Source organism: Nicotiana attenuata, unplaced genomic scaffold (genome assembly GCF_001879085.1).
Source record: "Nicotiana attenuata strain UT unplaced genomic scaffold, NIATTr2, whole genome shotgun sequence".
In the NCBI taxonomy this organism is placed as follows: domain Eukaryota; kingdom Viridiplantae; phylum Streptophyta; class Magnoliopsida; order Solanales; family Solanaceae; genus Nicotiana; species Nicotiana attenuata.
In genome coordinates, this window is record NW_017671009.1 from 225,979 (window position 1) to 298,067 (window position 72,089).

General features: G+C 38.4%; 2 protein-coding genes and 1 non-coding gene across 3 annotated transcripts; 1 reads left to right on the forward strand and 2 right to left on the reverse strand.

Moving 5' to 3' along the window:
• Nucleotides 1-18,939: 18,939 nt before the first annotated feature.
• On the reverse strand, nucleotides 18,940-19,021 carry TRNAS-GCU. The gene has a single exon. It is a non-coding gene; the product is annotated as a tRNA-Ser (tRNA).
• A 36,673-nt stretch (nucleotides 19,022-55,694) lies between these two features.
• Nucleotides 55,695-62,200, forward strand: LOC109205187 (protein MEI2-like 2). The gene is given in 14 exon segments (XM_019367868.1): nucleotides 55,695-56,032; nucleotides 57,481-57,534; nucleotides 57,629-57,757; nucleotides 57,837-58,303; nucleotides 58,494-58,652; nucleotides 58,745-58,861; nucleotides 58,967-59,118; nucleotides 59,542-59,633; nucleotides 59,714-60,064; nucleotides 60,067-60,640; nucleotides 60,728-60,812; nucleotides 60,898-60,966; nucleotides 61,203-61,382; nucleotides 61,554-62,200. Coding segments are annotated over 13 exon segments (2,532 nt in total). The 5' UTR covers nucleotides 55,695-56,032; nucleotides 57,481-57,491; the 3' UTR covers nucleotides 61,668-62,200.
• A 640-nt stretch (nucleotides 62,201-62,840) lies between these two features.
• LOC109205189 (ribose-phosphate pyrophosphokinase 4) lies at nucleotides 62,841-66,670 on the reverse strand. Its single transcript, XM_019367869.1, has 7 exons — nucleotides 66,409-66,670; nucleotides 65,049-65,364; nucleotides 64,746-64,841; nucleotides 64,555-64,623; nucleotides 64,349-64,477; nucleotides 63,256-63,355; nucleotides 62,841-63,160 (listed from the first exon to the last, which is right to left on the reverse strand). Exons 1-7 carry the CDS (start codon nucleotides 66,528-66,530, stop codon nucleotides 63,030-63,032), a joined length of 963 nt encoding a protein of 320 aa, XP_019223414.1. The 5' UTR covers nucleotides 66,531-66,670; the 3' UTR covers nucleotides 62,841-63,029.
• Between the last annotated feature and the right edge of the window lie 5,419 nt (nucleotides 66,671-72,089).

The following is a 72,089-nucleotide window of genomic DNA, read 5'->3' on the forward strand; positions in this document are numbered from 1 at the left end:
TTCGGGCATATTCTGAATATAGATGTGAGGTTCCGATCGTGTGTATGATTTTGGAAATGGAAATGTGGTTCTGTGGTTTATGGGCTAGATTGGGTTGTGAAATTTCAATTGCAATGTGATCGAGCCTATATGAGATAGGGTGACGTGGGATCACCCCCGGGTATATGCATGGTAAAGTTATTTCAGCTATTGGTTGGTTTTTAGAACCACTCTGAGTACGTTCGAGGACGAACGTGTGTTTAAGTGGGGGAGGATGTAACGACCCGACCGGTCGATTTGAGCTTTTGCACGTTGATCGCCAGTTCCCGGGAATGGCTTGCCCCGTGTAATATATTATGACTAATGTAGATCATTGGTTTTGGTTTTCAGGAAAAATTTGGAATGAATTTGAAAGAACAGTCTAAGTTGAAAGCTTTGAATTTGAAAGGTTTGACCGAGAGTTGACTTATTTGTATATGAGCTCGGATCGGAATTTTTATGATTTGGTTAGCTTCGTGGGGGTGATTTATGACTTAGGAGTGTGATCAGAAGTGGTTTTGGAGGCCCGGCATAGAATTAGGCTTGAATTGGCGAAGCTAGTATTTTGGCGAATTTCGGTTGATGGGTGAGATTTTGATCCGAGGGTCGGAATGGAATTCCGAGAGTTGCTTTAGTTTCGTTATGTGATTTGGGATGTGTGTGCAAAATTTCAGGTCATTTGGACATGGTTTGGATGGGTTTTTGATCAAATGCGTGTTTCTGAAGTTTTTGGAAAACTTAGGCTTGAATTCGATGTGAATTGATGGTTTTGGTGTTGTTTGAGGTGTTTTGATGATTGGAACAAGTTTGAATGAGGTTTTAGGATGTGTTGATGCTTTTGGTTGAGGTCCCCGGGAGCCTCGGGGTGATTTGGGATGGTTAACGGGAAGATTTAGAACTTGGAAGATTTCAGAAAAATATGCTGCTTCTGGTGTTTTCGCACCTGCGGTGTGGGGACCGCAGGTGCGGTGTCGCACATGCGAGAGGATAATCGCAGATGCGGTTTTGGGAGAGGAAGATTGGAACCGCAGATGCGGTAGGGGTCCCGCACCTGCGGAGCCGCAGATGCGGCTACTGGACCGCAGAAGCGGTTTTGGACTTTAATGAATTTCCGCAGAAGCGGATGGTTGGACCGCATATGCGGTACCGCAGTAGCGGAACTTGGACCGCAGATGCGGAAAGGCCTGGGCAGACCTTATATGTTATTTCATTGCGCGATTTTGGGTTATTCCACCATTGTTGCCTTCGATCTTGGAGGTTTTAGAGCGATTCTGAAGAGGGAAATCAAGAGACTTCGTTAAGGTAAGGAATTTTGGTCTTAAAACTTGATTATATTGTGAAATCCACCTGGAAATTCATGGAAAATAAGCCTAAAATTGAAGAACTAGGGCTTGAGAAATTGGACTTTTGAATTGGGATTTGAAGGACCATTTGAGGTCGGATTTTAGAACTTTTGATATGTATGAACTCGTGAGAAGATAAGGAATCTAATGATGTGAAAATTTCTGAGTTTCGAGAAGTGGGCCCGACGCTCGGGTTTTGCTAATTTCGGGATTTTTGATATTTTTCGATTGTTTTTGCTTGGGCTTTGTTCCCTTAGCATATTGTTATGTATTCGCTCTGATTGGGGTTAGATTCGACGCGTGTGGAGGCCGTGTTGAGGGAAAAAGGCATCGCGAGCTAGAGATTTTGCCGGTTCGAGGTAAGTAATGATTGTAAATACTGTCCTGAGGGTTTGAAACCCTGGATTACACATCGTTGTGTTACTTTGAGGTGACTTACATGCTAGATGACGAGCGTGGGGTAGAGCACCGCTGGGGATTGTGACCTAGTCCTTCCCGAACGAGTACTTTAATGTGTATTTGATAGTTAATTGTTTGATGTTATTATATTTTGGGTTGTATGCCATGTTTGGGGCCTTGTGCCGACTTGTTGAGACCCTTACGGGTATTTTTTACTATCTATCCTCACTCTAATTGTTTGAAAGCACGTCCTCAGTCATGCGTTACCTGTTTATTACTCAAATCTGACTTTATCACTATATTCTAAAAATGTGGAAACTGTTTTGGGCTGAGTTCCCTGTTTTATTGAGATAGATCGAGGGTCTGATTGTGGGATTGATGACTGAGATATACTGAGAGTCTGATGGTGAGGTTAATGACTGAGAGAGGCTGAGGGTCTAGTTGTGAGGATTATATATCTATGGACTGGGTTGCACGCCGCAGCAATATATATATATATATATATATATATATATATGGATACGGATCGGGCTGCACGCCGCAGCAATATTGCGCTTGGGCCGTAAGGGGCCCCTCCCGGAGTCTGCACACCCCCAGTGAGTGCCGTCGACGAAGTATATGGATCGGGCTGCATGCCGCAGCGATATATGGATCGGGCTGCGCGCCGCAGCGGTTACTATATGGTACCTATTGAGCATGAATGCTGAGTACGAGTACTGATTGGTAAGAGTTGAGTCACAAGTGACAGAGAGGCTAGCCCGAGTGGCGATAGATATATATGCATGCATATGAGTGATGTTTGCCTGAAAGGCCTGTTTATGAACTTATTGATTTCACTCCTCTTTAAAGCGAGTTTCTATCGAATATGTTGATTTATTGACTGTTTTCACTCATCTTTATATTGAGCCTCTGTCGGAAAGTTGAACAAATGTTTTAATACAACTTTTATTTAAACTGGGGTTCATGAGATATTCAGAAACTAATCACTGATTTGGCATTTTGTTACTTCCACCGAGGTTTTCAAGTTTTGAAGTGTTTATGATTACTGTTTTGCCCGAGGGGCTGTTTTACGAACTATGCTTTGCCTGAGGGTCCGATTATGGCTTAAATCTCTATTATTACTTTAAATGGTATTAAACCCCTACTGAAACTGCTGGAAAGTATTTCAAAAAATGATTTTTAATAAAAGCTGGATTTTAAATGGGAAGGTTGACTCGTATTATGATTTGAAAGCATGTTGTGTTTATTGAGCCTAACGTGAATGTGGATTCATTATTTCCTACTGCTCAGACTTTATTTACTCTTATTACTTACTGGGTTGGAGTACTCACATTACTCCCTGCACCTTGTGTGCAGATGCAGGTATTTGTTCACCCGGTAGCGGGTTTTGAGCTGATCGGAGGCTAAGGTTATCGGAGTTTAGCGAGGTGACTGCTAGCTTTCGCAGTACCACATTTCTTCCTTATGTTTATCAGTCCTCTTTTGTATATTTTTGATCTTGTAGTGGTATTTATGCTCTGATAGATGCTCGTGACTTGTGACACCCCAGTTTGGGCTGTGTTTGGGTTGTATTCCGCACTTAATAAAGAAATCATTTGATTAGACTGTGGTTATTTAGTTATGCTAAAACTGCCTGTTAATATTAGCTATTTTGAAAAGGCAATTGGGTTGGTTGGCTGGCCTTGTCTTCACGAGAGGCGCCATCACAACTTTTGATAAATATTATATGAGGATAAGACGGTCGATTCAAGTCCTGGCACACCAGAAGGATAAGACGATGGGTTAAAGTCTCAACGCACCATGAGGTTAAAACATCAGGTTTTGAATCCTGATGCACCATAATGATAAGAGTTGGGTCCGAGTCCCAATACATTATATCCTAACACGCCTTTATGAGTGTAAGACATTGGGTTAGAGTTCAATGCATTATATCCCATTGTCTTTTGATGAAAAATTATGAAGCCCGTCTCATTTGATATGCTCCATTCCGTGAAGTGAATGTGTTAGCAGCATATGATAAGGCTGAAGAAGACTAAATAATTACCTTAATCGTATGAATATTCTTGGGTCTGGCAAGGGACAAAATAATAATTTTCATCATAGTTGTAATTATAAAAGGAAAACAATAAGGATTCTCAAAATATTCCTTCAAAATGTGAAGATGATGTTTACCATCACTATGATATGAAAAATAACAAAATGATTATGGCCCATTCCTTGAAGAAAATGTGACTTGTGATAAGCAATTTTAATGCAAACCCATTCCTGAAAGTGAATATGGCATTATTTGATAAATATTATAAATAAGGATTTGCTCATGCATGGTTGGGTAAATACTATAGCGCATCTCCAAGGGAGGTTTGAGAATACTAAAGAGAATAATATTATTATATGGTTGCATGAATATATCATCGGTCGCGCACTTATAATACGATTGAAATATTTTGACATTCCTTATCAAATATTTTTAAAGGCAAAAGCTAAGCAAAAAACGAGTCTTGCCTATAATAATTTCGACTGTGACAATATTAATTTAATTTCTCTATAAAGGAGACATCACCATATGGATGGTGTAACAAAAGATATTGTAGTACAAAATAACTTAAGAGCTCCGAAAGAACTAAATTGTTACTACCCGAATGAATGAAATTGTCCATAACATTGATATTATAGTAAGTCTCAAAAGAAACTTTTTGAGTTTCAAATATATTTACCAAAGTTGTTGGCATATCGGGACTATAAATGAAAGGAAGATTGAATATCTTCATGTTACTATAATCATACTAGTTAAATATGAAAAGCTACCCGACTTTTCTTCTATTTGTACTACACGATGGAATCACATGCCACAAGTAAACTAGAGGCTTACTTAAACAAGTATTAGTTGGGATGACCGGTTGGCCATCCAGTTCAATTATGATGTGAATAATTGATTGAGAATTCACATTGGCATATATTGAAGAAATAGAAAATTCTTCAACAATTCTCTTATGTTGCTTATTCTCATGATATACCAGCTAAGCTTGGGATTGAATTCCCTACTTTTTGTGTGACGACCCGGCCAGGCGTCTGATGAGTTACCGCTCCGTTTTCCCCCATTTCTGCTTCTTATTGTTTTTTTATCCGTGTTTTATGGTATCGAGTTGGCCGGATTGAATCCGGAATGATTTTGGTGAAGTTTGAGACACTTAGTCTCTTTTAAGAAGGCTTAAGTTGTAAAAGTCAACCGGATGTTGACTTATGTGTTAGAGGGCTCGGATGGGAGTTCCGATGGTTCGGTTAGCTTCGGGAGGTAATTTGAGACTTAGGAGTGTGATCGGAATGGGTTTTGGAGGTTGGAGAAGATTTAGGCTTGAATTGGCGAAGTTGATATTTTGGCGATTTCCGGTTGGTAGGCGAGATTTTGATATAGGGGTCGGAATGGAATTCCGAGAGTTGTAGTAGCTTTGTTGTGTCATTTGGGATATGTGTGCAAAATTTCAGGTTATTCGGACGTGGTTTGGTTGCGTTTTTTTATCAAAAGCGAAATTTGGAAGATTTTAGAAACTTAGGCTTGAATCCGAGGTGTTTTGGTTGATTTGATGTTGTTTGAAGTGTTTTTACAATTGGAACAAGTTTGAATGAGGTATTAGGATAGGTTTGTGCTTTTGGTTGAGGTCCCGGGGGCCTCGGGGTGATTTCGGGTGGTCAACGGAGAAGTTGTAATGTTATTGCAGCTGCTGAAGTTGCTGCTTCTGGTGTTTTCGCACCTGCGGTTTGGGGACCGCAGGTGCGGCACCGCACGTGCGGAAGGGGAGCCGCAGATGCGGATTTGAGAGAAGAGTCAGGAACCGCAGATGCGGAAGTTGGACCGCACCAGCGGCGTCGCAGGTGCGGAATTGGTCCGTAAGTGATTTTCGCAGAAGCGGAGGATAGACCGCATATGCGGTACCGCAGAAGCGGCAATTGTGCCGCAGATGCGGAACAACTGGACAGAAGAATTAAACAGAGTCCTTCGCGAATTTTGGGTTATTTCACCATTTTTTGACTTCGGCTCGGGAGCTTTTTGGACAATTTGGAAGAGGGATTTCAAGGGAACTTCATTGAGGTAAGGATTTTGGACCTAAAACTCGTTCCTATGCTATCATTTCATGGATTAGAGCTAGAATTTGTGGAAATTAAGGGTGAAAATTGGGGAAGCTAGGGTTTAGGATTGGAGACCTATGATTGAGGTTTTGATGGGCCATTTGAGGTGCATTTCTGAGTTTTGGTATATATGAATTCGCGGGAAGATAAGGAATCTATTGGTGTAAAAATTATCGAATTCCTAGACGCGGGCCCCGGGGTCGGGTTTTTGTAATTTCGGGATTTGTGTAATTATTGATTGTTTTCGCTTGGGCTTCGTTCCTTTAGCCTATTTTGACGTCCTGGTTCTGATTTTGGATAGATTCGACGCGAGTGGAGGCCGATTCGAGGGGCAAAGGCGTCGCGAGCTAGAGATTTGATCGGTTCGAGGTGAGTAATGATTGTAAATGATGTTCTGAGGGTTTGAAACCCCGGATTGCACATCGTAATGCTATATTGAGGTGAGGCACACGCTTGATGACGAGCGTAGGGTCGTACACTATTAGGGATTGTGACTTGGTCCGTCCCGATTGATGATTTTACCGCGTATTTGACTGAAATCTATTTGCTATCATCATTATTTGGGCGGAATGCCATACTTGGGCTTCGTGCCAACTATTTGAAGCCTTCGGAGGATTTTATTGATATTTCCTCACTGTTTTGACTTTATACTTGAACTCAGTCATGTTATTTTCCACTGCTTTTATACTCAGCCATGTTTACTCCCTTTTAATACTTAAATGATATTTTAAATGATGTTTTGGGCTGAAAAATACTGTTTTACTACTGCTCGAGAGGCTTGTGAGGATTTTTGACCGAGTAAGGTCGTGGGCCTATGTTGTGAGGAAACACTGATATTGATTTGAGGCCGAGGGCTTGAGATATGTACGCCACGAGGTGGCTTGATTGATATGAGGCCTAGGGCCTAGTGATGACGCCACAAGATGGCTTGATATTGCGCTTGGGCCGTAAGGGCCCCTCCAGGAGTCTGCACACCCCCAGTGAGCGCGGGTACCTAGTATGATGTGAGATTGAGCCCGAGGGGCTGGTATGATTCTGAGATGTTGCCCGAGGGGCGGAGTTGTTGATACTGTGCCGAGGGGCAAACTTCTATGTGTTCATTATTCCTTAATTGCCTGTCATTTTCCTGCTTTCCTATTGAAAAAGGATTTCTATTTATCTCTTGACTGATTTACTGTTTTCAAATGGTTTTACTGCTTCATTATAGTTTGCCCTGTGCCTTACGTGATTTCTCGCTTTCAGTCTTTATTTCCATTTGTTACTCACTGAGTTGGAGTACTCGCTTTACTCCCTGCACCTTGTGTGCAGATTCAGGCGTAGCTTGTTCCGCTCCCGAGTGTTGATCCTTCCAGCTTCAGGCGGACATTCGGACTACACGAGGTAGCTGCCTGGCGTCCGCAGTTTCCGTCTTTCTCCTCCTTTATCATTTCTATCTTGTTTCAGACAGATGTACTAGTTTACAGACTTAGCGGACTGGTATTATGACTTATAGATGCTCATGACTAGTGACACCCCGGTTAGGGTTGTGTTTGGGTTGTACTTCCGCATTATTATGATATTATCTGCTACTTAGTACTATTAAATCATGTTTTAGCCTGTTTTCTTGATGTTTAGCTGTTTAACTTCGAATTTGGGAATAGTTGGCTGGCCTTGTCTTCACGAGAGGCGTCATCACGACCGGGTCCGGGAATAGGGTCGTGACATTTTGTCACCTGCCATGTGGACCGTTTACCATTGTATGATTTTAATAGATGCATCTATGGTCACATGTGCAGTTGTTAACAACTTGTAATTTGACTTTTGCAAGGTTGCTTGCTCAAATTATTAGAGCACAATTCCAGAATGAAAATTATGATGATTTATCTTGAATGCTAGTTTAAATCAAAGTTGGTTTAGCAGAATATATATGCCACCAATTATTGCTAAACCACAGGTTATGAGAACAAAACTCCAAAAAAATGGTATGAGATGTATTATTTAATATACAGCAGCACTTGTACACATCTTGCCAACAAGCTAATGATAAATTCTCCCTATCACAATTGGTTCAGGGTCAGAAACCAAATAATTTTCTTCTAGAAATATGGATGTGCTATATGATTTAGTTATTTCACAGTAATGCATAAAGTTAGGTCCCCAAAAAAGGTTGGCGATATGTCTTGGTGATCCCAACATTAGGGGAGAAAATGTGCAGTTGGAAAAGTAATACATGGAATGAATTATTATGAGTACATCTAGATCCTCGTACAAGAAAATGTGAATTTGAAGTTTAAGCGTCATTTCCAAAATACTGTTAGACACATTTGCTGATCCAATGCTAAATATTATATTTCAGTTGCTAATGCTCCAAATAGAATAAAGTTCATGATGGACAGAGTCTGTGGCACACGTAAAGCGTAATAGACCAATCGATTTTAAAGATAAAACTCCTTGAAGAATGAGATGAGCAAATGATCAAGATGGTCATAATAAAGAGGCAATTTATGATATAATACTTTATGAGACCTCATCGGAAGAGGCTCAGGTACCTGAAAATAATGAGATAAAGAGATCTCAATAACTTTTATCTTTATTGAGTAACGATGGAATCGATATAAAATGATCGTCGACGATACTGTTGATATAATGTAGCGCTAAACATTATTAATATTGACAAGTATCTTGAGCTCAAATCTATCATGAAAGTTGGACAGATAAATGATTCGCCAAATAAAAATACGTAATGAAAATTGATTTCACCTAAAAAATGTGAAGATGGACGGATAGTTCCAACACCTGAAAGTATAAAGCCAGTAGAGATATAAATGTGTTCTTTTGCGAAAAGTTAATAGAACTCAAGTCGATAGACATAAAGACGACTTGTGACATAAGAAAATTTATAAATATCCCGGCTTTGATTATACAGAAACATGTTCTTATGTGGTAGATGCAATTACATTCAGGTATCTTATTAATACGCAATACATGAATATTTTGATATACGTCTTATGCATGTTGCCACGGCCTATTTATATGGCTCATTGGATAATGAAATTTTTTCAAAATCCTGAAGGATTTAAATTGCCTGAAGCATACAAAGATTCCCCGAAAACATGTTCAATAAAGCTTCACAAATTTTTATACAGATTAAAACAAATAGCGCGCATGTGGTATAATCATCTTAGCGAGTACCTATTGAAAGAAAGATACAAGAATGACGCAGTGTGCCCTTGTATCTTTATAAAAAGGTCTAGATCTGAATTTATCATGATAGCTTTGTATGTTGATGACTTGAATATCATTAGGACTCCTGAAGAGCTTTCAAAGGTGGTAGAATATTTGAAGAAAAAAATTGAAATGAAAGATCTTGGAAATAATTTTTTTTTCTTGGCTTACAAATTGAGCATTTGAAAAAATGGAATATTTATTCATCAATCAACACACATTGGAAATATTTTGAAGCGATATTTATATGGATAAACACATCCATTGATTACCCCGATGATTGTGAAATCGCTTGATATAAATAAAAATCCATTTCGACCTCATGAAAATGATGAACTTTTGGGTGTTGAAATACGATATCTTAGTGGAATTGGGCATTAATGTGTCTTGCCAATAATTTTCTACCAGATATAACTTTCTTTTTATGCTTATTAGTAAGATTTAGTTCTTCCACGACACAAAGACATTGAATGGCATTAAGCATATATTCAAATATCTCTGAGAGAACACTGATATGAGTTTATTTTACTCAAATGAATCCAAGTCAGTATTAATTAGTTATACAGATGCAAGATATTTGTTTGATCCACATAAAAGTCGCTCTCAGACAGACTATTTATTTACATGTGGAGGCACAGCCATATCATGGCATTCAACGTAACAAACTATGGTTGATACTTCTTCAAATCATGCAGAGATAATAGTCATTCATGAAGCAAGTCAAGAATGGTTTTAGTTGAGATCGACAACTCAACACATTCAGGAAACAAATAGTCTTTGTTTGACAGGGATATCCCAACTATGAAGACAATGTTGCATGCATAATTCAACTGAAAGGAGGATACATTAAAGAAGACAGAACAAAATACATTTTACCAAAATTCTTTTTCACTCATGATCTTTAAAAGAATGGTCAAATAGACGTTCAACAAGTTCGTTTAAGTGATAATTTGACAGATTTAAGGCATTGCTAACCTCAACATTCTACAAGCTGATATACGATATAGGAATGCATCATCTCCACAATATTTGGTATATTTTCATCAAGGGGAGTAAATATGCACTGCACTTTTTTTTCCTTAACCAAAGTTTTATCCCCCTAGATTTTCCTTGTAAGATTTTCAATGAGACATCAAGTAATGCATGTTAGAAATAATTATATTTTCTTTTCTTTCACTAGGATTTTTTCCCAATGGATTTTCCCCAAACGAGGTCTATGAGTTTTATTGTTTTACATAAAATTTCAAGGTGGAGTGTTGTAAATAGTGAAAAATCCAAGGAGGAGTATTGTAAATATTGTATAAATGAATTTCATATTGTAAACAGTACGAGGATGAATTTTGCTACAAGATATCTATCTTTGCACTATTCAAGATAGATTTTATCTTACCTTTTCTTGCCTATAAAAGCATGGCAAATTATATAGGTAGAAATAGAATCGTCAATATGGGCTTGGCCCGTCAAGGGCAGCCAAACCCAGCCCGTAATTTAGTAAGGCTAGGCTAAAATTGAGGCTTTTAAGCTCGGCTCGAATTAGCCCGTGACCAATAAGGCTTGACTGAGCTGGGCTGGCCCGTGGGCCTACTAAAAATATAAATTTAAAATATATAAAATATAAAAGTGTATGACAAAAAATAGCAAAAAGTGTATTCCAAGCTTAAAACTTATTAAGCTCATCATATTACAAGATCAAGGTCTTAAAACATTAATTAGTTTTCATTTTTAATTATTCTTAATATTTAACTAATTAATATTGCAATTGAATTGTAGATGTAGATGAAAATGAAAACGTTAAGACAACCTTATCACAAGCGGATTCAAATGTATTTGATCTAGGGCTGCTTATCGAGAGGATCGGGCGGCTATTTACGTTTAACGGCTTGGCTTATCGGTTTTCGACTTTTAAATATAGTAATCTGCTAGCCACCCGATAAAATATCGAGCGAATTGGTATCGACTTAGCTATTAGAGGGCGATTAACGGGCGATTTATCAACCTATTTGAATTATTGAATCTGTATTACAGAGGCCTATTTTGACAACATATTGGTACAGTGACACGGAAGTAAATGGTTTCTTCACCAATCATACACAGTACACACCATAAAAACCATTCTGAAAATTCTATAAAAGAGATAAACACAACAACATCCAATATCAGTAAGAGCAAGCTCAGAAATAAATTTCTTGTAATATCCAAGAAATTAACAAAACCTTTAACAAAAATTTCTCAATGTTAGCAAATTTTCTTGAAAAAATAAAATTTATTTTTTGACAAAAAAGAAAAGTTGAAACAACCAAAAACACACTTTGCAAAAGAATTTTCAAACGAGTTCATATAAACAAAATATAGGAAAATGAAGGCGTCAGAGATCTTGGTGGATAAGGAATCATCAGATGAAAATTTTGTAAATCCCCATCAAGAGTAGCAAATATCTTTTTAACATGACCAGCCATTTCGTATCAAAAACTCGACAATTAAAATCCATAAAAGAAATAAAACTAATTGGATTAAAAAAAAAATAGGGATCCGATTATGATGAGGAAGTCAGAAGTAGCTGGTTGTAGTAATCACAGTATGTATATCAATGGGAATCCGATTTGTTCCTTACACATCATAATCAAAAAGTACCCCAATGTTTCGCTATTTTAAAAATAAAAAATTAAAATCAAATATGTAAAATTAAAATAAGAGAAAATGTATTTGCCTTGTCACCGAAAAACCCTTTAGCAGAAGGGATAATTCGAAGTTAAGTGTAGTCACACATATAGGAACAAATATATATTCAATGTTTTCGTATAGCCTAATAATAGATCCCTTGATCAAAGAATTGCAATATTAGATCTCCTCAACACTAAAAAGAGAGAAAAGAAAAAAAAACGAGAAAGGAACACCAATTCACATTGAGAGAGGTTTTGTGTTAGTGTTATGTTTTAATTGACTCGATTTCTCTAGCCGTTAAAAGAGCATGGGCCGACGACTGCCAACGTATGATTTGGTACTATATTCGATAAGAAAATTGAATAAATCATTCCCAAACAAATAAACTGTTAATAAAAAAATTCAATCTCCCCGTCTGTTAAACCGTTAACTCAATACCGATAAGCCATTAAGTTTCAGTTTCAAACATATTTGATAAAAATTATGTGTTGCATATCCCATAAGCATCATCAACATTCTCTTGAATAGTTTGTTTTGAGTTTTGATTTTTAGTAAAGTCTTGTCTTTTACTTTTTGTGTTTATTGTGAGATATTGGAACAATATAAAATATTAATAAGCTTTACAATAAAAAAAATTTACCTTTAAAATATATTTTTTATATTAGAACTTAAAAAAAAAATATAAAATTCCACTTTAAAAATTGATGAACGCCCGCAACCCACATAGGACTAGAGTGGATTTATCATTATAAATAATAGGCTAGCCCAGCCCAGCAATTGCTAACCACCTATATTGACAGCTAATGGTAGAAACCATTAAGAAAGAAAGAAATCTACAACATTTTTCTTAATATTAGTTCCCTTCTTATTATTTTATTCTGCTACACATTTATTTTATTTTTTCAGAAATCATACAAAATGCGATGCTAAAATGTTCCATCAAGAAAAGTTACGAGATATATATATATTTGGTTCATCTAATATGTCGCTTAAAATCTGTCCCAATGGACTTACTAGTTAATCATGTAATCAATTAGATTGTTGGCCTTTTTCCAACGAGATTGTTACTTAAGACTTTCCAACAATAATTGTGGTAAGTGTGTTTCTGGCAATAGTGATCCTTTAAAATATATGGGCAAATACGGATAACTTCACTTAACTCCAAAAAGGGTTTCCACTCGGACCTCTTCAAAAATTCATATATGCAGAAAATGAAAAAGACAAAGACTACAAAATAGAATTAGGGCTTCAACACTAGGGTAAAAACAACATTGGCATGATCGAACTCTAAAATTACAATAGAAAGATTTACGAATATTCCTATATAAACTTTACCAAACTCTTAAATAACAATAAAAAGATTTACAAATATCCTTGTGTAAACTTTAATAGAGTGCAGTAAAAACAGAGTTGTATAATAACCTTTAAACATGCTAAATATTCTATTTTAACCAGTTAAATTAAATGTGAAATGTACATAATAAAAATTACTAAGTCTAATGAAGTATTCAAAAAATGTAGAGGCATCTGAATGCACAAGGACTATATGCAAGTATCCTAGTGTCAGAATCTCCGCCCCAATTCAGTATCGGCAACGTACAGCGCTATATACGCTATTAAAAAAGCGCATCAGAGACTCTAATTTATTGCCTTTTGTAGACTCAATATTCAAATTGGTAATTTAATATAGTTTTAGGTCCTAATTAAAAGAAGTAGAATGGCTCTATACATTAGGTTCAATTCAACAGAAATAATCAAGTCAGAAGAAGTATTCAACAATGTAGAGGCATCTGAATGCATAAGGACTATATAAAAGTCCTTGTGCCAGAATCTTCTCCCCCAAATCAGTATTGGCAACGTACAGCGCTGTATACACTATTGACAAAGTGCATCAGAGACTCTATTTTATTGCCTTTATTAGACTGATTAATCAAAATCAGTAATATCAAGAACTATGTAGCAACTCATATCTACACTCCTATTCCCAAACATAGGCTTATCGCCAACAAGTCGTCCATGTATTAAATTAATTCAAATTAACCATATATAAAATCAAAACTCGAATCACTCTTTCAACTTAATTCATATTCATGCTTTTACTAAGAAAATTATGTGATTCACAAGTGAATGATTTCATGTAAAAATTAGTTTAGAAGAACCAATCTCATTCTCTATGATCTTTAAATAAAAGACTAAACATTGAGTCTGATGAAGTATTAAATAATGTGAGGCATCTGAATGCACAAGGACTATATATAAACATCCTCGTGCCAGAATCTTCGCCCCAATTACATTCTTGGCAACGTACAGCGCTATATACGCTATTGACAAAGCGCATCAGATACTCTAATTTATTGCCTTTTTTCTAGATTCATTACCAAAATCAGTAATATCAACAATTGTGAAAGAAAATAGATCAACAAAAAATGTGGAGCTGTTAAAACAAATAAAGAGGCTCAGATAGTAATGATAACGAATCAACAAGTTTATGATTAAGCTTTCATAGTTTGATGGTATATGATTTTTTGGTCATCATTGCCTCAAAATGTCTGAAACTTCGAGATTTAAAATAGAACAAAACAAGGAAATGCGAAGAAATTCCAGATTATGAAAACAAAAAGTTAGCAGTGAATTAGAAATCTTGAAAGGCTCTGAATTTCAGTTGCATATGAAACAGAGAATAAGGCAGCTGAAACCTGGAGTTGGTCTTGAGAGGTAGGCGACTAATCCGAACTGTGGACTAAGAGGGCCTTCTAGTGGGCTTATATAGAGCAAACCTCTGCAAAACCCTAATCTGCCAATTACCAGAATGCCCCAATAGAACCGACCCATAAGCCCTAAAATCTGATATGCCTCAGCGTCTTTGGAAAAGCTTTTTACTTTTGCAAAAAGTAGTTTGTATTTCACTAATTAATTTAAAATTTATGTTTAAGTAATAAATAATATTTGGCCAAACTTTTAAAAAGTACTTTTAAATGTATTTTTTTAAAGTACTTTTTAAAAAGGGAAAATGTCTAAATTTGTACCTCTACTATAGTATATAGTTTACATTTATCCTCATTACACTTTTTCGCCCAAATATATACCTAATATTAACAAACTATTCGGAATTACCCCTAGCCCTAACGTCCCCTCTAATAATTTGTTCATATCAACAGTCAAGTCAGCAAGTCCAACTAACTTAAAATGACTCATCTCCATAAACTTGACCCATTCTAGCCGATTGACCCATCCTACATCAAACTTATCCCACAAATGTATTCGACCCGGATGATTTGAAAAAGAGTTCATTTTTCTGATGTCTTGAAAGAAAAGAGAAAATGACTGAACTCTCTCTAAGTTCTCCATATTGCATCGGTGAAGGTCAAATAAAGAGGTCAACCGGTCGAGTAGGCGACATTCCTTAGGGTTGACAGGGTTCGCTTTTGCGATCCCTGTATCGTGTTTGTAGAGGTCGCAAATGCAAAATCTGCAACTGGGTTACAAGTTGAGATTTTGGGACTTAATCTCATTTTATCATATTTCTTAACCCTACACACGGTGCGAGGCGATTTTAGGAGGGGATTTTCACACAAAACTATTGGATAACTGTTTTTGGCTCTATTTTGATGTTATGACATGATTATTAATGAATTTTAACATAAAAACCCACGAGATTTGAAGGAAATTTTTGGAAATTTTGACTATGTTTTGAAAATTAAAAATTTGGGATTTGAGAGTTGATTTGAACACGGATTTGAAAACCAATCACATATTTTGGCTCGTAGGGTTATGGGCAGTCGAGACCTACCCCTCGACTCGGGTTTTGCTGGCGGGCCCCGGTTGACTTTTGTTGACTTTTTGAGAATTTTGTAAAGGCCTTAACTTTATTAATCAAAATTAATTTCTCTTACATTGTTTGATATTATGAAGTCGTTCTTGGCTAGATTTGAGCCGAGCGAAGGAGAATTTAAAGGAAAATATTTTTAGAGTATTAATTTGGGTTATTTGAGGTAAGTATCTTGCCTAACTTTGTGTGAGAAAATTAACCCTTAGGATTTGGCCTAATTTGTAATATTTGTGTTATGTGAAACGTGTATACGAGGTGACTAGTGTGTACATGGGCATATTTGTGATTTGTGACCGGATTAGACCTTAGGTTATTAATATGCCTTGAATTAGGTTTGCTTGCTATATGAACATGCTTTATTGTTGAATATTCGCTGCACTCTTACCTTATTATCATGTTCTTGTGCACATCGTTGTTGAGCTTTGAGCCTATATTTGAGGTGATTCCGAATCTTGTTGTTTTGTGATATTGTGGCACATGTGGGCTTTTTCTACGGGTTGATTGTTATTGTCTAGAGTGTAAGGGTGGCGAGATGCGCATGTGGCGACATAAAGGTGATGTTTATTGATACACACGTGGCGAGATAAGGGGGCTTATGCGCGCTTAGCTATATAAGGGAAATATTTCATTGTGAAGCTCACGCAAGGGCATAAGGGTGGCTTATTGATGATGTTATATGGTATTTTTCGGTGATCCTTGATGATACCCATGTGTTGGAATGGGTTGATGTTTTGAACCCATCCTTGTTTTCCTTAAATGATTTCACTTTGTATTTTTATGAGTTGTTGGTTGATTTGCCATGTTATCACATGCCCCACTCTTGGTTGATATTTGTCTTGTGTTGTGATAGCCTTATCTAGTCTTAGAAATTAGGTGTTACACTGGGGGATTTGCAGCCGTACCCTATATTTGTGCCACATTTAACCTGTACCATATTTGTAAAAATTATTGATTTGTAGCCAGTTGACAAAAAATCCGTAATAATATGACACTTGCACCCCTGATAAATCGCGTGATCTGCAACTTCATTCATGAAAAAAGATCTCCTCCTCTCCTCTCAGTAGCTTTATCAAAAAATCAGAAATTTCATGCTAATATAGCATGAAGTTGTTTTACATTGAAGCTAAAACTTCATGCTAATGCATGCTGGAGTTATTTATCGTGTAGTCTACAGTTTTCTCATAAGTGCTGAAGTTATTTAGTTCATTTGCTAAAACTTCAGTTTAAACATGCTGAAGTTATTTAGTTCATTTGCGAAAACCTCATACTAAATATGCTTAAGTTTTTGTCTTGCAGTATGTAATTTTCTAATGAGTGTTTGCTAATGCAGGCTGAAGTTATTTAGTTCATTTGCTAAAAAACTTCAGACTAAATATGCTTAAGTTATTTAGTTCATTATGCTTAAGTTATTTAGTTCATTTGCTAAAACTTCAGACTAAACATGCTTAAGTTATTTAGTTCATTTGCTAAAACTTCAGACTAAACATGCTTAAGTTATTTAGTCATTTGCTAAAACTTCAGACTAAATATGTTGAAGTTATTTAGTTTATTTGCAAAAACTTCAGACTAAACATGCTTAAGTTATTTAGTTCATTTGCTAAAACTTCATGCCAAAATATGCTGAACTTTTGTCCTGCAGTCTACAGTTTTGTCAATAGTCCTGACGAGCAAAATCATCTTTTTAAAACGCTTTTAACAAAAAAATGGTTACGGATGCAAACGGAAAAACAAAACGGGTATAAGTTAAAAGGGGGCGATCAAATAGGGCGCCTCATGCAACTTTTATTAGTACACTTTAGCCTGGGTTGGACAATGACCCATTTATTGACCTAACCCATCTTGACCCGCTCAAATTCAGTCCAACCCGCCCATTTGCCATCCCTACTCCTAGCTGTTTTCCGTTAGGAGATCAAAATAGTGTTCAACTCTGATATCGGCAATTTCCCGTCCCTTTAGAAATTTACCAGAACCCTCTTAAATAGCTTTTCTAATCAAAGAATCAGATTGAAAATATTTACACAATCTAAATTAACATTTCAATGTAAAACCAAATATGCACTTGTGTTGAACTTTTGATTTACAAAGCTGAAGAATATAAATTTGGCTGAAGACAGTGTGACTAAATGACCGATACTTTTGTTAACCAAATAGAGCTTTCTAAAGCTAATGAAACTGGGAATAAAAGCTCATTGATTCTCGAAAGCTGTTAAAATCCAATAAACATATTTGTTTCTGTTGTTACTTGTACGATCGTTCAAAATCGAACCATAACCGTTAACCGAATCAAACCGATGGCTTATTGGTATCGGGTTATCGGGGTAATGATTGAGATTTGATAATTAACGGCTTAACGGTTTGGGGGCGGATTACTCAATTTTCTTATCAGATAAACCGTTAACCCATTAACCCGTTAAGAATTTTTATATTTACACTTTTATCCCTAGTAGCTCAAATACACACATTGCATGTTCACAATAGGATAATATTTTTTGACATGAGAATGAGATCAATGAGGTATAGTTACGCTACTTTGATTAATTGATTAACTTAAATAACAAGGGTAACTTCAGATAGTTCGTAGATCATGCAAGACAGAAACTTCGGATAGTTATGCTACTTTGATTAACTGATCAACTTAAATCACGAGGATAACTTCAGATAGTTTCGTAGATCATGCAAGACAGAAACTTCGGGTACAGTTGAAGATTTAGGTCTTAAAAATAAAAGACAGATGACCGAATATCTGATAAAATGATATGAGAATAGTAAAAGGTGATGCATTACTGCTATCTGAAGCTTGGACAGAATCACCTGGCTACATCACCAACTATATCTTCCTCCATTTCTTTCTTACGTTGTTCTTTAAAAGCTTTGAGCTTTCTGTGTTGTTACAGTGACCTTTGAACTATGCAGTTTGCCGTTTAGTATTTACAAGACTATGATTGTTCAATTTTTTTTATTTGATTTAGCCGATAAACCGCCCGATAATTGTTAATCCGATACCAATCCGCCTATTGTCTTATTGGATGGCTAGAGGACTACTATATTTATAATCCAATAACCGAGCCAAACCGTTAAGCATAATTATCCGCCCGACAAGCACCCCTAGTTACTTGGCATGTGCCATAATCACCTCCCGTTGGCTCGTCCAGCAACGGTTAGTGAAGGCGTTTGCTGAGAGTAACAAGAAGAGAATTGAATGAGCTTGCTGTAGAACTTTGATGATTTTGCTTTTCGGTTAATCTATTTTTCTTTTTTAAACTTGGTATTGGAAAAATAACAGATAAAAGTGGGAATAAGCCATTGTAGGGAGCAGGCTTTTCACATATTCGGCGTTATAGTTAAAATAAAAATTGACTTCGTCGCCTGAGAGATTCGAACTCTCGCGGGGAAACCCCATGTACTTAGCAGGCACACGCCTTAACCACTCGGCCAAAACGACTTTGTTGGTCTACAACGGCAAAGGCTAAATAATGACTACCAACTTGCATTTAGCTCTGATTGACCTAAACAAATACTACTACAATAACATTCGAGATGTTACGAAACGTAGCTCAAAATAATAATATAAAACAAGAAAATAGACAAGAATGTAGGGAGCAAGAGAGAAGAGATTGTTATTTCTTCCATATATTCAAGTATGTATAATGTGGTGCCAAAACCCTCTATTTATAAGATTACATAGAGGCATACAAAAGAATGCCATAAACATGACATTAAACATTTGAGATCATGGAGGAAGATCATGGGGAGGTTATGGAGATGTGGGAGTTACAGCTATAATGGTGAGAAGTAGTGGGAGTTATCTACATAATGGAGAAGAGTAGTGGGAGTAACTTCTTTATGAGTTATAGACATCCACTACAAAATATAATATTTTATAACACTCCCCATTGGATGTCTATAGATAATGTGTCTCGTTAAAACCTTACTAAGAAAAAACCCTGTGGGAAAAAATCTTAGTGAAGGAAAAAGAGTACACATATCTTGTAATACGCATTATTTGCTGCCTCACTAAAAACCTTGCCAGAAAAATCCAGTGGGATAAAATCTTAGCTAAGGGAAAAGGAGTACAGCGCGTATTTGCCTCCCCCTGATGAAAACATCACTTTATTCTTCGGAGATGGTGAATTCCAAGCTTGTATAACAACAACTCTAATATTGAGATCCGTAATGTCTTGTGAAGAAGTTTGTCAAATTATCACTAACAAATTTGTTGAAGAACTTTGGTGAATGTGCTTTATTTTTGTCTCCTTCGATAGTCCTTCTTTCAATTGATATAAGCAAACAACATTATCTTCAGTATTATTGGGATCTTCTCTTCAAAGTCAAGTCACACGTCTGTTGTGTGTTGAGCCCCTTGCTTTATCAGTTGCTTATCTTGGCATGACTTGAATAAGTATCAACAATTAACTGCCTTGTAAAATGATAATATGACAGTACTCTCACATGCAAATAGATTGTTTCCTCTCTTTCTCTCTACATTGTTGTCTATCTTCTTGTTTTATGTATTACTTTGAGCTAAGTTTCGTGACACGTTATCAACACGAATTGCTATTTCCTCTCAGACTTCCTAAAAGGGATAAACGCTCTCCACGAGAGCTACAACTTCTTTTGCCAAGGAAAACTTTGGATTACATCTCGTCAGAGATCTTGTGGTAATTATGGAAGATGATAATATTGTCATTAATTTAGTTTTATATGCATAAAGATGAGAAAGGTAAACTTTTATACTGCACTAGCATAATTACTACTATTGCATCTTAAGCCAGTCCCGATTTGGTGATGACATTTTCTAGACTTAATTTTGATCATCTTATTATGTATTGGTTAGTGTTTATCTCTATTTTTCTTCAAATTCATGAGATTTTGGACTAAAATTACATCCCAAAAATATTTATATTTTGAATCATGCAATAATGTCACTTTTGCATAAACATGTAATAAATTATAAATCAAATTAGATCATTTTTAAGTACGATTGTTCTTACATAAAAGCAACTCATCTTAAGAAATGGTGCAAGTAACCAAATATATGAGTTATATGCAGGCTATATATTCTGTTAGATGTACAATTATTAACGTGATTTAGTACAACATGCATTCTGATTGAGAAACAATGCTAAGTTCTCCTTTTTCTGATAAAATTAAAAAAATGTTCAGGAGCAATTTCTCTTGCAGAACATAAAAGCATTACTTGTACTACCAGTATATGATTTTAAAATTATTCTTGTACTTTCAACTAACATATTGAGTGCAGGTATAAAAGATTGTCACGTTATAGACTTACAATTTACACATGTATTTTCTAAAGTGACTGTAATATATCTCGAATTTGCTCCTGGAATAGCAATATTTTAAAAGAGGTTTTAAGACGGTGGGTTCAAGTCCCAGCGCACCATAAGGGTAAGACATCGGGTTCAAGTCCTGATGCACTATGATGATAAGAGTTGGATTTGAGTCCCAACTCATTATGACCTAGCATGTTTTTATATGGGTAAGGCATTGGGTTTGAGTCCCAATGCACCATATTGATGATTTAATGATGACTAATAAAAAATAATGTATTTTTCATGAAAAAGCATGAAGCTTGTCCCACTTGATTTGCTCCATTCTTGAAGTGAATGTGATAGCGGTGCATAATAAATCTAAATGAAGACAAGTGGTTGACTAATGAACGTGGGCGTGCCAAAGACCAAAATAATAATAGTCATCATTATGGTAATTATAAAAAGAAGAACAATAAGGGTTCTCAAAATAATCCTTCAAAGGTGAAGGAATTGCGTATCAATATGGTCTGTAAATATGAGGCACGCTCAGACGATTATAGTCCATTTTTTGAAAGAATGCGACTTGTGATAAGCATTGTAAATGCAGACTCATTCCTGAAGTGAGTGTGGAAATATATATGTGATACAAATTATGCACAAGAATGTATTTATGCATGGTTGAATAAATACTACAACTCACCTCTACGGGAGGTTTGAGGGAAAGAAAGATCATGAACATTGCTATGTGGTTACACGAATATGTCATTGGTCGTGTACATGTGGTAAGCTGAAAATATTTTTCCATGCCTTATAAAAAGTTATTAAAGGCAAACTTAAAGCAAGAAAAGATTTTGCTTATGATGATTTTGACCATGACAATTATTATGATAAGATAATTTTTTCCTTGGAGGAAAAATTCACCACTTGGATGGTGTTATAAAAGATCTTGTAGTGCAAAATTATTGAGAGCTCCAGAAGAGCGAATTTGTTACTACCCGAATAAATAAAATTATTCATGGCATAGGTGGTAGTAAGTCTCAAAAGAAACTTTTTGAGTTTCTAATAATTAGCCAAAGTGGTTGGCATTTGAGACTATAAATGAAAGGAAGATTTAATATCTTCATATTACTATAATCACACTGGGTAAATATAAAATGTTACCCGATTTTTCTTCTATTTGTACTACACAAATATAAGCATGATGATGGAATTGCATGCCATAGTAAATTAGATGTTTACTGAAACAATATCAGTTGGCATGATCGGTTGGCCATCCCGGTTCAATTATGATGCGAAAAATAATTGAGAATTCACATTGGCATAAATTGAAGAATAAGGAGATTCTTTGAGAATTCTCATGTACGACTTGTTCTCATGATAAATTGATTACTATACCAGCCGGGGTTGGGATTGTATTCTCTGATTTTTGGAACGTATAAAAGGTGATATATATATGGGCCCAGTCACCTGCCATGTGGACCGTTTACTATTATATGATTTTAATAGATGCATCTATTGTATGATCACATGTGCGTTGGTTATCAGCTCGCAATTTTGCAAGGTTGCTTGCTCAAATTATTAGAGCACAATTCCAAAATGTAAATTGTGATGATAATGCTGGTTTAAATCCAAGTTGGTTTAGTAGAAATTGTTTGCCTCCAATTATAGCTAAACCATTGGTTATGAGAACAAAACTCCAAATAAAATTTTTGTATGAAGTGTATTATTTAATATACAACAGCACTTGTACGCATCTAGCCAACAAGTTATGATACACTCTCTCCATCACAATTGGTTCAGGGTCAGGAACCAAATATTTTCATCTAAAAATATGGATGTACTATATGATTTAATTGTGCCACCACAATGCACAAAGATTGGTCCCCAAAGAAGGTTGGAAATATGTGTTGGTGATCCCAACATTAGGGAGAGACAATGAGCAGCTAAAAAAAGTAATACATGGAATGAATTATTATGAGTACACTTAGAACCTCGTACAAGAAAATGTGAACTTGAAGTTCAAGTGATAATTCATTTCTAAAATATTTCCAAGCACATTGTTGACCCAAAGTTAAATGTCATATTCCAGCTGCTAATGCTCCAAATAGAATAACGTCCATGATGGATAGAGTTTATGGCACGCATGAAGCGTAATAGACAAATCGGTTCCAAAGATAAAACTCCTTGAAGAAGGAGGGAGCAAATGTTCAAGATGGTCATAATAAGGAGGCAAGTTCTTTATAAGAGCACCATGACATAACACTTTATAAGACCTCATGGGAGAGGCTCAAGTACTTGAAAATAATGAGATCTCGATAAGTTATGTCTTTATTGTGTGATGATGGAACCGATGTAAAATGATCGTCGACGATGTTGTTAATATAATGTAGCGCTCAATTTTATTAATATTGATGAGGGATCTTGAGCTCAAATCTGTCATGGAATTTGGACAGATAAATGATTGGCCAAATGAAAATATGCAATGAAAATTGACTTCATCTGAAAAATATGAAGTTTGGACGAATAGTCCCAACGGCTGAGAGTATAAAGGCTATATGGAGCTATTGAAATATGATTAGTATTATATTGCAAAAAGAATCCTTGATATAGATTTGTTTATTCTAACAAATATTGTCAAGGTTTTGTTGTTTATGCAAATGCAGGCATTTATTGAAGTCCGTTCTTCAAACAATCTATTTGTATGTGAGGAATTGTCATATTATCATTTCACAAGATGTGTGACTTTTCTTTGAAGAGAAGATTCCAACAATAATGAAGAAGCTGATGTTTGCTTATCTCAATTGAAAGAAGAATATTGAAGGAGACTGAATAAATCATATATTTCATCAAAGTTCTTTGTCAGACACGATCTTCAACAAAATGATGAAATAGATGTTCAAGAAATTCGTTCAAGTGATAATTTGGCGGAATAATTCACCAAGGCATTGCCGATCTCAATATTAGAGAAGTTGTTAGACAAGCTTGGAATTTGTCGTGATATTTTTATCAGGGGGAGGCAAATATGTGCTGTACTCTTTTTCCATTAGCTAAGGTTTTATCCCACTAGGTTTTCCTGGCAAGGTTTTTAACGAGGCAGCAAATAAAGCGTATTACAGATATGTGTACTCTTTTTTCTTCACTAGGATTTTTTTCCCATAGGGTTTTTTCCTAGTAAGGTTTTAACGAGGCACATTATCTTTGGACATCCAAGGGGGAGTGTTATGAAATACTTGATTATGGTGGATGTCCATAACTCCTAAGGGAGTAACACCCACTACTCTTCTCTATTAACCTCCCACTACTTCTTACCATTATGGATGTAACTCCCACACCTCCATGATCTTCCCCCATGTTTTCAATAGTTAATACCATGTTTATGGAGTCCCTTTGTATTACTTATATCATCCTATAAATAGAGGGTTTGGGCATCACATTGTACACACTTGAATACATGGAAGAAATAGATTCTCTCCTCTCTTTCTCTTTACATTCTTGTCTATTTTCTTGTTTTACATTATTATTTTGAGCTACGTTTCGTAACACGAGAATGATATTAAGGCTTGTGAATTATAGTGAACGATCAATTGTTGTCTCCTAAATTATCTCATCCAATAAGGAGGTGGACAAACAGATGACCAAGTTTAGTAGCCTCTGTTTTCCAAAATTTTAGGTTGTTTGAGCAACTTGTTCTTTCTCTTCTTTTTTTTCCCCTCTGAAAAACCTCAAGGATTTGTGTTGGAGGCTCATATTATTTTTTTAGCCATTTATGGAGGGGGAGAAATAATTCAGTTTTTCTACAAGTTTGTTAATTTGTACTCTACATGTTATTGTCTCGGCCATCAACTCTTCGACATTAAGTGGGTTTGTTTTTAAAGTCAGAATCTTAATTATTCAGATCTTAATCATTAAGTGTGTTTGTTTTTTTTACTTCACAACCACTTAATGGGTCTGAATAGGTCTGTATGATTAAGATCTATAGCAGAGAGCTAATTTCATTAAGATGCTATCACATATTCATTATTAACTGCCGCCACTGCCTATCATTATCAACTACCATCATGCCACCACCACCACCATAGTCAACCACCACCACCGCCACCACCATAGTCAACTACCACCACCACCACCATAGTCAACCACCACCACCACCATCATTCTCAATCATAGTCATTATCGACCATCCACCATCCCCACCACTCCGACCACCATCATTCTCCCCACAGTCAACACTTATCCACCTCAACTACCACAACCAACCACCCCATCACTATTAACAACCACAGCCGGCACCGTCCATCATTATAACCTATCACCACCTTCCTCAATCACAAACCACCGCCCGCCATTATTAACTATCACCACCCACCACCACCATCCTCAATCATAATCGCCACCACTACCAATCACTACTAGCTATTAGCATGAACCACCATCATCAACCAAAACTACAACCAACCAGCGCCTCTAGTCGGCATTCACCCCTTAGTCATCATCACCAACATCTATCATATTTTAAAAAACTATATATTTTATTGATAGAATATTAGATTAGTTAGTATTCCATTTGAATTTTATGTTTATTATTTTTCAAATAAAGATAAACTTTATGCATTCAAATGTTAAAAATTAAATAGTCTTAATTTTTAGTATTCAGATCTTAATATACATCTTAATATATTCAGATTCAAATATTTTAATCTTAATACACATCTTGATATTCAGATGTGTATTCAGATTTAGATGTCATAACTTTAAAAAAAACAAATGAGAACTGAATGTACATGCCTTCTTTGTACATCTTCCTAAATATTTGTTTTTTTTCCCCTATCAAAATCGTGATGCTAAGAACGTGTAGACCTTCTTCTATCTCTCGACACTTGATTCCTCCAGCCTTGCAAATACATGAATTAAATAAATGGAAAGAGGCAAGAACGTCATCAATTTAGACATCAGCAAAACAACATTAAATTTTTTTTGTTTTGTTTATGTTATAGCGGTATCTATATATATCACTACTAAATGCTAACTAATTATAATATTTCCTACTTAGGACTTAGGAGTCCCAAGCACTTCTTTGATCTGATCATGACGAAGCAGCTAGCACATTGTATACGATTAAAATCGGGCCTACCCGATTTTACTATTTGATCGAGGTCAGGGGATTGTATCAAGGGTTGGCTCCACGGTGGATCAGACTAAAGCACAAGGATAAGGTATCGAGTTCGAGGATCGAGGTACCTATCGAAATCGAGGCAGGTAGCGATCAAGACAAAATGAGACAGACATCGAGCAAAGCACAATAATAGAAAGGCGAGATATCCGTGACTGGTCGAAGAACATGGCGTAAATCTCGAAACAGATCAAATCAAGGGCGGTTGTTTAGCTAATCATGTGATTTACTTCCGTAATTAGAATTGTACCATAGATAGGAATCATCTACTATATAAAGAGGGTCCTAATCATTTTGTAAGGACCGTACACTCTCGGATATCAAAGCAATATAACGTATTTTCTTTAGTTCATATACTTGTTCATTAGCTTGTTATATTTTAACTGTTCTTGCACAAATCAGTTCGAGGGTATTCAAGCTCGAGGGCTGAATTTCGTTCAAACACTGGTTTGCTTTATCCTATTATTGATTTCTATTACTAGTCTCTACATTTATCAATTGGTATTAGGTGAAATCACATGTCCTTAAAACCATATTATAACTTTAATTGTTATCCTATTTCAAGGGTAAACAGTTTGGTGCCCACCGTGGGGCTAAGGATAATAGTGACTGTCTGGTATTAATTCTCGTAACACACTACTTTACGCTTGTTCTTGTGAGAGTTTTTGATTTCAGGATCAACATGTCTAACTCGCAAGCAGTACCCACTCACGCCTATAACGGCCTCAATTTCCATGGAGAAAACGATAATGTAGCCGCCCCAGGGATCGAAGTGCCTCAGGCTGGCCACGTGGGAGTACCGATCGTAGACCTAGTCGATGTCAGTTCGCATGTCGTCCTAAATGCAAATCTGGGCGTCGACCCTGGAAATAGTGTCCGCAAAGATGCCCGAGCAGCCGATCAGAACGCACAGAGCGGTGAAGAAGGTGAAATTACCCTTCGAATGATATTCGAAATGTTGCAGACTCAACAAGCTGCGATAGCGCAACTCCAAAATCAGAATGGAGCACCAAGCAGAATTGAGCTTGAAGCATCACAAGAGGTTGTTCATAGAGTCGAGCTTGTACCGGAGAAATCGAACACCAATGAATTGGGGACTGACGCCACCATTATGAAGATTCTTGAGGAGCTTACTAAACGGATCGAATCAGGTGAAAAGAAAATCGAGGTTAATGACAAAAATGTAGAAACATACAACTCACGGGTTGACCAAATACCGGGGGCACCCCCGATCCTAAAGGGTTTGGATTCGAAGAAGCTCGTGCAGAAGCCTTCCCCTCCAAGTGCCGCTTTGAAGCCCATACTGAAGAAATTTCGTATGCCAGAAATTCCCAAATACAATGTGACCACCGACCCTAATGAGCACGTCACTTCTTACACATGCACAATAAAGGGGTATGACTTAGACGATGATGAGAATGAATCCGTTCTATTGAAGAAATTTGGAGAAACTTTATCGGAGGGTGCCATGATACGGTATCATAACTTACGACCCAACTCTATTCATTCGTCTTCTATGCTTGCAGATTCTTTTGTGAAAGCCTATGCCGGAGCCATTAAAGTTGCAACAAGGAAATCAGACCTTTTCAAGGTAAGACAGAAGGATAACGAGATGCTCAGGGAATCTGTATCTCTGTTCCAAACGAAGAGAATGGATTTGCCTCCATTCACCGACGACTAGGCTGTTCAAGCTTTTAAAAAAGGTCTTAACACTTGGAGCTCCATAGCTTCACAACAGTTGAAGAAAAACTTGATCGAATATCCAGTTGTCACTTGGGTCGATGTACATAATCGGTATCAGTCGAAGATGATCAACTGGGAACTCCAATTGGTTGTCGATCGGGAACCACGATCAAATAGAGATAGATTCCAGCCATACAGTGGAGATCGGAGAAATAACGGGCCTGGACGCAACCCCAGACGAAATGATAGAAGGAATGATTGGGGACAGAGTTCCCGGGGGCTTATGAGCAAAAGTGGTTTCAATAGGGATGCCGGGTCCAAAGAGGCACCTCGACTGTTAGAATATAACTTCAGCATCGATGCATCAGGTATTGTGTCAGCCATTGGTCGGATTAAGGATACTAGATGGCCCAGACCTTAACAGGCCGATCCATCTCAAAGGAACCCTAATCAAATGTGCAAATACCATGGTACCCATGGTCATAGAATCGAAGACTACAGACAGTTGAGGGAGGAGGTAGCCCGTCTATTCAACGAGGGTCACCTTCGATAATTCTTAAGTGATCGGGCCAAGAACCACTTCAAAAATAGAGATTCGAACAGGCAGAACGAGCAGGAAGAGCCATATCACGTAATTCACATGATCGTTAGTGGGGTCGATATCCCTCAAGGACCGGTATTTAAAATCACCAAAGTGACAATCACGAGGGAGAAGCGAACTCGAGACTACTTACCAGAAGAAACCTTGTCCTTCAACGACGAGGGCGCAGAAGGAATCGAACAACCTCACAACGACGCACTGGTAATATCTATCCTTATGAATTAAATTCAAGTTAAATATGTGTTGATTGATCCAGGTAGCTCGGAAAATATTATTTGATCAAGGGTCGTAGAGCAACTCGGCCTCCAAGATCAAATCGTGCCCGCAACTCGGGTACTTAATGGCTTAAACATGGCAAGTGAAACCACCAAAAGGGAAATCATTCTGCCAGTAAATATGGCCGGGACCATCCAAGAAACAACGTTCCACGTGATCGAAGGCGACATGAGGTACAACGCGCTGCTCGAACGACCTTGGATTCATAAAATGAGAGCAGTACCCTCGACGCTTCATCAAGTCTTGAAATTCCCAACATCTGAAGGAATCAAAACGGTGTACGGTGAACAACCCGCCGCCAAAGAAATATTTGCAATTGATGAGGTAATATCAGTATCGGCGCTGTCATCAACAAAGGGATCAGAGTCGAAGGGAAAGCAAGAAGTCAAAGAGCAACCACAATCACCGGCCTCGGCCCGATCGAATGAGCAGGAAACTTTCGAGGATGACGATTATATGATACCTCTAACCTTCATAATCCTCGATGATTCTGATGCAACAAAGTCGATGGTCGAAGAGCTGGAACAAATCATACTAATCGAGCATCCGCCCGATCGAAAGGTATACCTGGGCACGGGGTTAACTCCCGAGCCTAGGAAAAACTCGTTCATTTCCTTTTAAATAACATGGATTATTTTGCTTGGTCCCACCTAGATATGATAGGGACCCACAGGCGATCACTACGCATCAATTGAGCTTGGACCCGAAGTTCCGCGCGGTGAAATAGAAGAGAAGACCTCAGTCCGAGGTAAAACATGCATTCATTAAAGACAAGGTAACAAAACTTCTCAATATAGGATCCATTCGGGAGGTAAAATATCCCGAATGGTTAGCAAATGTAGTTGTAGTCCCTAAAAGGGGTAACAAACTTATAATGTGCATAGACAATAAGGATTTAAACAAGGAGTGCCCTAAAGATTCTTTTCCTTTGCCGAATATCGATCGCGTGATCGATGCCATCGCCGGCCACGATATCCTTAATTTTCTCGATGCCTACTCCGGATACAATCAGATACAAATGAACCCGGAGAATCAGGAAAAGACTTCATTTATCACTAAATACGGCACCTATTGCTATAATGTAATGCCGTTCGGACTAAAAAATGCTGGTGCTACTTATCAACGCCTAGTAAATCGAATGTTTGAAGGACAAATAGGTAAATAAATGGAGGTTTATATTGATGATATGCTAGTTAAGTCCCTGCGAGCAGAGGAACATTTGAAACATTTGCAGGAGAACTTCGACATACTGAGAAAATACAACATGAAGCTCAACCTGGAGAAATGCGCATTCGGGGTCAGTTCGCGCAAGTTCCTCGGCTTTATGGTATCAAATCGGGGAATCTAAATCAACCCCGATAAAATCAAGGCAATCGAAGACATCACAGTTGTTGATAATGTCAAGGTTGTACAAAGGTTAACAGGACGCATAGCCGCCTTGGGTTGATTTATTTCGAGGTCCTCAGATAAGAGCCACCGGTTCTTCTCACTGCTTAAGAAGAAGAACAATTTTGCATGGACCCCAGAATGTCAACACGCCTTGGAGGAACTCAAACGATACCTGTCGAGCCCGCCATTGCTTCATGCCCCGAAAGAGGACGAGCAACTCTACTTATACTTAGCTGTCTCGGAGATAGTGGTAAGTGGGGTCTTAGTTCGAGAAGATCAAGGTACGCAATTTCCTGTTTATTATGTTAGTCGGACCCTAGGTGAAGCCGAGACTCGGTACCCGCACTTAGAAAAATTAGCGCTTGCTTTAATAAGCGCCTCTAGGAAAGTAAAATCGTACTTTCAGTGTCACCCAATTTGTGTTGTAACCACCTACCCCCTTCGCAACATTTTGCACAAGCCTGAACTCTTAGGTCGATTGGCCAAATGAGCCGTCGAGATCAGCAGGTACAATATCGAGTATCAACCCCAAACGACCATCAAGTCTCAAATCTTGGCAGACTTCGTGCCTGACTTCACGCCAGCCCTCGTACCCGAGGTCGAGAAGGAACTATTATTAAAATCGGGTACATCATCGGGGTGTGGACCCTCTTTATAGACGGCGCATCAAACGTGAAGGGGTCCATGCTAGGCATCATTTTGAAGCCACCCACTGGTAATACAATTAGACGGTCTATCAAAACCTCAAAATTAACTAACAATGAGGCCGAGTATGAGGCCATGATTGCAGGTCTCGAGCTAGCCAAGAGCTTGGGAGCAGAGGTCATCGAGGCCAAGTGCGACTCCCAACTTGTGGTAAATCAAGTCAATAGAACTTAGGTTCGAGAAGATCGAATGTAGAGGTACTTAGACAAACTACAAGTGTCTCTACATCGATTCAAAGAATGGACACTACAGCACGTACCTCGAGAACAAAATAGCGAGGCCGATGCCCTTGCAAATTTAGGGTCGTCGATCAAAGACGATGAACTTAGCTCGGGGACTGTCGTACAACTTTCGAGATCAGTAATTGAAGAAGGACACACCAAAATAAACTCCACAAGTCTAACCTGGGATTGGAGGAATAAGTACATCGAATACCTAAAGAATGGGAAGCTGCCATCGGATCCTAAATAATCAAGGACTCTACGCACGAAGGCCGCACGGTTCACATTAGGAAGGAACATTGTATAGGAGAACGCTCGATGGTCCATTAGAAAAATGTTTGGGACCACGAGACACCGACTATGTTATGCGGGTAATTCACGAGGGCACTTGTGGAAATCATTCCGGTGCCGAATCATTGGTTCACAAAGTCATCAGATCAGGATACTATTGGGCCAATATGGAATAGGACACTAAGAATTTGTTTGAAGGTGTGATAAATGTCAAAGGTATGCGCCCATGATCCACCAACCTGGGGAGCAACTCCACTCAGTCCTATCCCTATGGCCGTTCATGAAATAAGGGATGGATATCATCGGCCTTCTACCATCGACCCCAGGTAAAGCTAAATTCATTTTGTTTATGACCGACTATTTTTCTAACTGGGTTGAAGCACAGGCCTTCGAGAAAGTCAGAGAAAAAGAAGTCATAGACTTCATCTGGGACCATATTATATGCTGATTCGGAATGCCTGCCGAGATCGTATGCGACAATGTGAAGCAATTCGTCGGCAGCAAAGTGACAAAGTTTTTCGAAGACCACAAAATAAAAAGAATCCTATCAACGCCATATCATCCTAGTTGGAACGGACAAGCCGAATCAACAAACAAGAGCGTCATCCAAAATGTGAAGAAAAGATTGAACGAAGCTAAATGAAAATGGAGAGAAATATTGCCCGAAGTCCTTTGGGTGTATCGAACAACGTCGAAATCCAGTACGGGGGCAACACCGTTCTTTTTAGTCTACGTTGCCAAAGCTCTGATCCCGATCGAAGTCGGGGTACCTAGCTTCAGGTTTCGGTATGCAACGGAAGAGTTAAACCATGAGGCTATGAATATGAACCTCGAATTGCTAGATGAAAGACGGGAAGCCGCCCTCGTTTGAATGGCCGCGTAGAAATAACGGATCGAGAGGTATTACAACCGAAGAGCCAATCGTCGACACTTTAAAATCGGGGACTTAGTTCTGAGAAAGGTCACCATTAATACTCGAGACCCAATGAAGGGAAACTTGGACCGAACTAGGAAGGACTGTATCAGGTCCTCGATATCGTCGGAAAAGGATCCTACAAACTTTGCAGCCAAACGACGTAGAAACATTGGGAGTTGTCTTATGAATTCGAAGCCTTGGCTTAAGAGTTCATTTACTTAAAATTGATGTGGTAGCTACATTACAAAACAATTGGAATATATCACTCCTCAAACGATATTGCTGCTAAGGTAAGACTTTCTACATTTTCATTTATATTTTATGCTAACCAATTGCAGATGTTCGACCGAAGATATCGAATGATCCTTCATTACGAAGTCCTTAGGTCTGAAAGCACGCGTTGCACTCTTTTTCCCTTAGACCGGTTTTTGTCCCAAATGGATTTTTTCGGCGAGGTTTTTAATGAGGCAACCATTGTTCACGCTAACTTAGAGCAACTCAACAGTATCCGAGGCTTCTTTAAAATTAACCTCGAATACTGGGGGCATCACCCTCGGATGTTAACTTTGTTACAAGGAAGTTACTTCGTGTCAACAGGGTCTCGATAGCTAAAACTTTATAAGGGCCAAACGGTCAAATGAACCGTGCCCATGTAGATTACTCGAGCCCTAAAGACAAACATGTACGCATGTATAATCTATTGAGAGAAGTATTTTCCTTGCCAAATATTTCATGCCTTAAAAATTTAACTTTACAATTTCTTACTTTTGGTCTATTGTGGAAAATGCTTAAGGGCCATCACAACTGAAGTTCAAACAACTTACCCCGTACTCGGGGACTGCCGTCCAAAAAATCGATGTATATCGAACTACTAAAATCTCGAGATTATAAGAACTTAAAAAGGCAACCCTCGTTTTTATAGGCCACGGCCACCCCACTCGGGGACTGACACTTCGAACAAGTTCGAAGTATAACCGGGAAACAAGCTCAAGAGGAAAATCCCAAGTCAAAGGCTACAGCCAAACCAACGCGGCTCGGAGACGTCCGAATTCAGTAATAAAATAGGCCTTCAAATATTTCCATAAAACCGGTTTAAAAGGCTACCCTCGGCAAATTTACAAAGGGTTTCGATCACATCAACCCTCGAAAACCCTAAGGGGTACCGAATTGTTCGAACTACCGAACAAGTTTATTTCACGCTAAGGCGTAACGAAGCAAAGGGTTTTGATAACACTAACACTCGAAAATACTAATGGGTACAAATATATCTCGTGCTAAGGCATAACAAATTCTTACATGATTAACTTTTTAAGCCGAAAAGGGAGAAAAGCCATTCTTTTTAAGGCCATGTCGGCCTAATTCAAGAGCCTAAGGGCCATTTTATTTTTTGAGTTCGAGAAGTCATCCTCTCTTAACTAAAACCTATGGGTCATCCTACTTCGAGTTCGAGCAAGTACTCACTCGATTACAAATACTACATTAGTGTGACTTCGACCAAATTGCCTAAGCCTTGTACTCATGAACAAGGCATGGACGAAACAGAATTTTCACAAGGCAGAAATTGAAATAAAGACAAGTCAGAAAGCAATGAGATCTTTTATATATATGAAAATATTTACAAAGGCCGATCAGGGTCCTACACAAAAATTCAAAAAAGAAAAATCCTAAATGCCTAATTTTCCTCGGGAGCTACATCATCGCCATCGGGATCTCTTCCGCTCTCGGATCCACTAACGCTCCCGGAATCATCATCATCAGAAGAGAGCAACCTTTGGCTTCAGCCTCAAGCTCTTTTGCATTCTCAATCTCGACAGCAAGGTTAAAGCCACGAGCATGAATCTCCTCAAGAGTCTCTCTTCAAGACTGGAACTTGGCATGCTCGGCAACCTAGTATGCTCGAGCCTGAGCAGCATCAGCGTCAGATTGGTAGACGGCAGCGATCACCTCAGCATTGGCTTAACCGTCTCTGCCTCAGATTTCGCCGATGCAATCTCTTTGTCCAACCGACCTGTAGCTCCTCAATTTTCTTGGCTTGTTCGAAGCTCTTCTCTTTCATACCTTGGAGTTGGCTTTTGGTTGAGGATAACTGAGCTCGAGCTGCCTCTTTCTCTGAGGCAAGGCGATCCATCTTTTGCTTCCACATTGAAGTCTTTGCCTTCACCTCATCTACCACTCCTCGGAATTGCACGATTGTTTAATGCAGCCGCTGACCCTGTGAGATCGAATCTGTTAGTTTGCATGGATCCACCAAATCATAGAGTACCTGGTTCTCTACAAGTTTCTGCTGAGAGCACTAAGTAAAGTAGTAAGTAAATGAGGCAGAGGATTTTTACGTGGAAAAATCCTGCACAAGGGGATCAAAAACCACGACCTACACTGTAGGCTTTTAACTTCACTAACTTGTAATCTTACCTATTACAAGCCACTTTACAATACTTCCGATTGCAAAGGATTTACTCAACTAACTTGTGGTACCTTTACCACAAGCCACTTTGTGACTATCCTAGTTACAAAGGCTTTTTCTAACTTGTGGTGCTGTCACCACAAGCCACTTTGTAACTCTACGATTACAAAGACTTTTCCTTATGACTAAATCTAGTCACAACATAAACTTAACGAGTTTACAAATTTACAAGAGAATTCCTAATCAGTATGCTTCTAAGTAAGCGATTTAGGAGATATAGTAAGTACAATAACAAGGTTACAACTCAACTAGGACAGCAACAATCAATCTTTTAGGAACTGGTCTGTAGTGGCGTTCAACCTTGTTCTTCAAGCTTGAGAGAATGATTTTCTATTTTTTGCTAGAGGCTTGAATGAGAAACAGAACCCTTCCAGTGATGTTTTTGTATAAAGCCCCTTTGGTACATCTTGATCACATCACTTGAAATGATGTGAGTACTTTGTTTGGTTAGAGAATGAGTGGGCTGACAGTGTGGTGCAGTGCGGCAGAAACAGTGCTGTCAGTCACTTCAGTTCCAGCTGTGTCCAAATGACTCTGTACTGCTATATAGGAACCACAGGAGCATCAGGTCCTTGTTTGGTTCCTAGCTCCTGAATCTGTAGCAGTTCATCTTTTATTGGAGTCCGTTAGAGTTTGCAGCAATCCAAAGTAAGTCAGGTTCCCTAACTGGTTCTGAGCAGCAAGTTTGTTAGATCATCAAAACATAAGGCAAGAGTGTTTAAGATCTATCAAAAGGGAATTACGATCTGGGGCGATGTCGATGTTGTATTGGAACTGTTTGACAAAGGCCTAGGCCATGCAATCCCAGACATACCAGTGAGATGTGTCTTGATCCATGAACCATTCGGAGGCTACTCCCGTAACGCTTTCCCCAAAATAAGCCATCAGTAATTCTTCCTTTCCTCCCACACCTCTTAGTTGATTGCAATACCTTTTCAGGTGGGCTATGGGGTCTCCATGTCCATCATAATTTTCAAATTTGGGAGTCTTGAAACCAAGTGGCAAACAAACATCGAGGAACATACATAGATCCTTGAAGGCAATACTCTTCTGGCCAGCCAACCATTGTATGTTTTTCAACTGTTGTTCTAAGCTTTTCATTCTTTGGGTCATTTCTTCCTCTCAATCTTTGTAGGAAGATCAAATAGGTACGAGTGATACTCAGGAGAGTGGTAATGTTCTTGTTGGGTAGCAAATGTGACTCATGAGTTTTCTTCTGCACCATCGTCGGCTGTGAGATGGTGAAGACGGGCATAACAGTAGTGGTTGTCTGATTGGTTGTCAATGGCACACTTTGAGAGTGCACAACAGAAGTTCCAGGTGTAGTCGTACAGCTGGGATAAAGACTAAACCCAGGTGGATAGGATTGATCAGACAATGAGACCTGAATGATAGTAGTCGAGATGGATGTCAACTCTGGGAAACCATGAATAGAAAAAGGCGGTCCTTGGCCATTGGCCCATGCTTGACACATTTCAGTCATTTTCTGCTTCAATACTCTATTTTCCTCAACCACAGTAGACTCTTGTTGAACCCTCTGACCCTGAGCCTCTTGAGCGCTCATAACAACTTCGATGTCAGTTGTCATTTTTCCTCGGATCTTGCGTTCTCAGCTTGCCACAAACCGACCACCTCAAACTTTCTTCACAATTCAAAAAAAAGAACACGTTAGAATGGGCTCAACCAATTATTATCAAGTTTTTTTTTTGGATTTTGAATTTTTTTAAAATGGTCGATCGAACCTGATGTGGGTTGCCTACGGATCATGTGAAAACATATATCAGATCTTTGCGTAGTTCGGGAAGATAAGGACTAAGTAAATAAGCTAACTCATTTTTTTTACTTTTTGAAACCACGACAACGAAAGCATTTAGAAAATGAATATGTATTTTTTGCATTTCGTTTTTTTAAAAAAAATGGAAAGAAAGGCTTTAAAAAGGAAAGAAAATACTTTTGAATTTTTGGTTTTGTTTTTGATCTTTTTTTTTTGAAATTTTTGAAAGAAAGACTTCTAAAGAAGAAAGAAAATATTTTTTTGGATTTTTATTTTTATTTTAAAATTTTGGGGAAAAAAACTTCTAAAAAAAGGTAGAAAATCTTTTTTTTTTTGGATTTTGATTTGATTTGTTTTCTTTTTCAAATGAAACACTTCTACAAAGAGAATATTTTTGGGCTTAAAATTTTTTCTTATTTGGAATTTTCTAAGGAAAGACTTCTAAAGAAGGAACTAAAGGAAAAAAATTTGGATTTTTGAAAATTTGAGGGCCGGAACCGATGAGGTTTGCCTACGTATCTCACATTCGGTGAGAACAAACCCCCGTAGTTCGATCAAAAGCGGGGAATATCTCAAAATGTTAGTCTGTTTTTCAACACCTTTTGAGTGAAATCAGACACAGTTCGAGAACCAGGTGAATTTCACTCTCTTATTTTCTTTCTCTTATTTTTTTCTCATTTCTTTCTTTTATTCTAGAAGCCAGTCAACATGCAAGACCGGATCAAATAAAATGCACAAGTAGCGCATAAGATGCATCAGGATGGTCTTGTAATTTCGGGTACGCCTGTCCTAGACGGACCCAATCCCTATGTTGAGTCCCCAAAGTCAGATGCACGTGATGCGAACAAACATTCATACTAGGGATCCGGCATGAGGTTATGTTATTCTAGGTTTAAAATCCTAGGGGTGTGTTTTAGACTTGGCTTACCCGAGCGGACAGCTCGATCCGAGGTGGGGGAAATGTAGTGGGAGCACGAAAGTCTACCGGCCTAGTTGCTGATCCAGTCTCGTTCTATTTGGTATGACCTCTAACAAAAAAGTGGTCTACGCGCACGTGTACACCAATAATTTAGAAGACTCAGAAGGGAGGTGTAAGAAGGTAGTTTATACAGTTCACATAATATCAAAGCGGTAAATGAGCGGCAATTAGCATATTAGGCCCACAGATACAGTAATATCAATAAACAATAAAGCCAAGTATAGATTACATTACAAGCTCGAATTATGAACCCTGAACCAGAGATTCTGGGTTCTTGTCCCCAGCAGAGTTGCCAGAGCTGTCATACCTCTTTTTTCCCGAGGTGATCGGGAGTTCTTCCAAGTAAAGTAACATTATTCGAAAAGGGATCAATTTTATTTAATTTTAAAGAGTCTCCACTTGGAATGAAGTTTTTTAGGTGTTCCAATCTCCAATTGTTAAATCCCTAATCGAGGAAATTTTGACTCTGAATTATGGTCCGCGAACACAGAAGACCGGCTAAGGAATTCTGTTAACCCGGGAGAATGTGTTAGGAATTCCCCAATTTCGTAGTTTTAGCACGATCTCTTTAAATCTTACCTGGCTTGATTAATTGTTTAATTATGTATTTTAGATCCTATGTACATTTTACCTTTTACCGCTTTAATTACTTGATTATTCGTGATTACGGAATTATCTTGAAACGAGTCATGGATTGTTTACTCGTTTTGTTTGGTGTGCCAAAGGTATGTCACGCGTACGTGTACACAACTAATAACACTTATTATTAATAACTAAGATTGTTTCGCTCAAAGTTGCGCGAACGCATACTTTGGTTTTATGTTTGGAAGTCGTAATTTTGTCACACGAACGTATACATAATCACGATAATTTGATTAATTAAGAGCGTGCCTAAAAGCATACTAGCATATTCATGGATTATTTTTCCTACTTTGAGATTATTGTGAGGCCATGACTTATGGAATTTATTGTGGAGTTATGGAATTTAGTTACTAGGATTGTTTACAAAATGAATTACTCTACTAGGTCGTCAAAAGTATTTGCAATTAACTCAAACCCCAATTTCTAATATCGCCGACCTTAAACATCCCGAATCCTCGATGGCCAAATTGGCTTAAAGGCCTAATCCTTCTTATTTTATTCTTTATTAACCTTATGATTCAATAAAACTCAACAATCTCTTTAGTTACCATAATGAAGACATCACACTAACATGGAATTTTATCAAGCAAAACAAGAAATAGTTATAAATCACTCAAAACCACATGATGAATATTAACAACACCATTCAATTCTAACAAACAGATCTAACATAAAACATGTGCGATATCACCACCAATCCAACAAGTAACATAGTGCATGCCATTCATTTCAATTGACGAAGGTACGGGCACACAAAAACGGAAGAGATTAACATGAAGCATATAGGTAACTTAATTATGATAATGAGAGGGGAAAGCATCGTAACAACATATTGAAACAAAATGATTAAGTATTCATTTAAACTAACGAAAATTAGCTAAAATAATTAAAGGAGAGTGAACCTTTTATTGATGAAATTTCCAACATATACAAAGGAGCTAGCACTAAAAGAAACAATGATTCAAACGAGCTACTGATCGGAACTTCGAACCGGCGATGGAATCTCGAACTGAAAATCGCGACTTGCAACCTCGATCGACCTTGCAAAACCAGTGATCTAGTGGCTGGTTTGAGCTAATTTTTGGGGGTGACTTTGCTGGTTTTGGCTGAGACTTTGGCTAGTCTTTCGTGGTGATGTTTTGGTGGTTCGCCGGTGACTCAACGGTGTCTGATTTTGGACAATTTCACATGGTTAACTAGCTGCATTTTCATGGCTTCTCATGGCTGATTTTTTGGTTGAAAGTGATGAAAGATCAATTGAGTTTTCAGCGACGCAACTGGTTTCAAAGTTACGTTCATGGAGATTTTTCGGACTGGTTTTAATGGTAACGAATGTGATGTTCATGGGCTGTTCATGAAGCTTTCCGTGCCTTCCTTTTTCCTCTGTTTTTTTCTTCCCGAATTCATTCTCTCTCACTCTCTCTCTCAATTTCTGTATGTTTCACCCCCTTCCCCTTACTGTGCCTGTGTGTGTGAATTCCTTTTTGGCTCAAGGGAAGGAGATGGCTATTTCTATAATAGAGGAGTTGAAGGGTGGTAGGGACGAGAAAAAAATATGGGAAACGGCCGCCATCTCTCAAGTTTTTTTTCCCGAGTTTTTCAGGTTTTTCTCTATTAAGGTTTTGTTGGATTTTGAAGGTAAAAGATCTGATGGGTTATGGGCGTTTTGGGCTCCAATTTAGGAAGTTGGGTTGGGTTCATGCCTTGTTGGATTTAATTTTGGGCTAAGAAGACTAAAACAATATAATATATTTATAAAATATAAAAATCACTCTTAACTAATTAAAATAAACTACTAAAATAAAATAAAATATTAAAAGTGAAACTATTTTTGTGTTTCAAATGTTATAATAAAGTAAAAAGTAGAAAAAATAGGCTAAAGTTATGGTAAAATTAAAATACTATTATTATAAATATACTAATTGACCGTAAACGAAAGTTGAAAATATAGAAAGGTGAGAAACATGATAAATAAAACTATGTTGTATTTTTTAATTTATGTATCAAGATTAAATGTAAAATAGATTAAAATTATATTAAAATAAACTCAAGTTTAGATTTTAAAAAATATTAAAGTACTAAAACTAACTTTAAAATTTGCACGGGTCAAAAATTACGTGCTTACAAAAAGCACTGAGTTTGTCATCATCAAAAAAGGGGGAATTTGTTGGCCTAAGTAAGTTGTTTTGATGATTGACAAAGGAACTCAAGCATGAACCAGGTCCATACATAGTATATACAGATACGGGCAGATTCAAGCACAAAGCATGCACGTGAAGGAGATAAGCTTAAGTGGTTATATCTGATATCTCCTGAACGAAAAGGTTGCATAATTTATAAGGAGAAAGACTCCTTATTTGAAGAGAACTCTATCCTAGATAAGAGAAGATTTAAAAGTTGAAGATAACTAGAACTCTTCCACCAAGGAAGAGTATAGCATTAGAACTCTAGTTATTTCCTATTCTACTAACTCTATATATTTCAGGATGTTCTCATTTTACAGGGACGCACAAACGCTGAAGTTAAACGAGAGTTGAGAGCAAAGTAGCAAGGCATTTTGCAAGCAATTCTTGTGTGATTCAAGTGTGCGAACCTGAAGCTACATGAACCAGATAGAAGAACCAGTTCCAAGTGTCTGTCTTTTTTTCTAGTTTCATTGTAGTAGGGCTTTTGAGTTGTACCTTTCAGCTTTCTCTAGAAGCATTTATACTAGGTACTCTGAGTGGATTGCTCAAGTATGAGTTAACTTGAAATTGTCGCAACAGTCTGAGGCTGGTTGCCACAAATGGTTAGAGGTAATACTTAGGTTTACAAGAGTTTTGTAAACACTATTTTTGGCTCGGTGATTTAGTGAAGTATTGGGAAAAATCCTACTGGTAGTAGGTCGTGTTTTTTTACCTTTTGAGCCAGGTGTTTTTCACGTAAAAATACTCGTTGTTTACCCTAAATTTGGATAACAATTAAACTTATAATGTGGTTTTAAGGATCTGTGATTTTACCTAATACCAATCGATAAACGTAAATATAAATAATGGAAATTGATAATAATATAAAGCAAACCAGCATTTGGGTGGAGCCCTCGAGCTTGAATACCCTCGAGTTTGTTATGCAAGAGTAGTTAAAACGCAAAAAAATGATAAGCAAGAAAATGTAAATAAGAGAATGTCACGACCCAAAACTTCACCCTGTCGTGATGGCGCCTATCGATGGTACTAGGCCAGCCAACTTTAAAAAATACTTCTATATTTCCTTAAAAGATAAACCAAAAGTCGTTTTCATAACGAAAATCCCATAAAGAGTTAAACTCAGAATATAAATGCGGAAAAGATAGCCCGACATCGGGGTGTCACTAAGTCATGAGCGTCTAAACATAATTGATCCGAACATAACACGACTAACAAAGTCTGAAATCCAAATACAACTAAAGGAAAGATAGGGAAAAAGAAGCAAGGTTGCGAACGCTGGGCAGCTACCTCGCTATCTCTAATAATCAGCTACGAGGACTATCAACACCCTCCGCGACCACAACTCTTGGATCTGCACACGAGGCGCAGGGAGTAACGTGAGTACACCAACTCAGTAAGTAACAATAACAAATAAGGAACTGAATATAGTGATGAGCTACATAGTTTTAGTTCATTTTCAGTAATTTCAGAAAGGAAAAATAGTCATGCTTCCCAAATTCTGGTAGTTCAAGTCAAATCAGTTTGTTTAAGTCAAGTTCAAGTAAAACTAGATAAGAATATCTTCCAATAGTTTTCAAAACATGGATATAAGGCAACTGTGTGCATTAATAATGAAATCATATACTGCCTCTCAGGAAATCATCTCTCTGTCCTCCCAATCACTCCAACCTCACAATCACTAGAACTAGAACTGGAGTTGTGGTCAAGGCAGTCTTGAGCTTCTGAAAGCTCGCCTCACACTCATCCGACCACCTAAAAGGAGCATCCTTTTGGGTCAATTTGGTCAAGGGCGATGCAATAGATGAGAAACCCTGCATGAACTGACGGTAGTAGCCAGCCAAACCAAGAAAGCTCCTAATCTCTGTAGCTAAGGACGACCTGGACCAACTCTGGACCGCCTCTATCTTCTTCGGATCAACCTGAATACCCTCACTAAACACCACGTGCCCCAAGAACGCCACTGAACTGAGCTAGAACTCACACTTGGAGAACTTAGCATAAAGTTTCTCCTCCCTCAACCGTTGCAACACAATCCGCAAATGCTGGGTATGCTCTTCCTGGCTACGAGAGGTACACCAGAATATCATCAATGAATACAATAAAAAATGAGTTGAGATAAGGCTGGAACACATTGTTCATCAAATGAATGAATGCTGCTGGGGCATTGGTTAGCCCAAAAGACATCACAAGGAACTCATAATGACCATAACGGGTCCTGAAAGCTGTCTTAAGAATACCCGAGTCCCGAATTTTCAATTGGTGATACCCTGACCTCAAATCAATCTTGGAGAACACCCTCGCTCCCTGAAACTGGTCGAATAGATCATCAATAAGAGGCAAAGGATACCTGTTCTTGATTGTGACTTTGTTCAACTGCCTATAATCAATGTACATCCTCATAGTGCCATCCTTCTTCTTCACAAATAGAACAGGTGCACCCCAAGGTGATACGCTAGGCCTAATAAACCCTTTCTAAAGGAGCTCCTGAAACTGCTCCTTCAACTCCTTCAACTCAGTCGGTGCCATACATTACGGTGGAATAGAAATAGGCTGAGTGCCCTACACCAAATCAATACCGAAGTGAATATCCCTGCTCGGTGGCATGCCTGGCAAGTCTGCATGAAATACATCCAAAAAATCTCGCAGCACCAAAACAAAATCAATAGTAGGGGTCTCTGCACTGACATCCCTCACAAAAGCCAAATAAGACAAACACCTCTTCCCAACCATCCACTGGGCCTTCAAGTATGAAATCACTCTACTAGGGACATAATCTAAAGACCCTCGCAACTCGATCTGAGGCAACCCCAGCATCGCCAACGTTACGGTCTTAGCGTGGCAGTCCAAAATAGCATCACAGGGAGACAACCAATACATACCCAATATCACGTCAAAATCAACCATACTAAGCAGCGAAAGGTCGACTCTCGTCTCAAATCCCCCAATAGTCACTACACATGACCGATACACACGGTCCACGACAATATTAACGCCTACCGGAGTAGATGCATCAACGAATGAAGCTAAAGACTCGCAGGGAATACGGGGATACATACGAATAGGTGGAACCAGGGTCAAATAATACAGAAGCATCTCGGTGGCATACTGAGACAACACCTGTGTTCATTGTGTCTGAAGCAATAACGTCGGGTCTACCGGGAAGTGCATAGAAACGGGCCTGACCGCCGCTTGATCGTCCTCCCCCTCTAGGGCGACCCCTAGTAGACTGGTCTCCACCCCGAGCTGGATGGGCGGGCGGTGAAGTAACTAGAGCTAAAGATGTCTCCTGACTCCTCTGCTGTGCTGAACCTCCATGACGGTGAGGACATTGTCTCCGCACATGCCCAAACTCCCCACTGGTCTCCAGAATACCTGTTGTATGGAGAATCCTCTAGCACTTATCCAAGAAATCCTAGGCATCCTCGCCCTCTGCACCGCTGAAAGTCGGAGGCTAAAGTCTACCAAACCTCTCCAATCTACGCTGCTCATCATCAGGCATGACAGGAACCACATAGTCCCGAGCAGGTGCCACTGGCTGGGCTGGTGGTGCCCCTAGTGTTTGAAGTCCCTACACCACCTGCTCTGGTGTGTGGGCGGCGGGAATCTGAGCACCTTTCCCGACTTGAGAAGTTGCTGCTGCGGCCGGAACAGAGACCGCCTGAGCAAGATTGGTCCACACAGTCAAAATCTGAGCTAAGGCCTCCTGAAAGCTTGGGATAACAATAGGCACAACCGGTGCCTGAGTTGGTCCCGCTGGTGCATTTGCAACAGGGACCTGATCCTGAACTGGGGAAACCGGTGGATGTACAGGTGCCGCCCTAGCTGTTGTGCGGGCTGCACCCCTGCCCCTACCACGGCCTCTACCGCGATATTGGCCTCTCGCGGCCACAACTGGTGGTACTGGTGGCTGTCCGTCCTGACCGATAGCACGTGTCCTCACTATCTGTGAGAGAATGGAATAACAGAAGTTTAGTTACTAGAATCAACATATTCGCCCAACAAGAATTCAAGAATGTTAAGTTTCCTAAGGGTTCCGCAGCCTCTCGAAGATAAGTATGGACGTCTCCGTATTGATCTGCAAGACTCTACTAAACCCGCACATAACTCGTGAGACCTATGTAACCTAGGCTCTGATACCAAGTTGTCACGATCCAAAACTCCACCCTGTCGTGATGGCGCCTATCGATGGTACTAAGCCATCCGACTTTCAAAAATACTTCTATATTTCATTAAAAGATAAACCAAAAGTCGTTTTCATAACAGAAATCCCATAAAGAGTTAAACTCAAAATATAAATGCAGAAAAGATAGCCCCGACATCGGGGTGTCACTAAGTCATGAGCGTCTAAACATAACTGATCCGAACAAAACATGACTAACAAAGTCTGAAATCCAAATACAACTAAAGGAAAGATAGGGAAGAAGAAGCAACGCTGCGAACGCCGGGCAACTACCTCGCTATCTCCAATAATCAGCTACGAGGACTATCAACACCCTCCGTGATCGACAACCCCTAGTTCTGCACACAAGGCGCAGGGACTAACGTGAGTACACCAACTCAGTTAGTAACAATAATAAATAAGGAACTGAAGATAGTGACGAGCTACACAATTTTAGTTCATTTTCAGTAATTTCAGAAAGGAAAATAGTCATGCTTCCCAAATTCCGGTAGTTCAAGTCAAATCAGTTTGGTTAAGTCAAGTTCAAGTAAAACCAGATAAGAATATCTTCCAACAGTTTTCAAAACATGGATATAAGGCAACTGTGTGCATCAATAATGAAATCATATACTGCCTCTCAGGTAATCATCTCTCAGTCCTCCCAATCACTCCAACCTCACAATCACTCATTCCTCCCAGTCACTCATTCCACACAATCGCTAGTCACTTGGCACTCGCACTTAGTAGGTACTTGCGCTTAATAGGGGTGTGTACAGACTCCGGAAGGGCTCCTTCAGCCCAAGCGCTATATCAAGCCAATCATAGCATAAATCAATAAAACATGATGCAGCGTGCAGCCCGATCCCATAAATATCCTCACAATCAGGCCCTCGGTCTCACTCAGTCATCAATCTCTCCAATCTCTAGGTCTCTCAGAAATCGGGAAAAAATCAGCCCAAACAGCAATAACATGAAGTACCAGATAGAATAACAGACTGAGATATGATATACGAGTAAAAACTGTGACTGTGTACAAATAGCATATAGCAGACAATTCAGCAAGTAACGTGGCCTCTGTGGGACCCAACAGTACAAACACATAGCCTAGACATGGTTTCTAACATGATTTGCAATCAATTTTCATAACACATAGAGAGCATACAACTAACAGCATGTTGTTCAACTTTACAGTTTATACAGGACGGACCAAGTCACGATCCCCTCGGTGCACGCCCACACGCCCATCACCTAGCATGTGTGTCACCTCCAAAATAGTCACAAGACACAAAGTTTGGGGTTTCATACCCTCAGGACCAGATTTACAACTGTTGCTTACCTCAATTCGAGAAAAATCCTACTCCGCAATGCTTTTGCCTCTCAAATCGGCCTCCGAACATCCCGAATCTATCCCCAATCATTACAATACCATTAATATATGCTAAAGGAATCAATTTCAAGAGAAAACTACTAAATTAGACTCCAAAAACCGAAATCGACTCAAAACCGGCCACCGGGCCCACGTCTCGAAATTCGACAAAAGTCACAAAACCCGAAAACCCATTCAATCACGAGTCTAACCATACTAAATTCATCAAAATCCGACATCATTTGCCCCTCCAAATCCCCAAGACTCACTCTCCAATTCTCACGCCCTAACCTCCCAAATTTCACCTCAAAAACTCACCAACTAGGTACAAAATCAGTGGGGAAACACCATTATTGAACATATAGCATAAGGAACTTACCTCGGTGATTGCTCTGAAATCCCACTCAAAAATCCCCAAAATCCGAGCTCAAAGATGTGAAAATGGGGAAAAATCCCGATGTGTTTTATTTACCTTCTGCGCCCACACTTCCGCTTCTGCGACCATCGCAGGTGCGGAAAACACCTCGCACCTGCGGACTTTGTCAGCCCTTCTTGCTTTCGCTTCTGCGGCCATATTCCCGCTTCTGCGGGCTCGCACCTGCGATGAGACATCCGCAGGTGCGTTTATGACAGCTAAGTTCAATCTTCAGCAGTCTTCCAAATTCTAAACTTGTTCCGTTAATCACCTGAAATCAACCCGAGGCCCTCGGGGCCTTAACCAAACATACCAACGTATCATAAAACATCTTACGAACTTGGTCAAATCCCCTCGAACAACATCAAAAACATAAATTACACACGGATTCAAGCCTAATGAACTTTGAAACTTTTAAATTTCACATACGACGTCAAAACCTATCAAACCACGTCCGATCGATCTCAAATTTTGCACCCTACTCATAAATGAAACCACGGACCTAGTCCAACTTCTGGAAATCAAATCCCACCCCGATATCAAAATTTCCACGAGAGACCAAAATTGCCAAAACTTCAACTTTCGCCAATTCAAACCTAATTCTACTACGGACCTCCAAATCACATTTCGGACGCGCTCCTAAGTCTAAAATCACCTTACAGAGCTAACAGAACCGTCAAAATTCAAATTCTGAGGTTGTTTACACATAAATCAACATTCGATTAACTCTTCCAACTTAAGCTTTCAAATACGAGACTAAGTGCCTCAATTCACTCCAAAACCTCTCTGGACCCGAACCAACTAACTCGGTAAGTCATAATACAGCTGTGAACACAAGAGAGCAGGAAATAGGGGAACGGGGCTATAACTTTCGAAACAACCGGCCGGATCGTTAAAGAGAATATTGTATTGCTTTGATCTGAGTGAATGTAAGGTGTCTACAAATGATGGGGACTCCTCTTTATATAGTAGAGGAATCCTAATTATGGTATAACTCTAATTACAGAAGTGAATCCCATGATTATCCTAAACAACCGCCCTTGATCTGATCTGTTCCAAGATTTTCGCCGTGATCCTCGACCTGTTATGGATATCTCGCCTTTCCGTTATTGCGCTTCGCTCGAAATCTATCATATATGGTCTAAATCGCTGTTGGCCTCGATCTCGAAGAGCACCTCGATTCTCGAGCTTGATACTTTATCTTCATGTTATGACCTGATCCATTATGAGATCGACCCTCGACGTGATTCCCTGATCTTGATTAAATGGCAAAATCGGGAAAACCTATTTTAACCGTATACAGATAGTCCCCTCGTTTCTTAGAGTGTAATGAGAAGAAACGAACTGATCCCTCGATTTTATACCTCGATCAGTTATGACATCACCCTTGTGACGTAAGTGACAGAAGAGACCGAAGCGTCGCATCGGTAGAGTTCCCAAGATCATTTATGTGCGTCAGTTGGTGGTCAACCACTAGTACCTTCAAACCGTCGCCGTAAATCCTTAAATAGGTCTTCTTCTCACTTCTTTTTCGCCCTATGATAATTCTGATATACATTATATCTTGTGAGAATTTTGACTCACTTCGTTGCCTTGAGAAAATTTTGTCGAAGTCAGATTAGTATAGTATCTATAATCGAGTGAGTACTTGCTCGAACTCGGAGTAGAAAAAACCCTTAGGTTTCGGTTGAGCGGGGGTGGATCCTCGAGCTCAACAATATAATGGCCCTTAGGCTCTTGAATTGGGTCGATATGGCCTTAAGAGAGTGGATTTTCCCTTTTTGGCTTAAAAAGTCATATAAAAATTTGTTATGCCTTAGCACGAGATATATTCGTACCCATTAGGATTCAGTGTTATCTAAAAACTTTGTTATGCCTTAGCATAAGTGTGTTCGAGAGTTCGAACAATTTGGTACCGCTTAAGATTTTTAAGGGTTGACGTTATCAAAACCTTTTGTAATTTACCGAGGGTAGCTTTTTTTAACCGATTTTATGAAAATAATTGAAGACATGTGTTGATTACGGAATTCGGACGTCTCTGAACTGTGTTAGTTTGGCCGTAGCCTTTAACTTTTACATTTTCCCTTTGGGTTTGTTTCTCAATTATACTTCGAACTTTGTATGAAGCGTCAATTCCCCGAGTGAGGTGGCCTTGGCCTAAAAAATTGAGGATTCCCTTTTTAAGGTCTTATGATTTCAAAGTTTAATAAATTGAGCATGTCAATTTCGGACGGCAGTCCCCGAGTACGGGGTTGACTGCTCGAGCTTTAGTTGCGATCGGCGCTTGAGCCAGTTTCATAAGTATGAAATTGTAAAGTAGAGATTTCACTAAGGCATGGAACTTCTGATAAGGAAAAAGTACTTCTTTAAATAGATCATTCATGCATACATGTTTTGTCATTAGGGCTCGGGCAATCTACGTTGGAACGGTTCATTTGACCGTTTGGCCCTTTAAAAAATTTTCCTATCGAGACCCCTGTTGACACGAAGCATCTTCCTTGAAAACATAACATCCGGGGGTGATGCCCCCCAGTATTCGAGGTTGATTGTAAAGGAGCCTCGGATACTGTTGAATTGCTCTAAGTTAGCACAAACAATGGTTTCCTCGTTAAAAATCTTGCCGGAAAAACCCATTTGGGATAAAACCCGATCGAAGGGAAAAAGAGTGCAACACGTGCTTTTAGACCTAAGACTTCGTTTTGGCAGAGAACTTCGATGTCTTTGACCAAACACCTGCAATAAGTTAGTATAAAATAAAAATGAAAAGGGAGAAAACCATACCTTGGCAATAATATCGTTTGAGGAGTGATATGTTCCAATTACTTGGCAATTGTTCGCCGTTCATCGTGCCAAGTTTGTAAGATCCTTTTCCAATGATGTCGGAAACCTGATACGGTCCCTCCCAATTTGGACTGAGCTTTCCCTCGTTTGGGTCTCGAGTGTTGATGGTGACTTTTCTCAGAACTAAGTCCCCAATTTTGAAGTGTCGAACATTGGCTCTTCGATTGTAATATCTTTCGATTCGCTGCTTCTGGGCGCCATTCGAATGAGGGCGGCTTCTCGTTTCCTATCTAGCAATTCGAGGCTTGTGTTCATAGCTTCGTGATTTGATTCTTTCATTGTGTATCGAAATCTGACGCTTGGTTCCCCAACTTTGACCTGGATCAGAGCTTCAGCGCCATATACTAAGGAGAACGATGTTGGCCCTGTACTGGATTTTGTCGTTGTCTGATATGCCCAAAGGACTTCAGGCAAAATTTCTCACCATTTCCCCTTAGCATCGTTCAACCTTTTCTTTAGGTTCTGAATGATGGTCTTGTTTGTTGATTCGGCCTATCCGTTCCCACTAGGATGATATAGCGTCGACAAGATCCTTTCTATCTTGTGATCTTCGAGGAACTTTGTTATTTTGCTGCAGACGAATTATTTTCCATTGTCGCATATGATCTCGTCGGGTATCCGAATCGGTATATGATGTGATCCCAAATGAAGTTAATGACTTCTTTTTCTCCGACTTTCTCAAAGGCATGTGCTTCAATCCACTTAGAGGAATAGTCAGTCATAAATAAAATGAATTTACCTTTACCTGGGGCGAATGGCAGAGGGCCGACGATATCCATCCTCCATTTCATGAACGGCCATGGGGATAGGACTAAATGAAGTTGTTCCCCGGGCTGGTGGATCATCGGTGCATGTCTTTGGCATTTGTCACATTCTCGAACAAACTCCTTAGTATCTTTTTCCATATTGACCCAATAGTACCCTGCTCGGATGACTTTGTGAACCAGCGATTCAGCACTGGAATGATTGTCGCAAGTACCCTTGTGAATTTCTCGTAGGACGTAATGGTTTCTCCCGGACCCAAACATACTGCCAATGGCCTATTGAACATCCTTCTGTACAAAGATCCATCTTCGGTCAATGTGAATCGTGCAATTTTTGTTTATAGAGTCCTCGATTCCTTAGGGTCTGATGGAAGCTTCCCGTTCTTTAGATACTCAATGTATTTGTTCCTCCAATCCCAAGTTAGGCTTGTGGAGTTTATTTCGGCAAGGCCTTCTTCAATTACCGACTTTAAAAGTTGTACGACAGTCCCCGAGCTATTCAACTAACGACCCTAAATTTTCAAGGGCATCGGCCTCATTGTTCTGCTCTCGATTCTATTCTTCGAACCGATGTAGGGTTACCTGCAGTTTGTCCTAGTACCTCTGCATTGGATCCTCTCAAACCTCGAAGGTCTTGTTGGCTTGGCTAACCACAAGTAGGGAATCACACTTGGCCTAGATGACCTCTGATCCTAGGCTTTTAGCCAGCTCGATATCTACAATCATGGCCTCACACTCGGCCTCATTTTAGTCAACTTAGGGGTTTTGATAGATTGTCTAATTGTATTGCCTGTGGGCGGCTTAAAAATGATGCCTAGACCGGACCCCTTTACATTTGAAGCACCATCTGTGAAAAGGGTCCACAACACCGAAGACATACCCGCTTTTATCAAAAGTTCCCTTTCGACATTGGGTACGAGGGCTGGCGTGAAGTCGCCCACGAAGTCTGCTAAGATTTGAGACTTGATGGTCGTTCGGGGTTGATACTCGATATCATACCCACTAATTTTGACGGTCCATTTAGCCAGTCGGCCCGAGAGTTTGGGCTTGTGCAAAATGTTGCAAAGAGGGTAAGTGGTTACGACACAAATTGGGTGACATCGAAAATACGGTTTTAATTTTCTTGAGGCGCTTGTTAGAGCAAGGTCTAATTTTTTAAGTGTGGGTACCGGGTCTCGGCTTCACCTAAAGTTCGGCTAATGTAGTAAACAAGAATTGCGTACCTTGCTCTTCTCGAACTAGGACACCACTTACCGCAACTTCCGAGACTGCCAAATCTAAGTAGAGCTGCTCGTCCGTTTTTGGAGTATGAAGCAATGGTGGGCTCGAAAGATACCGCTTTAATTCTTCCAATGCCGAATCGATGGAATTGGGCGGCAAATTGTGATACCGTATCATTGCCCCCTTCGCTAAAGTTTGTCCAAATTTTTTCAGCAGAACAGATTCAATTTTGTCGTCTTCTAAGTCATTTCCCTTTATTGCGCACGTATAAGAAGTGACATGCTCATTAGGATCAGTGGTTCCATTGTACTTGGGAATTTCTGGCATGCGGAATTTCTTCGGAATGGGATTCGGATCCACACTTGGTTGGAAAGGCTTCTGTACGAACTTTTTTGAATCCAAACCCTTCAGAATCGGGGGTGCCCCCGGTATTTGATCAACCCGTGAGTTGTACGTTTCTACCTTTTTATCATTAGCCTCAATTTTCTTTTCTCCTGATTCAATCCGTTTAGTGAGCTCCTCGAGCATCTTCATGCTTAGTGCTCGATTCTGATTTTGGAGTTGCGTTATCGCAGCCTGCTGAGTTTGTAACATCTCAAATATCATTCGAAGGCTAATCCCGCCTTCTTCACCACTCTATGTGTTCTGATCGGCTGCCCGGGCGTCTCTGCAGATGCTACTTTCAGGGTCGGTGCCTATATCTCCACGAATGGCGACTGGAGAATTGACATCGACTGGATCTACGGCCTGTGGTACATCGGGATTGATTAGAGGTACTCCGTTTCCCGGGGCGACCATGTGCTCGTTCTCGCCATGAAAACCAAGGCCGGTATTTGTGTGAGTGAGTACTGCTTCAGAGTTCGACATGTTGATTCCTGAAATCAAAAACACTTACGAGAACAAGAGTAAAAGCAGTGTGTGTTATGAAGGTTAATACTAAGCAATCACTATTATCCTTAGCCCCACGATGGGCGCCAAACAGTATACCCTAAAATTTGGATAACAATTAAACTTATAATGTGATTTTAAGGATATGTGATTTCACTTAATACCAATCGATAAACGTAAATATAAATAATGAAAATTGATAATAATATAAAGCAAACCAGCGTTTGGGCGGAGTCCTCGAGCTTGAACACCCTCGAGCTAATTATGCAAGAGCAGTTAAAACGCAACAAACTGATAAGCAAGAAAATGTAAAAGAGAGAATATTGTATTGCTTTGATCTGAGTGGATGTAAGGTGTCTATAAATGATAGGGACTCCTCTTTATATAGTAGAGGAATCCTTATTATGGTATAACTCTAATTACAGAAGTAAATCTCATGATTAGCCTAAACAACCGCCCTTGATCTGATCTGTTCCGGGATTTCAGCCGTGATCCTCAACCGGTTACGGATATCCTTTCCGTTATTGCGCTTCGCTCGAAGTCTGTCATATATAGTCTTGATCGTTGTTGGCCTCGATCTCGACGAGCACCTTGATTCTCGAGCTTGATACTTTATCTTCGTGTTATGACCTGATCCATTACGAGACCGACCCTCGACGTGATTCCCTGGTCTCGATTAAATCGCAAAATCGGGCAAGCCCTATTTTAACCGTATACACTCGTGTTCTTTACTTTCTACATTTATAATTCCGCAATAATAGTATAAGGAATACATAAAAGAACCAGGTCCTTCTATAATCTATGCATGCGAAAATTGGACACCACACAAATCACCTCCTCTTGTGTGGCATTGAAGTATAAAACATTAGCATTTGCACTCAAACTCCTTGTTCTTGCACATATTTACTAAACTAGTATAACAAATGGTGTGAATAAAGTGATAATTCATCAATGAAACTGTCACCACCTTAAAACATAAAAGGGATTTTTAGAGAGTCACTGTTTATTTTTGAAAACCGATACTCCATAAAAAAATTATACTCTTGCGATCGAAAATAAGCGGCAGTTATTCTTCACGTAATAAAAAAATCCAACTTCTGCCAAACTCTTGTAATCATATCGGCCCTCCCCTCGCCGAAAAGATATTATTTTACAAAAAAGCAAGTGGCCATTGAGTAAAACAATAATTGACATAAGGATTCCCTCAATTATTTTACCCAAAAACAGATTCTAATGAATCTCGGCCCTCTTTATCCTGCGGGTCAGACCTCAAGTCTCCCATTGGTTCAACAAAACTATCTTAATTTGGTGAGAAGATTGCTCTTTTTTTGTTGGTTGAAATAAAACTGAAAATTTGAAGAAAGTGAGTAGATTGATCTATTAGGAAAATGAAAAAAGAAAGAAAAGGTGAAATTACTTTCCTTCTCAACTCCAGTCTCATCAAACCTTTCCAATAATTATGCTCACATACCAACAAGTGGCAACCCGGTAATTTCATACTGAAGTCGAGGGCATTCTTATCCTTTAATAGCCTCGCGGTTGCTCCTCATCTCCACCTCCATTGTGTCAACGGACGCCAATCCAAATTCAAATATAGCAGAATATTCCAAGAGAGACTATCATATTCTATAGGATTTAAGAAAAAATATATTGATACTTTAATAATTTTTTAAATTATTTACAATATCTTTTAATTTAAATAGTTATATAATTATTTTTCTTCCACCAATATACATAAGTGTTTGGCTAAGCTTATAAGCTGGTCAAACTAGCTTATAAGCACTTTTTGACTTATCTACGCGTTTGGTAAAATTAAAAGTGCTTATAAGTTAAGTGCTTATAAGCCAAAAATAAGCCAAAAGCCATAAGTTGGTCTCCCCCAACTTATCAAATTTCAGCTTATAAGCACTTTAGGTTTGACCAAAATATTTACTATTTTATCCCTAAAATACTTCTTTTTAAAACAAAACTCTTCGTATACCCAGTTCTTCAGCTGCTTATTATTAATTTCAGTACTTTTATCCAAATACGTAGCTGCTTATTTTTTAAATCAGTTTCACCACTTAAAAGTATTTTTCAACACCTAATGCTTATCAGCTACTCTAAATCAACTAAGCTAAACGGGCTCTTAAACTCTTCTATTTATATATACTCTATTATTATTTTATGTTCTGAGAAAGCTCTTTACTTTATTCATATGAAGCATTCGTTATTTGGCTTAGCCATTATTTTTTATTTTTTTTGCTCAAAAGGGATATGATATTAATTAAACAGGGGGATTACAATAGGGACGTTACTGGGGTACCTTATGGCACCCATTGTTGCAATGTTTTGCATAATAGTATTTAAGTTACAACCCACAAAAGATCTAGTTAGTTCAGTTCCTAGGATGTCTGCCCAAAATACATCCTTTCCTTGGCAAACATCGGAGGAACTGCTAGAGACAAAGACTTGTTCAAAAACTTTCTTTAGCTGCTTCCTTTGCCAGCGCATCAGCTACTCTGTTCTGCTCCCGGTAGATGTGCCTCACCACCACTCTGCCCATCCTTTGGATGATTGATCTACATTCACAAATTAGAGGGTCAAATCTCAGATTTCCATTTATTAACATGTTAATTGTTTCTGCTGAATCAGTGTCTATTTCCAACGGAACTAGGTTGTTTAGTTATGCTAGTTGTAGACCCCGGATAAGGGCCTGAATTTTTGCCCTTGTGTTTGTTGTTTGAGGTATGTTGTTCATGTAACCCAGTCTCCAGTATGATTTCTGAAAATCCCCCCGATCCTCCTATTCCTGGGTTTCCCTTTGCTGCTCCACCAGTGTTCAGTTTAAAGGAGCCTCTGGGTGGGGTATCCATTTTAGTATGATCTGATGTGTTACCATTGTTGAGTTGTTATTAGTAAGCCATGGTACTCTGTTGCCTTCGATATAGTGTTGTTGGCATTGATGTGTTCTTTTTTGTTATTAAAAACATTGTTGTTTCTTGTCAGCCAAATGTGCCAAGGCAGAAGGGGATGAGGTTATCCCAGCTGAGGCAACTGTTGTACTTCACAGCTTTGAGAGTTTGCCAAGATGATTGCCACATGTGGCTACTTAGGACTGATTGGGACAAGGTGGAACCAGATGATTTGGACAGGATATCATTCCAGAAATGGGCAGCATTGGGACATTGAAAAAAAATGTGGTCAATATCTTCCTGATTATTGCCACAGTAGTGGCATTCCGGGGGACAGTTGATTCCTATAGAATGGAGAAAGCTCCTAGTTGGGAGCCTTCTATGGGTTAGGAGCCAGAGAAAATACTTGATTTTGTTGGGGGTTTGAAGCTTCTATATCCATTTGAAGGGTGCTTCTTCCCCAGGAGGGAGGTCTGTTGTGTTCCTGCTTATGAATGAGTAAGCAGAGCTATTGGAGAACTGCCCATTGGCAGTCAAGTTCCATATTAGGTTGTCCTCCTTATTGGTGGAACTGGGAATGAGCACAGAATTGAGGAGGTTCAGGATGCATGGGGATGGTGATGGACAATGTTGAGGTGTCCCAAGTGCCCATATTGTGAATTGCTTCAACCCTGACTTGGAGGTCATTTTGGGTTAAGGGGCCTTCTATCATTTGCCTGATTGCTGGCTTGTAACCATTTCCATAATCCCAAGGCCCAAAATAACTTAAGGCTTTGCTAGTTTCAGATTTAGTATATAAAATATTTTTCTTATATATAAATTTATTTCGTACGGTTCGATATTTTTTAACTTATTTTATAAAATTAAAAACCTATCCTATTATTGTAAATATTTAAAACCCCGTCCTCATCTATAGTTTTCTAGGAAAAAGAAAAAGAAACAAATTATTACCATTCTAAAATATTCTTTTTTATATGAGTTCTTTCCCTCCAATCATGCTCCACTTTCTCTCTCTCTTTCTCCCCACCGTGTGTGTGTGTATGTGTTGTGTTTTGGACCCTATTTGGTTTTGTTGGTGGGGTTTATTCTCTCTCTTCTAGGAGTTGTCAGTATTCATAATAATAATAATTCGCAAGTGTCCCGGCGGGAGAGAAGGAAGTGAAAGAGTAGAAGAAAGCTCTTCCTCTGCTTCTACGAAACTTATTTTATTTTATTTTTCCCTCTTCTTTTCTCCCATAAACTCTCTCTCTTTCTCATTCTCTGTCTCTCTCTCTTTCTAGTGTCTTTTTGGCTGTTTGTTATCTTCCCAAAACATTTCAGCTTTTCATCCTCTATGAGGTACTTCACATATCTCTTTAGCCAATTTTTCTGGGGTTTATGTCTTTGGTATCTTGAAAATTTTAGTGGCTATTCAAGTATTTGCTGAATTGCGTACTTTTGCATGTGGGTTTGTTATTTTCTTTTTTCTCTTAATGCTAAAGTTGTGATCTTTTTGTGATTTTCTTGGGTTTGAATGCTAAAGTTGTGATCTTTTTGGGTTTTGGTTGGTTTTATTTTACAGGTGGGAGTAATGACGGTGATGCCAATTGTTTTTTCTCTTTAGTTTTCTAAAAAAATTTTAGTGGGTGTTCAATTTCTTGCTGAATATCACCTGCTTGGCTTGTGACTTTGTGATTTTGTTTAGTTCTTAGTGATAAAGTTGTGATCTTTATGGGTTTTAATGTCAGTTGTTTGTTCTTTTACTTCTCTTTTAAGAATTTAGTTAGTGTTCAAGTTCTTGCTCAATATCATCTGCTTGGCATTTGACTTTGTAATTTTATTTTGTCTTAGTGATAAAGTTGTGATCTTTTTGGGTTTTAATGTCAGTTGTTTTTTCTTTTAGTTCTCTTTAAAAAATTAGTTGGTGTTCAAGTTCTTGCTGAATATCATCTGCTTGGCATTTTACTTTGTGATTTTTGTTGGTCTTAGTGATAAAGTTGTGATCTTTTTAGGTTTTGGTTTATTTCATTTCACAAGGGAGGTAATGATTGTGATGTCAATTGTTTGTTTCTTTAGGTTTTCCGGGGTTGACCATATGGAAAATGCATGAACTAAATTTTTTCCCTTTTGCCTGGAATTGCTTCAATTCTGTCGCGGGTTCCTCAAATCATTGAGCTTTTTTGTTAATAATTTAGTGTTAGCCAGGTTTATTTATCCTTGTTCTTTTTGTTTTATAACTTTTTTGATGAAGAAATTGAGCATGATGACTGATGATTCATCACTTGGAGATTCTAATCGTTGTCATGTGTTAATTCAATGTTAGGTCACATTTTGTGGCCCTTGGAGCTATAACAGTGGAAGGTCAAGAATTTGTCGTCCATGATTGTTTATGTCTCAACTTTTTTCTTTAAAAGGCTTGCTTTTGTTCACAAAATAAAATAGTGTATACAATGTTCTTTTATTGGAAATCTTGCTCATATGATGCTTGTTACTCCTTCAGCGAGAGATGTACTTTAATTCTTCAATATAGTAATCTTTGTTTTGTTCACTGAGCAAGAGAATCTCTAAGAGCTAGATTTCATTGAAATTCTTAAACATGCTTTAAAGTTAAGTTCTGCTGCTCTTATTTATTCTTTTTATTAAGTGTTTACCTTGCTGAATTGATGGAAGGAGTTCTATCCAATGTAATTTTACTGGATTGTGATATATTTGCTGCTTGATCTTAAAATTATTGACATTTTCACCATCATCACTTCCCTTCATGACCATATGCCTCTGAGGAAATCTTATTTTCTTCATATTTGCAGAAACTGATTAGATGGAGATGTCTCTAAATAAACCCATTTTCAATGGCTCTGAAGGTAATTTCTCTGACATATGAAAAACATAAACCTGTTAATCTTGTTATGTTCTCAACACGTTGTTTATGTTTCAATCTTTTGCATATCTAAATAGTTCCATCGGCAAAGACTTCTGGTATAGAGAGGAATGCTTGGGAAATCCCCCTTGGAACAGCTGCACATCATGCATCAACTGATGCAAGCTTGTTTACTAGTTCACTGCCTGTTCTGCCACATGCAAAATGTATGTTCAAGTTTCTTCTTTAAGTTTCGTATCTTCCTTGAATAGGAAAGATTCCTTGACACCTTTGGTCAATGTGCAGTAAACTTTGCTGAATCTGAGAACTATGGTCAATCCATTGATGATAGCTCACCCAGCTTAAGCAGACTTCATTTAGAAGATGAAATGAAAGATCCACTGGAAGAGGAACCAAGTCGAGATCGGTGTTTGCTCCCTGGAGATGAAGATGAGCTACTAGCAGGCATAATGGATGATTTTGATCTTAGCGGGTTGCCAACTCAGGTGGAGGACTTGGAAGATGATTTTTTTGGTAGTGGTGGAGGACTAGAATTGGAACCTGACGCTCCTCAGGATAACTCACTTAATGGTTTTGCAAAGTTAAGCTTGTCTGATGGTGTTCTTGGAAGTAGTGTTGGACATTATGTCTTTCCAAACAGTGCTGGAACTGTTGCCGGAGAACATCCATATGGAGAGCATCCTTCTAGGACACTGTTTGTTCGGAATATTAACAGCAATGTAGAGGACTCCGAGCTGCAATCTCTCTTTGAAGTAATATTTTTAACTAAGTGCAGTTCTTACAGTCACATCTCTTATTGACTATTCTTTCTGTGGTCTCCCTTGTTGCCGGTCAGATGGTCGCAGCTTATTCTGTTTGTTTCGGAGAAAAACTCTCTTTTGTCTATTATAAGTTATCTTGAGAAGTAATACTGACCTGCTATGATTTGCTTTTTCCTTGAAGCAATATGGTGATATCAGAACTTTGTATACTTCATGCAAGCATAGGGGCTTTGTGATGATATCTTACTATGATATCCGAGCTGCTCGAACAGCAATGCGAGCACTACAAAATAAGCCTCTAAGACGGAGAAAGCTGGACATTCATTTTTCAATTCCTAAGGTCTGAGTATCGATAATGTTCATTCTTAATTGGTAGACATGCCAATATGTGAAGGCCAACTTCTAACCATCATTGCTTATTCTTATGTCCAGGAAAATCCATCAGAGAAAGATATTAACCAAGGAACGCTGGTCATTTTCAACTTGGATCCTTCAGTATCCAATGAGGATCTCCGCCAAATATTTGGGGCTTATGGGGAAGTGAAGGAGGTAGCAACTTTGCTGAATCATTCACTTTGATGTTGTTTGAGTTTATTTGCAACATCCAGTCTATTTATGATTAACTTGGTTGCTCATGTTGCATGGAAAATGCAGATCAGGGAAACACCGCACAAGCGCCATCATAAATTCATTGAGTTTTACGATGTTAGAGCATCTGAGGCTGCTCTCAAGGCTTTAAATAGGAGTGACATAGCTGGTAAGCGGATAAAGCTTGAACCGAGCCGACCTGGTGGAGCCCGTCGAAAGTATGTCCATAATTTCTCTTTAATGGAACCTCTTGACGAGATTTATGAGCTAGAATTTACCCTGTACAAGTGCTAATGGACTTGCATACATGCCAAAAATAAATAAAACAAAAGAAGAACAACACCAAGGACAAAAAGGAAATTAAAAAGAAAGAAAGAAAAAGAACTCTTGTTGTAGTTCAATTGGTAAAAGATGTCTCATAAGTCATATCCTATGCAAACAAGCGACACCTGTTGATTTTGTAATCATTGTGAGAATGCTTGGATGCCTTGATGATGTTTCAGTTAGTGTAAACTAAATCCTGCCCTTCTCCTTGAATTTGGGATAAGCATTGCTTACAATCTATAGATGTCGTGGATTAGGATGCAAGTTTTTGACTATATTCATGAACAAAGATTGACGACTTTGCATCCATTGTGTAGCTTGATGCAGCAACTTGGTCAGGACTATGAACATGAAGAAGTTCGAACTTTTAGGCACTCAGTTGGTTCTCCAGTAGCCAGCTCTCCTCCAGGTATTTTCACTTTCATAAATGACTGGTTTTAATCATGGAGAGTTCATCTTATAAGCTAAAATTCCTGCTGTGTCCAACAGGTAGCTGGTCAACCTTTGGCAGTCCTGTTGAGCCCAACTCATTGCTAGGTTATAATCAATCGCCCAGTCTGAGAAATCTCAGCCCTGTGAATGGCGATCATATGCCAGGGCTGGCTTCTATTCTTCCTGGCCATTTGTCAAGTCCTAAGATCGCACCAATTGGTAAAGATCCACGACGACTTGGCCATCTGAATCAGACAATTACTAGTCCCAAGTCAGTGCAAGGAATGGGTTATCAGCATTCTCATTCAGTTCCTGAGCATATACCACGTTTGAACATGGGATCTATGTCGTTTGGTGAGTCTAAGTCATCCGGGATTGGGATGCTTTCTGGTCCACAATTTCTTTGGGGAATCCCCCCGTAGAGTCCGAGCATACCGACTCTTCTGTCTGGTCAACTTCATCAATGACACATCCATTTGCATCAAATGGGCAAAGGCAAGGCTATCCATATCCTCGTCGACAGGGCTTGTTCCTTGGATCACATCATGTCGGATCTGCTCCATCGGGAATTCCTCTGGATAGGCATTTAGGTCTGTTCTCTGAGTCTCCTGAAACATCATATATGCACCAAGTTGCATATGGTAGTCCAGGTTCTAGTCACAACAATGGAAGTCATGCCATGAGTATAGGTAGCCTTGGGGCAATGAACATGGGTGTTTCTCTTACTGGGAACTTTATGGAGTGTGGTTCTCCTAGCTCTAGAATGATGCCACTGGCTAGGAACGGGCAATTATTTTTCAGAAATGGCTCTTACAGAGGAGTAGGAATGGCTAACAGTGAAGGGCTAACAGAACGATTTCGAAGTCGAGGAGTTGAGACTGGAAATGAGATAGACAACAAAACACAATATCAGCTTGATTTGAAGAAGATCATGAGTGGAGAAGATAGTAGGACTACTTTAATGATTAAGAACATCCCAAACAAGTAAGAGCAATCTAATTCTGAATTAGGGAATTTTGAGTTTTTGTATGATTATTTTTTTGCTTAACCATTCATGTTCTTCCTTATAAGGTACACTTCAAAGATGCTACTCACAGTAATTGACGAGACTCATAAGAATACATATGATTTCCTCTACTTGCCTATTGATTTCAAGGTAGTACAGTATATTATTATGTCTTCACATCTTCCAATAAATTTATATTGAAGGCCAGCTTATTTTTATGGTTTTGTTGCTTCAGAACAAATGTAACGTTGGTTATGCCTTCATCAACATGGTGTCTCCTTCAAATATCATCTCCTTTTATGAGGTTTGTTCTTTTACAATACCACATTCCTGGTGGTTGAGATTCTGCGGTGTGTGAAGTGCATACTGTATTTACTGAAAAGAAGAAAAAAGAGTACATGCAGTACCAGCCTGAAGTTTGTGTAGTGGACGATTTAGTATCCATCTCGTACATTGAATGTGGTGTTTTTACGTATTTAAAAAAGCTTAGCATAGTTATATTTGTTGTTTGAAATGACTTAGCTTGAGATACTTGTGCAGGTATTCAATGGGAAGAAGTGGGAAAAGTTTAACAGTGAAAAGGTTGCTTCCTTGGCTTATGCACGTATCCAAGGGAAGGCCGCCTTGGTTGCTCATTTCCAGAACTCAAGCTTAATGAATGAAGACAAGCGGTGCCGACCAATTCTTTTCCGCTCAGAGGGCCAAGAAGCAGCTGACCAGGTAGCGTGACTGTCTGTATTGAACCTACAAACAAATAACTGTATACTGTCGAGCTTATGCTGGTTGTTGGTTAAGAGGCCAGCTCAATATAATGGTTTATCCATCTTCGATGTTGTTGTCTACTCTGTCGCATGCTCATTTAAAATGGTTTTCCCGTTCGGTCTTTTGCAGGAACCATTGCCATCCAACAATCTGAACATTTGTGTACGTCGGCCTGATGGGTCCTACTTTGGAGATTCTCTGGATAGTCCAAAGGGTGATTTAGATGACAACCCTGAGAATTAGCTCTACATGAACCGGGAAAGCAGATGACTGAATGAGTTCTAACTGTGAATAGAAATAGTACATAATAACTTCTTAAGCTGGAAATCGGATATAGTCTCGTGTGTGCTAGGTAGTGTCTGCTTTTTGAATGAACGACACTCCAAAGCATACGGGACAAAAAATTATGATGCAGAGAGCATTTTGTTTATACCTTGTGTGACTATAATTGATATTCCCTATTTATCTAAGGGGAGTTGACAAGGTGAAGCATTCAGGCAACGTGTGAATTCTCTCTGCTTGTTGATATGCTTTGTTGCTAGCGGTGTAGAGAAACTTTCCTTTCTACTTTTTTCTTCGGTTGTCATGTAACTTGTGGTGGATTTGTATTACCAGATGCTATACATGTTCAGAGAGTAATGGGGCTGTTTCTAAGTGTATAGGATGGAAAACAGACCCTTCCTCTGTTTATGAATTTCACCTTTTTACTGATTCAAGGAAGGCAACTGTTGTACATGACTGTACAGTAAAATGTATGCTTCTACTTATTCTGTCAACCCGTTTTTTTTTTCTGAGTCAATAATGCCAAACATGTTGAGATAGAGTTTTGCTGCAAGTTGATATTTAGCTCTTCTGTTGGGAAGTTGAAGTTGAAGTTGAGCGTAAAACTGAGTAGGTTGAGCCAAACCCTCAGTTTTGGCCAAAAAAACAAAAATAAAGTAGACTTAGGCAAGAGGTTGGTGAGAAAGTCTTCATGTTTGGTGGGGAGTTGTCACTCGGAAAATTATTATTATGAGTTGAAAATAGAAAATCAAATAGAAGAAAGTTGTATTTGGGCAAAAGGTCAAATTTATCAGTAATCTTTCATTTCACTTAAAATACTCTTCAAACAAGTTTGATATAACGTTGAATATTATTTACGGCCAAATGGGGTTATTTTCCAGCTGGGTCCTTCCGTTTGACAGTAGGATCAGATTCAAGCTCCTTGTTACGCTGTGTTTCTTCTATTAACAGCACCAGTTTTCCATAGGGTCAATCTAAAGCAAAAGAAGCAATCGTTTTTTGTAACGAAAATATCACTTGTCTGATACTTAAAAAGTATCCTGCCTTATAATTGTGGGATAAAACTTTGAGGAGCTTGTTCCAACTCATCAATACCCTTTGGATAAGAACATGCATGTAGATAGAAAAATATAATTTGTGCAAGAAACTAAGTAGTGGCTCACTTGACAAAGTAAATATGTTATTACAATTGGGTTCAGCACATTAGGAGTTTCTCTTACAGGGGTAATGTTCCAGCTAAGCCAATTAAGATACAACCTCTCCAACAGTCATAAAAATGATCATGTTCCGTTTCCACTACAACTGATCTAGCAAACAATGATCTCAGGTTTGAAGTGCATCAGCTATTGACCCTGCCAAACTTATAACTTCAAAAGGAGCTTTATCAGCAATGGCTTTCACAGTGAGGGGACACGAATCTGTGATCCAAAAGTAAGTGAATGCTTTCTCTGAGCCTGAACACAAGAAGGGTATTGGTCACAGTCAGTAAACCAGGTAAATAGAGAAGGAAAGAACTAAGTGTTTGCTGGATAGGAATACAGATAGTTACCATCACCCTTGTGAATAAAACGCTCCCATGATCGCTTAGGGAACACTCCGTGAGTCACATATGCACTAACTTTTGCTGCACCATGAGCTGCCAAAACTTTCTGGTGAACCAAGTGTCAAAGAAAGAATGCGTTAGCGGTGCATCCAATTCACTTATTTAAGATATGAAGTCCAATACTTCTACCAACTCAGAATTACAGTGGAGGAGCTGATCCTAAAAATAGTCATCAAGGTGTTATTACATCACAACAGGATCCTGATTATAAATATACCTGTATATACATACGCGCGCGCGCGCACACACACACACTCTACTTTTTTCCCTTTTTCATGATTCCATTATTGTTTTAATATTCTGGTTGGACATGTTGGGATCTTCAAGGTAGCTGTGTCCAACTATTCATGGCAGTCATATACTCTACCCTAACAATTATAAACAATTAGTGCCAGAGCTGTCGAGGAAAATTGCCAATGTGACTAGTTTCAAGACATTGCAGCTAAAATTCGTAAGTTGACACATCCATTTATTTCTCCAATATGTGTCAACTTACGATTTTTTTGTTTTTTTTAACCATTTCAAAAAAAAAATTCGTAAGTTGATACATATTGGAGAAATAAAAATGGATGGTTTAAGTTTATGCACCGGGAAAGATATATTAACCCAAAATGAATTTGGGACTGAAAAGATGGAATGCTAAACAAACAGATGGACAGATATATTAACCCAAAATGAAGTTGGGACAGAAAAGATGGAATGCTAAACAAACAGATAACATCTACACAGAATTTGAACAAGCAAATCCATATTCCCTAGCTGAAGGAAGTCAGGTAACTAAGCACAAGAAGCAATCTGCAGATTTACTCAATCAACATAATAACACATCTCTTCAAACGATATCTACAAATGAAAAAAAAAGAGGATAGGAAGAACCAGAGTTGTATAAGACTGCTTAGCAACCCTAGGACTAAAGAAGCTGGACACTGGACGGACAGTAAAAATTTTAAATAATCGTGTTACGTCTAGTAGATGAAATTTGAGTACCTGGGACACAAACACTTTACTAACACTTATCGCAGTCAAGAGGCAGAATTACCTGGCATTCAATTAAGGTACCTCCAGATTGGACCAAGTCGTCAACAATGACCACATGGCAACCGGCAGGATTACCCTCTTTTAGCCTGACTATTCTCTTATCACCCTCCCGGACTTTAGTGCAAATCACCTAGGAGAGGAAAATCTGCTAACTTCAAGCTGATATAAGGTAGCTTAGAGAAGTAAAGAAGGAAGTTATTTACTAACAGCAGGATAGTGACCCAATTGCTTGTAAAACCGCTTCCAAGCTCCATCATCAGGAAATGCTATAACTATCTGGAATATAAAAATCGAAACAGTGTGATTTTTTTGTTATTGGAAAAATAACCATTTTTGATATGCTAAGTCCTCAACTTTGAAAAATGAGGATAAATATGCTTAGCAGGAAAACAGCCTACCTTCTCAGTCTGTGGAAGTTGCTGAAGCCGTTGCTTCAACAGTGGGATTCCAGTCACAAACAGAGGCAGAACGTGGTCTCCAAAATAAAACCTTTCCTGCAGTAAAAATGAAAAAACATAAACGCACGACCAAAAACATCTCGAGAAACACTTGAGCTAAGAACCCATGAACGGGTCAAGTTGGTCTCGTCAGCATAACTTTGGAACTTCTAAAAACATGGAAAAAGGACCCAAGATATAAGTAGCCTAAGCAACCATGTAAGCACAAAGGACCTACAATTATGTGATAGAAATCAAATTAACCTGCAATGCATGTATGTCATAGATGACTACACTGGTTGGACCACCCCTTGAGATTGGAATGTTTGATAATATTCTGGCCATAGTAAATGCAGTCGCCACATCTCCTTCCTCTTCCATCCGTTCAAAGGATCCCGTTGGAAAGAATGGCAGTACAAGTGTAAAAGATGCGACAAAAAGCCTCGGAAGAGCAAATATCACAGAAAGCTGTTCAAAGATGACTGCTGGTGAGCTGAAAGATGCCAGAAAAGCAACATGCTGCCCACGGATATTGTGTGCATTGTTTATGAAGAGATTTGGAAAGCCATCATCAAAACTCCTGGACCATGCACAAAATATTTGTTAGTTTCCCAAAAAAAGAGTCAAATGCAAACTATTTTACAAGTATCAGCATCGTTTCTAGGACCATTAGTAAACTAGGTACAAAGAGCTCCCGCATACAGATTGCCAATTTAAGGTATCTTTACTTGGTCTCAATAACAAAATATGCTGCAATTGGAGCCTTGAACTAACTTTATAAACAATAAACAAACTATTTTTCCCTTGTGAAGATACATTCAAACTTCACCAATGTGAGCAAAGTATAGCTAGTCTTAATCTTGATAAAGGAGGAGAGTCAAGGTAGATTTACGGCTAGTGTAAAAATAGAAAAACTTTGATGATCCTCTAGATTGAATGAGACTTAAGAGCGAAACGGATATAGAGGATTCGTGCAGCTACAGCTTACCGCAACTAATTCGGAATTGATGCATAGTTGATACTTGATACATATCAGTTATCACATACAAATATCTGTGCAAATTTATTTTTCGTTTGATCTTTGCTAGGTCATTCCTCGGTGAGACTTTACTAGTCATGTTCAATGTTCCATTAGAAAATGTAATTGAAAATTGACTTTCTGTTTTCCAAATGCTATATAAAAATGTTAAAAGATAGTCTTCAGTCAAGTCCATTAGTGGTGTTTTATTCACTTACACCTTTAGTACGGCAGCATCCTTCATCTAAAAACACTGTACTCCAATTAACAAAGAAAAGCTTCAAACATAAAAAAGGGGGATTTTGGTTCAATTTACTCCCATCAAATACTTAATCTTTTCAAGAGAATTACTGCTGTTAAACTTTTGGATGGGGTTTACACCGTTAAAATGTATGCATGTCATCACAAGCCATCTATCAACAACTATAGTTTGCTTCAACATGTGACAGACTTATAACAAATGAATAAATGTGTTCATTTCTATAAAAAAATTAAGCTTTTAAATGAGGCACAATTCAACATTGGTAAAGTTGAGTGAAACAAAGACATAAAAAAGAACCCAAAAAGCAGTGGAAGATGCATAGAAAAGGTTGGTTGGGGGGTTACCTCCAGTTAATAGAGTGGAGGTGAATGCAGTCGGATTCAGAAGCAATTTTGCGAGCAAGTTCCTCCATCTCAACACAGTGGTAGAGAAGCACTTGCTTCTTCGTCAGCGCACCATTCTCCATTGTTACAGTCAAAGTGTTCTCTCACTTTTGCCGCCAATTGAGAGAGAGAGAGAGAGAGAAAGAGAGGGAAGGCGGAGAGAGGTGCGGCCTGTCTGCTACCTTTTAAAGTAGGAGTATGTCTTTTTGCCGTGGATTTTGGTGCCCTCTCTTTATTTTTGCTGATATTTTATGCCTACACAATCTTTTTTTTTTTTTTTAATAAAGCAAAGCGACTTCTTCTGCACAATTTCCACGCTACTTCAAATCAATCAACTAGTCACAATATAATTTGTAAAGTTAATTTATTCTTAGCTAGGTTATAGATTCTCAATTTGTTTTGAAAAATCTATTTTTGATAAAGTTTAGTTTGAAGATAAAAATATGTTTGGACATAAGTTTTCAAAACATGTTTCACATTTTTAAAAAAAAAAATATGAAACATACTTATACCCACAAGTTCTAAAAACTATCACAAATACCTAACAATACCTTCATCAGTAACATTCATATCATTATCACAAACCATAATCCTGAACATAAATAAATTTGGTACAAAATTATTATTTTTATAATGAACTACATAATACACTATCAGATGACCGAGAAGACGAAACAATATTGTCACAAAATAATAAATGGTGGGCTCTTTTATAAAATACAAAGTTTGGGGCAATTTTTATAAATGTAGTAGTAAAATTTTGGGCTGAAACCAGCTCTTGAGCTGGTTTGGGATTTGAGATTTGGGATTTGGGAATTTGCCAAAATATGGATAAAATTTATGAACAAACATGTATTTGCCAAAAAAAATTGGGAAAAGTTCGGCACAATCTGGACAAACGGATCCTTAATTTAAAAGAAAAAGGCAGTCCAATGCATAATGTATCCTTCATTGATGTAAGATCCGGGGAAATATAGATCGTCAACCCTAATGCAATCATTAGTGACTGCTTGTACAACTCGAACCTGTTGCTCCAAGGTTTCCCTTCATAATTTATTCTTAATTTCTTAATTAATAATCTGTTTACCCAAAAATCGGATAACAATTAAATTTATATGTGATTATAAAGATACGTGATATAACTTGGTACAAATTGAGAAAATAGATTAATATTGAGATTGATGATAAAAGAACAAATGCAAACCATACAAGTTGAATTTCCTTGGCCCTCGGGTTCAACTGCCCTCGAACCAAAGGTGTTCCAACTGAAGTATGAACAAAGTAATAAAATAACAAGATAATAAAAGCTAGAAAATGACAGTATATTGCTTTATGTTGCGTAGAGATGATGTCTTTTACAAATGATCAGATACCCTTTATATAGTAGGGGAGTCCTACTCTTGATACAGTTCTATATGGGGTAAGTAATCACATGATTAGCTAATTAACCGGCCCGTCTTTGATACGTGCCGAGATTTCCGCCGTGATCTGTACCCGATCGCGGATATTTCGTCCTTCTGTTATTCGGCTGGCAAATCTCTCTCGGTCTCGTCTGATCTCGATCTTGTCCAGTCCCGGGGTCGAACTTAACGATATAACCTTGCACTTTGGTTCGGTATAATCCGAGGTCGAACCTTAACCTATCATATCCTAGTCTCGATTAACCATATAAGTGGCGAGCCCGATTTTGACCGTATACATAATCAACCTACTAAAACGTTCTCACTTAACTAATCATAATTGAAATTGACTATATTCCTTTGACATAGATTGAGCTCTCCTTCATCTTAAAAAGAATCTAATCTTCGGTTGCCTTGATCAAGCTTTGCTTTTGTTTTTCCGGGTCTAGTCCGCTTTTTTTTACTTTCTCTATGTTAGAGACAAACGGCACCATATTAGAACATAGAATTTGGTTCTTGATAAGAATATCAAACCTTTCTGTTAAAGAAAACTACTTTTTTTTCACTTAAAGAAGAAGCTTAGCAAATGATTCCTATATCCTTTTACCTCATTCTTGAAGTGTGAAACTTTTCTAGTCAGAAGCATAAAATCTTATTGGAAGATTTTGTAACTGAAAATGGGTTGGTGGGGCACCTACAATCCTGCAGGTTTCTGAATGGTGCCTATTGATGCTAACTATTTTATTTTTCTTGGACCAAAAAAAATACTACTAGTATTTTATTTTTGTTATTTAAAACATGTTTTCCATTGTCCCTCGTTATTTTCATAGTCTCACCAACCACTCATGAAACAAGGCCGTCCTATGCTTAAAGAGTCGCTCATCACACCTATCGCCAGAGGCGGAGGATCTAAGCTTTTTAAAATGGATGTCCCATTAAAAAAGAAAAGAAAAAAGCACTAAATGTGAATTGATCCCCAATTATTTGGGGTAAATAACACACTATTCAACCAAATATTTTTATAACATAGAGTCCAATATACGATATTAGATCAATTTTACAAAATATTTACATAACATACCGAGTTTGGTAGCAGACCATGTGTCCACCTGCACCATAAATACAGCCTAAATCTGGCCTGCCTACTGCGGGATAAGAAGGTGTTAATGGTTAAAGAAGAATGGTTCGCTCTAGCCGGCTCTTTAGAAGGGAAACCTAATGCAATAGTACAAGTTATCCTTATGTAATTAAGAGGTCACTTGTATAAAATTGAAAAATCATCTTACAAATTTAAATAAACTACGACTTGTGATTCATGTCGTACTTCAAACATAGCTGGAGTTTTATACACCGGATTGCATTTTGGGACTTAGTGTAAGTTGTATAGCTTTGCTGGGGGAAGTGCACGGTTGGCCACTAATAACACATGTATTTACTTTTAAGCCACCGTTTAAAATGTCTTTAGTCTTTAACCACTGCTTTAATAAACTTTAACTATCCGGGCGAAAATATCCTTCTGCTCATGTCCTTAACTTTTGTACTTAACTTCAGGACTTCAGGACTACATGTCCTTAACTTTTGAACTTGGAACTGTAAGTTCAGGACTTCATGACTACATGTCCTTAACTTTTGAACTTGTAACTCTAAGTTCAGGACTTCAAGGCTACATGTCCTTAACTTTTGAACTTGGAACTCAAACTTCAGGACCAAGCGTCCTTGACTTTTGAACTTGTAAGTCAAAGTTAAGGACCTATTGTCATTAACTTTTAAACTTGTAACTGTAAGTTAAGGACTACTTGTCCTTAGCTTTTGAACGTGTAACTGCAAGTTAAGGACTGTCTGTCCTTAACTTTTGAACTTGAAAATCAAAGTTAAGAACCTATTGTCCTTAACTTTTGAACTTGTAACTGTAAGTTAAGGACTGCCTGTCCTTAACTTTTGAACTTGTAACTATAAGTTAAGGACTGCCTGTCCTTAACTTTAGAACTTGTAACTGTAAGTTAAGGACTGCCTGTCCTTAACTTTTGAACTTGTGTCCTTAACTATTGAACTTAACTTTAGGAATTCAGGACTACATTTCCTTAACTTTTGAACTTGAAACTCTAAGTTCAGGACCATGTCCTTAACTTTTGAATTTAACTTTAGGACTTCGGACTACATGTCCTTAACTTTTGAATTTAACTTTAGGACTTCGGACTACATGTCCTTAACACAATTATCTTTGTCCTCAACTTTTTGGTTTTTTACCATATTTTTCCTAATTATCTGTTGTTTAAGAAAAAAAGTCACTTCTTTTAGAAAATCAAAAGTCACGTCCTCCCACGTTATGATTACTATGAGTGAAACCAAGCAATTCAACTCCTGAAAGCAGACACAAAAGAAAATGAGAGGCTTATAAAATTTATATGATTAATGCATTTCGTTTCTTCTGTTCAAGATTGGGTTTCATATATGAAAATAATGGAAACACTCATACGGACCCCAGAACGCCATTGCAGAAGGGAAGTGGAGCTGTAAGGAATGGATCTGAAAATGGCGTATTTCCGTTTGGGAAGGAAAGGGTAATACTGCCTTTTCATATTAATTTTAATAGACTAGTGTCTACTTTTGTTCAGCATTAAAGTAATGCTGGATAAAAAGTAAATACCACTTTTTAAAGTGGTATTTACTTTTTATCCAACATTTTTAATGGAGCAAAAATAGCCACTACTCTATTAAAATTAATATGAAAAGACGAAGTTACCCTTTCTTCTATCTCTTTTCCTTCCCAAATGGAAGTGCAGTGTTTATACCGGCGACTGTGTTTCTTCTCATTCTCAAGTGGATTCAGTTGCGTCATGGGAGGAAACCGGCGACTATGTTTCTTCTCATTCTCAAGTGGATTCAGTTGGATGTTCTAATATTAAAATGATTCATGTTCCAGACTAGTATATACTCAATATGATTCTTTTATCTTTTTCTTGAGCCTGGCACAAATGTTTATTAACAGTCGTTTTCAATACGAATTTGTTTTTAGATCTAAAAGTTGTGAAAATAAGAAAAAGAGTGATGAGTAAACAGGAAATGCAATTCTTTCCCAGAAGTTAAGGACATGTAGTCCTGAAGTCCTAAAGTTAAATTCAAAAGTTAAGGACATGGTCCTGAACTTAGAGTTTCAAGTTCAAAAGTTAAGGACGCTTGGTCCTGAAGTTTGAGTTCCAAGTTCAAAAGTTAAGGACATGTAGCCTTGAAGTCCTGAACTTAGAGTTACAAGTTCAAAAGTTAAGGACATGTAGTCCTGAAGTCCTGAAGTTAAGTACAAAAGTTAAGGACATGAGCAGAAGGGTATTTTCGTCCGGGCAGTTAAAGTTTATTAANCCTAGATGGCGTGGGGTAGCCACTGTTTAAGTTGGTATTTACTTTTTATCCAGCATTTTTAATGCTTAGCAATAGTAGCCACTAGTCTACTAAAATTAATATGAGAAGAGTGTGTTACCCTTTCCTCCCCAAATGGAAATACACTGATGCATTCAAAACATAAAGACTTCGTATTCTCTGGTGTTCTCTTGGTACAAATCGCTGCTATGTCGAAGCATGTTAGAAATGGACCTCAGTGGACTTTTTTCGGGTATGACGTTTTATGGGAGCTTTCGTGAAGATTTTAGATTCGTCTCTACTTTTTGTTTAAAATTTGGTTGACGTTGAAGCTATTATGCTTCTGCCATTTCTCTTGTGGCAGAATCGGTGTGCTGATTATTTTTCTTTCTATTGAGTCTAATGTAATAGGGTTTATTTGCTCTTAGCTCCTTGAATTTATTTTTAGATCTAAAAGTTGTGAAAATAAGAAAAAGAGTGATGAGTAAACAGGAAATGCAATTCTTTCCCAGAAGTTAAGGACATGTAGTCCTGAAGTCCTAAAGTTAAATTCAAAAGTTAAGGACATGGTCCTGAACTTAGAGTTTCAAGTTCAAAAGTTAAGGAAATGTAGTCTTGAAGTCCTAAAGTTAAGTTCAATAGTTAAGGACACAAGTTCAAAAGTTAAGGACAGGCAGTCCTAAACTTACAGTTACAAGTTCTAAAGTTAAGGACTTCAAAAGTTAAGGACAATAGGTCCTCAACTTTGATTTCCAAGTTCAAAAGTTAAGGACAGACAGTCCTTAACTTACAGTTACACGTTCAAAAGTTAAGAACAGGCAGTCCTTAACTTACAGTTACACGTTCTAAAGTTAAGGACACGCAGTCCTTAACTTATAGTTACAAGTT

Coding starts and splice junctions, on each gene's coding strand:
- LOC109205189 (XM_019367869.1), bottom strand. CDS start 66,530: ATGGAGAATGGTGCGCTGACGAAGAAGCAAGTGCTTCTCTACCACTGT. Junction 65,365..66,408: donor CTCCACTCTATTAACTGGAG/GTAACCCCCCAA, acceptor TGCATGGTCCAG/GAGTTTTGATGATGGCTTTC. Junction 64,624..64,745: donor AACTTCCACAGACTGAGAAG/GTAGGCTGTTTT, acceptor TTTATATTCCAG/ATAGTTATAGCATTTCCTGA.